Raw genomic sequence first — 72,089 nt, 5'->3', positions numbered from 1 at the left:
TTACAATACTCTTTATTGTCTTTACCATTTCTGGCCATTCTTGCAGGTATGTTAGATTCTGTATTTTATAAAAGTTTAATGCTAATAGTATCTGAATGTGATTCATTTACTGAAACAACATGTTATAACAGAGTTATCTCTTCCTTTAGGTGTCAGCTGTCAAGAACTCACTCCAGTCAACAATGAAGAGAACAGTTTAGAAGGCAGCACTGTTACTCTGTCCTATAAATACTCAAAACCTGCAACTGGCTCTGATCGATTCTTCTGGTATCGGCAATATCCAGGAAAACCACCAGAATTCCTCATCTCTCACACAGGAATTGGAAGTCCAATATCAGATCCAGTACCTAGACTGTCTTTTAATGTGAGTGAAGATAAAACCCAAATGGATCTGCAGATCTCCTCTGCTGCAGTGTCTGACTCTGCTGTGTACTACTGTGCTCTGCAGCCCACAGTGACACGAAACACCAAAACTCTGTACAAAAACCTTTGTAGCAAAGACAACAGAATACTCCACAACATCCACTAGAGGGAGTCACACACTGTTAAACTTCAGTGGTTTGGTATCAAACTAGAGTTATTGTGGTGTACTACAGGGTTCAACCTGAGGTCCTCTCATCTTCAATTTACACATTTCCTTTGGGTTAAGATTTGTGGTTTAAAACAATAATTTCAGTCGTTTTACTGATAAAACTTGATGGTATATTACATTAAAATACAGTCATTATGGCAGCTGGTGTGTTACATGTTAAGTGCTGCTGTTTCAGACTTTCCTACAGTTCAGTGATTCTAGAACTGAGATCCTTCAACTTGTGAAAATTCTGTCAACAAGTTGAAATCAAACCTTGTTCAGCTGTCCATTAATGTGAAGCATATTGCTCATAGTCTGTGTATAATATCTGATGCTGAGCTTTCCTTTCATTATCAGCTGACTTCAGTTGTACAATGATGTAACAATTTTGTCTCTACTGCAGGAGCATAACATCAGGTCCTTTGTGTTTTTGTAAACCCTGAAAAGGTGATCCATCCTTTAAATAATCACAGCTACATGTCTGTAACTCCCTGTATAAAGGGGTCACTAAAAAAACATTTCCCTCTTCCAGCTGATATAAAATCATGCTAACAGTCTGTTAACTGTGAGCAGGAATCTTTGGGAAACTCACAGTTTGGGTTGAACATCCACCATAGGTGTCCTCTCTCTCTCTCTCTCTCTCTCTCTCTTTCTCTCTCTCTCTCTCTGAAACATGATTTATATGATGGTGACTGCAGCATCAGAGTTTCCAGAGTTGAAGGTAGAGGAAGAGTAACTGAGAAAAGTGAAAATACAGATCTAAGAGGAGACGGAGAGATTCAGGGAGGAGCTAAGCTGTTACTGAACTATAGAAGAGAGACGAACTTCCATATTCAGCAGAGTTCAATACACAAACCACAAACATTACCTTCATTCAACATGCTGGCATTGGACTATTATGTATTTTCTTTACTGTTTCTAGTCATTCTGACAGGTATGAAAGTTTCTGCATGAAAAAAATTCAATTCCACTTTTGTCTGAATGTGATTCCTTGATCGTGACTTTAACATGTTATAACAGAGTTATCTCTTCCTTTAGGTGTCAGCTGTCAAGAACTCACTCCAGTCAACAATGAAGAGAACAGTTTAGAAGGCAGCACTGTTACTCTGTCCTACAAATACTCAAAACCTGCAACTGGTTCTGATCGATTCTTCTGGTATCGACAATATCCAGGAAAACCACCAGAATTCCTCATCTCTCACACAGGAACGAGGGATCCAATATCAGATCCAGTACCTAGACTGTCTTTTAATGTGAGTGCAGATAAAACCCAAATGGATCTGCAGATCTCCTCTGCTGCAGTGACAGACTCTGCTGTGTACTACTGTGCTCTGCAGCCCACAGTGACAGGAAACACCAAAACTCTGTACAAAAACCTTTGGAGCAAAGACAACAGAATACTCCACAACATCCACTAGAGGGAGTCACACACTGTTAAACTTCAGTGGTTTCTTATCAAACAGTCTAGATTCTTTTCCCTCATGAGACACAGTTGTGATGAAGAGTTTTACAAATGAATGTCATTTGACATATGAGTCTCCTCCTACTGACTGCAGAGGTGGCTGCATGGCAGAGAGCTGTTTGATTTCAGCTGTGAACATCAGACCAAACACAACTCACAAAACCACTCAACACTTATTCAAACTCAACATTCACTTACAGCACATTTCACTTGTGTAACCATGGAAACACTGGCTGTCATTTTACTGTTTTCAGCTCTTGTAGGTATGTATGTTTTTGTCATTGTGTGATATTTTCCAAATGATGGATATTTGACTCTGGAACAGAACTTTAATACAACATGTTTCCTTCACTAGGTAACACCTTGGAAGATGATTTCTATAGAAATCAGTCAAATGAACAGTTGATCAGTTTGTGTCCACAGAGTAACACTGTACAGTTGACATTTTCCACTGTCTTCTCCTCTCAGCCTCATGAACAATGTTAGTCTAATGGCTTCATTTTCTCTACTTTTTCCAGGACTAATAGCTGGAGACACAATCTCTCCTGTAAAAGATGAAGTCAGTAGAAGAGAAGGAGAATCTGTCACACTCACATGTACCTATCAGACAAGTTATAGCAATATTTTGCTTTACTGGTACAAACATCATTCTGACCTTCAGGCACCTCAGTTTATACTCTGGAAAGGAGCAAAATCACGGAGTGATCAATTTATTCCTGATAATCGATATAAATCCCAAACATCAGCTACAACAACTGAGCTGACCATACCGAATCTAACCCTGGCAGACACAGCTCTCTACTACTGTGCTCTAGACACACAGTGATAGAAAGTGTAGAAGAGGCTGTACAATAACCTGAACACAGATATCTGACTACTGTTCAAAGAGGAGGGAAGTGTTATTCAAACCACAGCTTCATATCAGATGGATTCTGCTAATTCCTGTTTTATCAGAGTCACTGTGGTTACAGCTGCTAATGAAACACTGTGGGAGGATTCACATGAGCAGCAAATCCACAACAACTCTATTTATATATCACAATTCATGCATAAAATGCAACACAAACTGCTAAATATGAAAGCAGATAATCATAGCATTTCTGATTAAAAAAAAAAAAAAAAATAAGGAAAATTAAAAAAAAATGAAACAACAGGATAAGACAACATAAAATATCCATAAGGTAAAAACACTTCAGGAGAAAGCGACAGTAAAAAGATGTGTCTTAAGTTTTCATTGTAAAGTGTCAACAGATTCAGAGCCCTTCAGACTCTCAGACAGACTGTAATTAACGAAGGCTGCCTCCCTGAGTCTGTTAGTTCTGACCTCAGGAACAATCAAGAGGTTTGAGCCAGAGGATCATCTGTCTTATCCATGTCAGACAGATAAGACGGGGCAAAGCCAGTCAGTGATTAACACCAACAGAAGAACTTTAACATTAATTCTGAGACTTACAGGTAACCAGTGTAAATATTTTAAAATTGGAGTAATGTGGTGTCTCTGTCTGGTTTTCATCAGAACACCTGCTGCTGCGTTCTGTACGAGCTGTAACTGACCAACAGCTTTCTTAGACACACCAGACAGAAGAGCGTTACAATAGTCCAGCCTGTATTGTACAACCCGTATGTATTAACTTTTCTGTGTCTGACTCTGACACTATTCCTTAAATGATAGAAGGACCTTGAGTCACGTTTCTTATGTGACATTAAACATTTAGGTCCGTCAATAATAACACCAAGATTATTGACCTGCTCCTTGGTATTTAGTGTGAATAATTTTAGGTGGTCACCAGGATCTCAGTTTTGTCTTGATTCAGCTGTAACAAGTTCTGAGTCAGATGCATGCAATCTTGTCACTGATAGAACTGTAATCATTTGAACTTACAGAGATACATATATAGCTGGGTATCATCTGCGTAATTATGGAGATTGATGTTGCGATATCTAATAATATTGCCAAGCGGTAACATATACAGACTGAGAAGAATTGGTCCTAAGATAGAGCCCTGAGGGACACCACGTCAGGTCTATTTTATTGGGGGAGTGGTCGTCCATGGCCACAATGAGTTGTCGGCCAGTTAAGTAAGACCTGAACCATCAAAGAACTGTACCAGAGAGACAGACCCAGTGTTCAAGTCTGTCCAGCAGAATAATGTGATCTACAGGATCAAATGCAGCACTGAGATCTAACAGGACAAGCACAGAGAGATTCTTCTCATCAGTGTTCATCCTGAGGTCATTCACAACTTTGACTAGAACTGTTTCCATAGTGTGATGGGCCCTGAAACCAGACTGGAACTTTTAAAATACAGTGTTGTCACAGAAGACCTCCTTCAACATTTTTTTTCCTAAAATCTTACTCAGAAAAGGCAGGTTGGATATTGGTCTGTAGTTTGAGATGACAGAACAATCTATATTGTCTTTTTAAGCAGTGGTTTAATTAAAGTGGTTTTGAAAGCTGCAGGAAAGGTGCCTGTGAACAGTGAGTGATTAATTATTGTTAAAACTTCCTCCGCTAAAAAGTTAAAAAACAGTTTTTGAAAAGTGGTGGGAATGAGATCAAGAGCACAGGTAGAGGATTTTAACTCACAGACAACTTTCTTGATTGTTTCCAAGTCCACTGACGTAAACTGATGTAACTGATGCTTGGTGCATTATAATATTCATTCATTGTCTGTAAAATAGGCAGAAAAGTCATTGCATTTAGTGACGTTCAGGTGATCAGAGTAATAGTTCAGGGCCGGGCTCATGAGACTGTCAGCAGTTGAAAAGAGAAGCCTTGGATTGTTAGAATTTGTATTTATAAGTTGAGAGAAATACGATCGCCTGGTGTTTCTGATGGCTGCATTGTGTTCTGCTTGGAGTTCTTTAAAGACATCATGGTGGACCTGAAGTTTTGTCTTTCTCCATCTCCATTCAGCTTTGTGACAGTTTAATTTGAGTTGGTTGATATCCTGTTTTCTCCATGATGGTTTCTGTTTTTGAGGATTTTTTTGTCCCTGACTGGGGCGATATGGTCAATAGCTGATTGTAGTTTTGTATTTAAATTGTCCACTAGATCATCAACAGATAAAGAGAGAGTTGGCAAAGATATATTATTTGTATGCAACATAACATTTACTGCCATTTCAGATGTAAGATATCATCTTTTTACAGTGCGTCTAGAATTACAATGCAGCATATGAAGAGAGACGGTGAATTCAATAAATGATCAGACAGAAGCACATCCATAACTGATGAAATGTCAGCAGAAAGTCCCCGTGTAGTGACAAGGTCTAAGGTTTGACCACAGCTGTGAGTTGGTTCATTAACATGTTGTATGAAGCTCAGATCTTCCAATAGATGTGAAAAGTCAGAAGCCTTCTTGTCTGTGTTATTGTCAGTGTGTAAATTAGAGTCAGCAATGATGATTATATTGTCATAGTTAGAGCTGATGATAGATAAGAGCTCAGAGAGATCAGACAAGACATTTGGGCAATGCTTTGGTGGTCTACAGACAATAACTGCAAAAAGACATTTCAGTATGACAGCATGGTACTCAAATGAACTAAAAACATCTAAAGAAACATCCCTCAGCCTCAGAGCATCGATACATATGGCGGCTGTCCCTCCGCCCCTCTTCCCTTGTCTAATGGAATAGGAGAAATTATAAGTTTGCAGGTTAAATTTCATTAAGAGCATCTGTGTTTAGCCAGGTTTCAGTTGAAAATAGACAGTCAAACTGAGGCTCTACAATAAGATCATTCATTTAAAAGGTTTGACTGCTGAGGGACCTGATATTTAAAAGTGCTATTTGCAGATTTACTGTCTTGCTTTGATCTGTAAGTGGTTGGTAACAGCTACTGGATGCAGGGATGCATATGAGGTCTTATAAGAGACTGAGATTTGTTGAATTAGATTTTAAAATGGTCTATGAGGTCTTTCAGTTGCATGGACTGGAATCCTGCCTGGTGAGCAGATAGATGGTACATGATGATCAGATAAACTTGAGGATATGTGTGAAGTATTTGTTGCAGCAGAACAAAGTCTGTGAAAAGTCCGATGGTCAATTTTACAGTCAGAGCCTGAATAAACACTGTGGGAGGATTCACTTGAGTAGCAAATCCACATCAATGACAAACCAGCTGGATGATGCTTCAAACACAAACTGTGATGAAGTTCATGATGTCACTGATGGTTCGACAACCTATAGAGGTGATTTCCTGGCCCCGCCCACTGAGGTTCAACTCAACCAATGAGATTATTTCTGTCTGCAGAGCAGAAATGTTTGAGGAAGTAAAATCCCAATCAGCTTGATGCTGAGGAGAAGGGCTGTGCAGCAGAGAGGCTGTTTAGTTTCTTCATTCTACTGCAGTGGAAGAACATTGATCATCTGCTGTCTGTTTGGTTTCAACAACTCCAAAGACATGTTGCTTTACCTCTTTATACTTTTATCTCACTTTATAGGTGAGTGTTAGAACAGAGATGAAAGTCTCATTTTACCTGATGTATTAACCAGATATCTGTTTTTCATAGCTGGATGATTTTATGGAAGTAAATTCACAAACAGAAAGAACATGTTGGGTTTTTAATGCATTTAAAAATGATGAAAGATGACAGTAAAAGTCAAGAACCTCTGTTGAGTCTCTTTGAAAATCTCTTGCAGACTAACTGACATGAATGACTCATTTTGCAGCCATGGGTTCCATGAACAGCATAAAGCCAGAAAATACTGAAGAACGTGTTGCAGAGGGAGGAAACATCAACCTGACCTGTAAATATGAGGGTTTGATCAACAATATCCAGTGGTACCGACAATACCAGAGATCCAGACCAGAGTTCCTGCTCTCCATCACAGAGGACGGATCGATTTATCCAACTGTTTCTGAATTCTCAGCTCACATTAACAAAACAGAGAAAGAGAAACGTGTTGATCTGCAGATCTCCTCTGCTGCAGTGTCTGACTCTGCTGTGTACTACTGTGCTCTGCAGCCCACAGTGACGGGAAACACCAAAACTCTGTACAAAAACCTTTGGAGCAAAGACAACAGAATACTCCACAACATCCACTAGAGGGAGTCACACACTGTTAAACTTCAGTGGTTTCTTATCAAACAGTCTAGATTCTTTTCCCTCATGAGACACAGTTGTGATGAAGAGTTTTACAAATGAATGTCATTTGACATATGAGTCTCCTCCTACTGACTGCAGAGGTGGCTGCATGGCAGAGAGCTGTTTGATTCCAGCTGTGAACATCAGACCAAACACAACTCACAAAACCACTCAACACTTATTCAAACTCAACATTCACTTACAGCACATTTCACTTGTGTAACCATGGAAACACTGGCTGTCATTTCACTGTTTTCAGCTCTTGTAGGTACGTATGTTTTTGTCATTGTGTGATATTTTCCAAATGATGGATATTTGACTCTGGAACAGAACTTTAATACAACATGTTTCCTTCACTAGGTAACACCTTGGAAGATGATTTCTATAGAAATCAGTCAAATGAACAGTTGATCAGTTTGTGTCCACAGAGTAACACTGTACAGTTGACATTTTCCACTGTCTTCTCCTCTCAGCCTCATGAACAATGTTAGTCTAATGGCTTCATTTTCTCTACTTTTTCCAGGACTAATAGCTGGAGACACAATCTCTCCTGTACGAGATGAAGTCAGTGGAAGAGAAGGAGAATCTGTCACACTCACATGTACCTATCAGACAAGTGCAGGGGGTGTTTGGCTTTACTGGTACAGACATCTTTCTGACCTTCAGGCACCTCAGTTTATACTCCGGAAGGGAGCTGGATCAGAGAGTCATCGAAAACATATCACTGATGATCGATATAAATCCCAAACATCAGCTACATCAACTGAGCTGACCATACAGAGTCTAACCCTGGCAGACACAGCTCTCTACTACTGTGCTTTGAGGCACACAGTGATAGAAAGTGTAGAAGAGGCTGTACAAAAACCTGAACACAGATATCTGACTACTCTTCAAAGAGGAGGGAAGTGGTATTCAAACCACAGCTTCATATCAGATGGATTCTGCTAATTCCTGTTTTATCAGAGTCACTGTGGTTACAGCTGCTAATGAAACACTGTGGGAGGATTCACATGAGCAGCAAATCCACATCAATGACAAACCAGCTGGATGATGCTTCAAACACAAGACACCATCAAACATAAAGTGACATAAAACTGTGTGTTGAACAAAAACCTGAAGTTACTCGTCGGGTTAAAAAGTGAATGTAATGAAAATATGAGAATGTTTGTTTCATACTGTCAGTTTTTATCATGAGCTGTTTCCATTAGACATTCAACAAGGGTGTCTGCTGCCTCCACTGTTTGAACTACGAGTGTGAATGAGATATGGTCACTGACTTCATGTTGTCTTCAGGTATTTATAAATGGACACTGACTGACTGACTTCATCCTCTTTGTTCCCTGTTGGCCATCAGGTCACAATCAGCTCCTTCCATTGTTCACTATCCTTGACAACATGTTGAGCTTCACCCCAAATACACACTGAAGCATTAAAACTCTGAAATCACTGCTCATTTATATCTTCACACATGAAAAACTCAACAGAATCACTTTAACAGCTGAAGCTTTAGAATCAGCTGATTCATTAAAACTGAAGCTTCCACAACAACTCCACCATCTTTACATCTGACCTCTGACAGCTGCAGAGCACCAAAAGACACAAAATTATCAATTTATATTCAAGAGGAAATAAATTCTAAAAAGAAAACAAAAAATCAGTTTTTCAAATATTCATTCTCAGTTTATAATAGAAATATTAAAGGAGCAGCAGCAGGTTCACAAAAATGAACCTTTTATATGTTCAGGAAGAAAGTGAGTCTGCAGCAGATGTAAAACATTCATTTATTCAAAGACAAATAAAGAGGCAGCAGCAGGTTTAAAAGAGTCAGAGTATTTTACCAACTAGTATTTTTTAAAACAAAGTACAACGTTTCCCTATCCAAGTTGTTTTAGTGCCCTAACCTAATCAAACCTTAACCATCGTGTGGTCACATCATAAAAAGGTTTGATTTTTGAAACAACAATTTTGTCCCTATAGTGACTTTAAAAAAATACTTACGTGTCATTCTGGAGGGCATGGACCTACGATGTATTCTGGTGTTTAATCTGGAAGACTTTTTGGAAATCCAACATGGTTTATTTGATATCTGATCAGGTTATTAATATTACATGTGTGTATTTATAAGTTTTGGGCAGTAAGACTGAGCATTCAGCAGCCATACCAACATGTACCCTGTTTCTGCTGAATGACTGAAGCTAAGCAGGCATGGGTTTGGTTAGTACTTTGATGGGGGACCTCCTGGAAAAGCTAAGTTGCTGCTGGAAGTGGTGTTGGTGGGCCAGTAGGGGCCAGTCTTCTCTCTGGTTCTAATAAATCCTGCTACCCCAATGCAGTAACGGGACACTGTGCTGTAGGAGACGCCGTCCTTCAGATGAGACATTAAACTGAAGTCCTGACTCACTGTGGTCGTTGAAGCTCCCATGTGACCCCAGTTTCCTGGTAAAATTCCCGACCTGACTCTCTCCATCTGGCCACCTGATCATCCCCCAGTGTAACTGGCTCAATGATTCCCTTCCTCTCCACCTCAAGATGATGTGTGGTGAGCATTCTGGTGAAAATGGCTGCTGTGCATCACCCAGGTGGGTTCTACATATTTGTGGTTGTTGAGGTGAGTTTCATGTTTCATGTTATAGGAATGTGATGACTGTTTTTCACTACCTTGAAGTGTAAGGGATTACAACTTTACTCTCACTAATTACATTACACTCACTAAGCTCAGTAACACTCTGTTACTTTGACTCTTTGGGAGTTCAACTTGTTTGCGTCTCACCTGCAGTTAGATGTAGAATAGATATCAGTTTTGTCTGTGTGTTCAGTGGAAGGACTGGTTCACAGTGTGTTACCATGGTGCAGGATATGCACGTTAGTTAAAATACTCTACATACAGTTCAATAGTCAGAATATATATTTATTATATAAATGTACTATTTTTATATTAAAATGTAGTTCATATGTATACCAAGATTTATGTAAACATAAATATTAATTAAAGTGTCCCACAACGTCTCATGTGAGATTCCTAGTTTGCTTCGTGCATGATGAGTTTTGAGTCTCTAATTATTCAGCAGTTTAATACATTTAGTCTGGAGAACGATGACATAGTAACGGGTTTATCTTTGTGGGCTTCAAACAAACAAATAAACAGATACATACATATACAGAGAGACAGATGTAGAGGTCTTGTCTTGGTGCTTATAACATTGGCATGAGAGGAGGAATAGGTGGAGGGAGGGGCGACTCACAGAAGAAGAGAACAGAAGAAGACTCCCGTTGTCAGAGGCAGTCGATACCTGAACCACTAAACACAGATACTGTCTGTCAGATGTTGTCACTGCATTGTTGTGATATTTTGTTGTTTTTTGTGACCGTACTAAAAGGGAGGTGAAACAATACAGGAATAATAAATGTCTTTAACAATGTGAGAAACTTGTGGAGCAGATAATCTGATTTTAACTTTGTGTTTAACATCAAGTCATCTCTTCCTTTAGGTGTCAGCTGTGAAGAACTCACTCCACTAGAGGGAGTCACACACTGTTAAACTTCAGTGGTTTGTTACCAAACAGTCGAGATTCTTTTCACTGGTGAGAAAAATGAAAGAACAATGAAGGCAGAAAGATAGAAGAATGATGTAGACTGTCCTGATAGCTATGAAGTATGGTTCACATCAATGAGAGAGTATCACACAGTAACTCTTCTGACAACAACACTAACAGCTGAGAGGCTCCCACCAAGGGTCCACTTTCTCCTCACTGCTGTTTTATCCTAAAGGACTCAATCAATATACAACACAGTCATTAACTCCATGTGGTAAAACTGTCAGCTGTCAATCACTGTAATGCTATTAGCTATGAGATAATCAGTATAATGTGATATAAAGCACATTGAACACATTATTAGTCAGAGCTGTGAGAGCAGGGAGGAGGAGATTAAGGGAGGAGCAAAACTGTCACTGAAGTACAGAAAGACACAAACTTTCACTGTGGTGTTTCATACTAAACAACACAGACAGTTTCTTCTTATCTTCAAGATGGTGTCAATGCAATTAAGTCTGTTTTCAACTTTGTTTCTCGTCACACTAACAGGTAGGTGACACACTTAATATTTACTTCTGTTGATGTTTGATTGAAAATTGAGCATGAAGTTGTATGTATTCATGTTATGACAACATGTTATAACAGAGTTATCTCTTCCTTTAGGTGTCAGCTGTCAAGAACTCACTCCAGTCAACAATGAAGAGAAGAGTTTAGAAGGCAGCACTATTACTCTGTCCTACAACTACTCCAAACAAGCTGCTGCCACTGATTATTTCTTCTGGTATCGACAATATCCAGGAAAACCACCAGAGTTCATCATCTATCATTTCGGTTCAGGAGATGCAATATCAGATCCAGTACCTAGACTGTCTTTTAAAGTGAGTGCAGATAAAACCCAAATGGATCTGCAGATCTCCTCTGCTGCAGTGTCTGACTCTGCTGTGTACTACTGTGCTGTGAGGCCCACAGTGACAGGAAACACCAAAACTCTGTACAAAAACCTTTGGAGCAAAGACAACAGAATACTCCACAACATCCACTAGAGGGAGTCACACACTGTTAAACTTCAGTGGTTTCTTATCAAACAGTCTAGATTCTTTTCCCTCATGAGACACAGTTGTGATGAAGAGTTTTACAAATGAATGTCATTTGACATATGAGTCTCCTCCTACTGACTGCAGTGGTGGCTGCATGGCAGAGAGCTGTTGAATGTAAACAGACCACAGCAAGAGGAGGAGCTACACAACTGAATATGAAGGGCTTCATTTGGAACTGAAGAGATACTGTGTTCTTTCTATTGTTCATTCACTACAAGTCAAATAATGTTACTTCATTTCATTTGGATGATGATGCTCACTTTTCATACTGGTAAGTACTCAGGACACCAATCAACATGTAACAAGAGATGCTAGACATCATTCAATAAACTACTGTTCATTTTTCAAAATTTATTAACTTCTCATTACAACTAAACTCTTTTTAAAGATATTTTCTCATTTTAAAAATACAAATTTCATGCTGAAATATATATTTGTTGTTTTCAGGATCCTCTGAGGATTTACTGAAACCATTTAAAGATGTAATGCTGGCTTTGGAAGGAGACAATGTGACTCTCTCCTGCAAATATAAAGGCTCTGTTTACAGCCTCTATTGGTATCAACAGAAGTCCAGTTCGTCTCCACAGCTGCTCATCATGGAAAATTCAGAGAAAGAAGGGTTGTCTTTGAAACATGACAAAGAAACAAAGACATTTCATCTGCAGATCTCCTCTGCTGCAGTGTCTGACTCTGCTGTGTACTACTGTGCTCTGCGGCCCACAGTGACAGGAAACACCAAAACTCTGTACAAAAACCTTTGGAGCAAAGACAACAGAATACTCCACAACATCCACTAGAGGGAGTCACACACTGTTAAACTTCAGTGGTTTCTTATCAAACAGTCTAGATTCTTTTCCCTCATGAGACACAGTTGTGATGAAGAGTTTTACAAATGAATGTCATTTGACATATGAGTCTCCTCCTACTGACTGCAGAGGTGGCTGCATGGCAGAGAGCTGTTTGATTCCAGCTGTGAACATCAGACCAAATACAACTCACAAAACCACTCAACACTTATTCAAACTCAACATTCACTTACAGCACATTTCACTTGTGTAACCATGGAAACACTGGCTGTCATTTCACTGTTTTCAGCTCTTGTAGGTACGTATGTTTTTGTCATTGTGTGATATTTTCCAAATGATGGATATTTGACTCTGGAACAGAACTTTAATACAACATGTTTCCTTCACTAGGTAACACCTTGGAAGATGATTTCTATAGAAATCAGTCAAATGAACAGTTGATCAGTTTGTGTCCACAGAGTAACACTGTACAGTTGACATTTTCCACTGTCTTCTCCTCTCAGCCTCATGAACAATATTAGTCTAATGGCTTCATTTTCTCTACTTTTTCCAGGACTAATAGCTGGAGACACAATCTCTCCTGTACGAGATGAAGTCAGTAGAAGAGAAGGAGGATCTGTCACACTCACATGTACCTATGAGACAAGCTCGGATTACCCTGACCTTTACTGGTACAAACATCATTCTGACCTTCAGGCACCTCAGTTTATACTCTGGAAAGGAGCAAAATCACGGAGTAGACAAGAATATATTCCTGTTAAACGATATGCATCCCAAACATCAGATACATCAACTGAGCTGACCATACAGAATCTAACCCTGGCAGACACAGCTCTCTACTACTGTGCTCTAGACACACAGTGATAGAAAGTGTAGAAAAGGCTGTACAAAAACCTGAACACAGATATCTGACTACTCTTCAAAGAGGAGGGAAGTGGTATTCAAACCACAGCTTCATATCAGATGGATTCTGCTAATTCCTGTTTTATCAGAGTCACTGTGGTTACAGCTGCTAATGAAACACTGTGGGAGGATTCACATGAGCAGCAAATCCACATCAATGACAAACCAGCTGGATGATGCTTCAAACACAAGACACCATCAAACATAAAGTGACATAAAACTGTGTGTTGACCAAAATCTGAAGTTACTCGTCGGGTTAAAAAGTGAATGTAATGAAAATATGAGAATGTTTGTTTCATACTGTCAGTTTTTATCATGAGCTGTTTCCATTAGACATTCAACAAGGGTGTCTGCTGCCTCCACTGTTTGAACTACGAGTCAAGTCAAATTAATAAACTGTTATGTATATAGCACATTTCACACAACAAACATAAACTCATTGTGCTTAAAAACAAAAGCAAAACAAAACAAAAGAAAGTAAAGATCATACATGACAAAAACCTATAACATTACATTAATATTACATATATAAAATATAAGATAAAACATAAAATAAGGAGATGTTACATATATAAAAACATATAAGACAACATATAAACTTAGAAGGTAAGAAGGTATTGCAATAAGAGAATAGGATGAGAAGGTATTATTATTATCATTATTAAAAAGAAATAACAATAATAATAATGATTATAAAATGAAGGTTTTACCCTTTAAACTAACTAAAAGGTCGTGAAAAAAGATGTTTTTAGTCTGCTTTTAAATGAAGACACTGTTGTAACAGACCTGAGTCCATGTGGTAGAGAATTCCAGAGAGTAGGACCATAATGACTGAAGGCACCATGAGCTGATTAAGTAAGTAAGTAAAACTTTATTTATATAGCACCTTTTTTAACACAGGTTACAAAGTGCTTTACAGTGACGTTGGGACACAAAGAAAATAGGACACAAAAACCATGAAAGACACATTCAAGAACACATACAGACATCTCACACATACGAACACAGCAAGCATACAGTCATCACCCAGAGCACACACTTGAATTTATCAAATGTTATGAGAAAACCATTTTAAAAAAAGGAGGTTTTTAGGTGTTTTTTTTAAAACAGTCAACAGATTCAGCTGATCTGATGGAAGTGGGGAGATTGTTCCAAAGTCTGGGTGCCAGGGCAGCAAAAGCACAGTCACCTTTGGTTTTTAGTTTGGCACGTGGTACGGCCAACAGGTTTTGGTTGGAAGACCTAACTGACCGCATGGTAGTATACGGGCTTAGTAGCTCGGATACATAGGCAGGAGCTAAACCGTGTAAGGCCTTGTAAGTGATGAAGAGAATCTTGAAATCAATCCTGAGCTTCACTGGCAGCCGATGCAGTGAGGCTAAAACAGGAGTGATGTGGGATCTGCGGCCAGTCCTAGTTAATAGCCTCGCTGCTGCATTTTGTACAAGCTGAAGACGTGACAGGTCAGCTTGAGAGTTTATTCTTGGTATAGTGAGGAGACCTTTACTTGATGATCTCAGGGGTCTGTCTGCTGTGTATTCAGAGAGCATGTCAATGACGTAGGAGGGAGCTAGACTGTTCATAGCTTTAAAAACAATAAGAAGTATTTTAAAATCAATTCTTTCTTTTCACAGCTTTTGGTTTTGGTTAATACTCTGGCTGCAGCATTCTGAATAAGCTGGAGTTTATTACACGCCTGCTTTGCCAGTCCAGCAAAGAGTCCATTACAATAATCTAGTTGAATAGAAATTAATGCATGAATCAACTTTTCAGAATCTGACTGTGATAGGAAAGATCTGACTTTGGATATATTTCTAAGATGATAAAAAGCAGTCTTAGAGATATCGGATACGTGCTTCTGAAAGTTAAGATCAGCGTCCAAAATCACACCCAAGTTTTTGACATGCTCACAGGGTTTTACCAACAGGGGAGTTAACAAAGAGTGAATCTGGTGCCTCAAAACCTTCAGACCTGCTAAAAGAATCTCTGTTTTGTACTCATTTAGATGTAAGAAATTTTTGGCCATCCAATATTTGACATCAGTAAAGCACTGGATGAGATCATTCACTGGGTTAAGGTGGTTGGCAGAAACAGATATGTATAACTGTGTGTCGTCAGCATAGGACTGATATGATATGTTGTATTGTTGAATGATGGACCCAAGTGGGAGCATATACAGATTAAACAGTAGAGGACCAGGAACTGACCCTTGAGGGACTCCATATGGAACGCTGACTTCATCTGGTTCAAAGTTAACAACAGAAACAGAGAAAGATCTACCAGTAAGATAAGAAGAAAACCAGTTAAGAACAGTGCCTCTAAGGCCTAAACAGTGTTCAAAGCTCTTAAGAAGAATTTCATGGTCAACTGTATCGAAGGCTGCGCTGAGGTGGAGAAGTACCAGAACATTTACACACTTCAACTCCTCCTTTTATTGAACAACAGCGCCATCAGGTGGACACTGACAACATGATTCACTGATCAAATGAAATCTTTATTTTTTTTATCAAATCTTTTTTAAAATATTTCTTAACAAGAGTACAAACACTAATAATGTTCAGCCATTGAACATAATATAACATCTCATTTGAAGTAACAATGAAACATATCACCCCACAGCAGAGCTTCCTCCAACCCTGTCTGCCCCCACATAACAATAAATAAATAATAAATAAATAAACCCAGGACCAGTGGAACAGTTAGTGTGGACTCATTGGATGATCAAGGATGACCACAGTGAGTGTGGATCAATACACAGCAGGTGTTACGCCCCTGAAACGGGGAGAAATAATCACAAGAGTGATACGAGTGATTTCTTCAGTGAGAGCGTTTACTCGAATGAATAATTGAACATATACACAATCTACAAATAAACATAGGCTACCCTGCTTAACAGGCTGGTTACAGTAGCATACATACCCTATTCAAGTTACACAAATATACAGTATTTCTTTGAGACATAATTCCCATTCTCTCTACTGTTACTGGTAAATAATATACTGCTGTAACTCAGTAACCTCTCATAACCTTGTAAAAGTTACTAAATAGACAATATAGAAAAACTGTGTAAAATACATCTGCATATGTAGACAATTGGATTCACAAAATGGCGGAAGCAATTGGCGTAGTTACGGGTTGAACTCTGCTAACAAGCGGGAGCTAGCTCGCCAGACACTTTACCATACTCGGCAAACTTTACTTTAACTCACTTGAAATGTTACACATACATTCACTTGACACTCAAACATATTAGAAAAATTATTACAACCACCTTAATAGTGTCAAATGCCGACAACATACCTGAAACGGGGAGAAATAATCACAAGAGTGATACGAGTGATTTCTTCAGTGAGAGCGTTTACTCGAATGAAGAAAACACCGCGAGTTCCCCTGGATACGTGGGTGGAGACAAAAGCAATCGATCTCACGCTAGCAGATTAAGACTACTTTGCGGATCACTGATAATACCATTATAGCTGAACCTCTGACAATAAAGGATGAAATGAACAATGAATTAATTAAGGACCTTTTAAAATTTTAACCTCTTTTGACATAATGAATTCCTACTTTTTTTAACCCATTTTAAACACATCTTATAAATTGTTTCTCATGACTATGATCTTTTTAACCTTATCACAGCATTTTAAGTGTACTGTCCTTTTTAAGCTTGTATGGCCCTTTTAGTGCATCATTCTTTTAACTTATCACATACTCCCCTACAATATAAATGTCGTCCCGACATTAAACCAATTAATTAAACAATTTTCTCTCCTTTTCTTTTCAATCTCTCATGAGCTTGACAATGAAGGGCTCCTGTGAGTTGGTACACAAACAAAGGTCACAGTCTGATGACTCAACAGTCCATAATCACAGGGCTACAGTCCATATTCGGTGACTGGCCAATGCATAAACTGTCTATCAGCAGTTTTTCAACAGTCCATTAGTTTTGCATGGCAATGATACACAGTCTGCAAATTGTCCATGACAATAGTTTTGAAACAGTCCATGAATAGTCCATGGCAACGGTCTGTGTGAACAGTCTATGTATTGTCCATGGTGTTCGTCAAACTTAGTCAAGTCTGTAGGCTCATGGTTTGCTGGAGTCCATACATGAAGGGGGGCTGGAAGTAGTATGGCTGAAGGGGTGGTAGCCATGGGACCAGTCCTGATGCATGGTAGACAGGTAACATCTGAGTTGCTGGCTGGATACTGTAGCAAGAGGGGATGCCAAGCTGATCGTAGGTCATACGTCTCGGTGGGTGTCTCTCTCTTTGTGGCAGCTGGTAGGATGGCTCCTCAGGTTCAGCAGCACTTGACGAGGGAGAGGCATGTGGTGAGTGTTCATCAGGCAAATTTCCAACAGGTAAGTCTATTTCCTCACCAGGCAGGTTTTCAGCAGGTGTGCTAGACTCCTCCAGCTGATCTTCCCCAGGAGACAGTGCTTGTGGTGCAACAGGAGCTGGCATTTCAATTCTCTCTTCCACTGGTGGGCGCCTATGTTCAAGCGCCATCCTCGATTCACCCAAGGTTTCGTTTCTTTCTGCAGGCACTGGGGGGGCTCGGAGTGGCTCATAATGGAGTTCATACTCATCTCCACTGTCCTCATCAGATTCCTGAGTTTGAGATGCAGGCTGGTATTTCTTTTTCTGTGTCCCTTTTCCATTTTTTGTAAACTCTGGTGATGTCTCGAAAGGTAAGTGATCACAGGGCATTAGCAAGTTTCTGTGCAGAACTCTGGAGCATCCCTTACCCTTTTCTGGTCTAACTTCATAAATTGGCAGGTTAGACCCCATTCGTCTCACTACTGTGTGAACTGTGTCCTCCCAATAGTTCCGGAGTTTACCTGGTCCTCCCCTGGGTGTCAAGTTTTTGATCAAGACACGCTCACCGGGTTGTAGTACTGAACTCCTTACTTTTGTGTCATAGTACCTTTTACTCCTTTCAGCAGCCTTTTGAGCATTTCTGTTAGCAATGGCGTAGGCTTCCTCCATACCTTGTTTCCATTTCTCCACATAGTCTCGCTGGTCACTGGAGCCTGATTCTGTGTGCAGTCCAAAGAGCATATCAACTGGAAGCCTGGGTGATCTCCCGTACAGAAGATAGTATGGCGAGTAGCCTGTCACTTCACAACGTGTACAGTTATAAGCATTCACCAGTTTGTTCAAGGACTCCTTCCAGTTTGATTTCTGTGCATCAGTCAGTGTCTTGAGCATCTGTAACAATGTCCTGTTCATACGTTCCACTTGACCGTTCCCCATCGGGTGATAGGGCGTTGTCCTGGACCCAGCCACTCCGCTGAGTTTCTGTAACTGACTGAACAACTGATTCTCGAATTCTCCCCCTTGGTCGTGGTGGATGCGAGAGGGGAAGCCAAACTTCAGGGCGAAGTCATTGAAGATTAGGTTGGCAGCAGTTTTCCCTGACTTTGATGTGGTGGCGTATGCTTGAGCAAAACGCGTGAAATGATCAACAAGGACAAGGATGTACTCATATCCGCCTTTGCATCGGTCAAGATGGAGGAAGTCAACGCATATCAACTCAAATGGCTGTGTTGTCACCATATTTGTCAAGGGAGCTCTTGTGTCATGGCAGGGTTTTTTCTGTTTTAGACAAGAGCAGGCTTTAGTCACATAGTGCTCGATGTCTGATTGCATGTATGGCCAGAAGAAACGGTCACGTACTAGGGATACTGTGCGATCAGTGCCTTGGTGACCCATGTTATTGTGCAACTCTTCCAACACCTTTCCTTTGTATCTTTCTGGCAAGACCAGTTGCTCACGGGCAGTGGTAGTTCTGTACAGAACGCCATCATCATCTATTGTCAATTTGTCCCACTCCCTGAACAAGCATTTCGTCTTTGGACTGAGCTCTCTCAGCTCCTTAACTGGTGGCTTGGAATCTGACAGTTTGCACTCTAGCACAGGACAGATAACTGGATCAGACTCTTGTGCTTCTCGTAACTGTTCTTTTGGTATGGGGCTGATAGATGCAGTGGCTGGCTCACTTCCAGCTGAAACTGACATGGATACAGCCGTGAGTGACCAAATTGCAGGGGACTCTTTCTGTACCTCAACAGCTTGGATGGCAGCAGTGATGGTGTTAGGTAGCAGTTCCTCACAATATTCTCTCATTAGTGACTCTACATCCAGCGGCATTCTCGACAAAGCATCAGCATCACTGTTCTCCTTCCCTGGTCTGTACTTGATTGTAAAGTGGAAATCAGCCAACTCTGCAACCCACCTGGAAGTGGTTGCATTCAGCTTTGCAGTCGACAGGATGTAGGTGAGCGGGTTGTTATCACTATACACAGTGAAAGTTGGAGCATAGTACAGATAGTCGCGGAACTTGTCAGTGATTGCCCATTTTAAAGCCAGGAATTCTAGCTTGCCTGCATGGAGGTGATAGTTCTTTTCAGCTGCCGTTAACGAACGAGAGCCATAAGCAATGACTCTAAGTTTGCCATCTTGGTGTTGATACAGTACTGCTCCCAAACCTTGGTGTGATGCATCAGTGTGTACAATGAATGGCTGAGTGAAATCAGGGAAACCCAACACTGGTGGATGGAGCAGGCAGTCAATCAAATGTTCAAGTACCTGTTGGTGCTGATCTGTCCACTTGATCAGTTTATTTGAGGGCACAACATGACTCACTTTCTTTAGTCTTGTTTTTATTTCTCTGCTGTTGACAGAGACTTCATCTGTGTCTGCTTTTAGGAGCTCATATAGACAGCTGGCTTTTCGTGAAAAGTCTTTGATGTACTGCCTGTAGTAGGTGAGTAAACCAAGCATTTTCCTGAGTTGGCCCACAGTCTGAGGTCTGATATCTTTTAGTGCTCTAACAGCTTCGAAGTCGGCTGGATCAACTTTACTGCCCTCTGCAGATACTATTCTGCCCAGGTAGCGGACCTCAGGCTTGAATAGATCACACTTGCTTGGCTTGAGTTTGATGCCGTGCTCTCTGAGGCGTTGCAGCACTTTTTGTACATCATTCACATGGTTGTCAAAGGTTTTACTGAAAACCAGTGTGTCGTCCAGATAAGGAATGCAGATGTTATCCCGAAGCCCTTCCAAACACTCCTCCATACAACGTTGGAAGGCCGCTGGGGCATTCATGAGGCCGAAGGGGATGCGAATCCACTCATAAAGTCCCCATGGGGTAACAAAAGCTGTCAGTGGTCTGCTTTCTTCCGACATAAACCCCTGGTGGTAAGCTTTCCCCTGATCTAAGAGAGAAAACCAGGATTTACCACCTAAACTGTTCATGATGTCTTGGACCCGAGGGATAGGCTGACGATCAGGATGGGTCTTCCTGTTCAGGTCTCTGTAATCTATGCACAGCCGAAGGGTGCCATCTTTTTTCCGCACACACACAACGGGTGAGGAGTATGAGGAGTTTGACTTCCTGACCCAGCCTTGTGCTATTAGGTCGTGGAGGTAACCCTTCATTTCCTGGTACAGGGGGCTAGGCACTGATATATATGTGCGTTTGACAGGTTCAGTGTCTTTGAGGGAAATGGTCATATGCAACTTTTCAATACAGCCGATATCACTGTCTGACTTTGAGAAGGAATGACACTCTTCTCTGAGCATCTGTTTCACTACCTGTCTCTGATCCTCACTAAGGTGACTAAGATCCACTGGTGGATCCCACTGTTCACTGGCACTACTTGTGGGCTTCATGCTGGTGTGACTCACTGTGGCTGGTGTTGCAACTTTCTCAAAAACCTGGGCGGGCAGGACTGTCATAATGGTTTGTACTGTGCCAATTAATGTGCGCCCTGGTAAAACAATGTCATGGTCAGTTGGGTTAGAAACATCAATTGTGATGACTGGGAATACACCTTTCCTGACTCTGACTAGTGTGTCATAAAACTCAAGACCATCTGGCCATTGTGGGTTCAGGTCTGGCTGAAACAGCATGGTCATGTTCTCTTTGAAGGGCTGTGTAGCTACACGACAGTTGACTTGGATGCTGCTGTGTTTTGAAACTGCAACCTCCTCTTTCTTCGTTTTTACTGCATACTCATCTTCTTGCTCTGCGCTAACAGCCTGTATGAAAGCTCTCACTTTGTTTCTTTTGAGGCTTGGGAAAGCTTTCCTCACTGTGTGATACCGTTTAGTCTTTTCAGTCTTTGTCAGGATGTGCTCAATAACATTGAAACCTATGATGGGATGAGACAGGTGCCAGCCTTTCATTATAAGCACTGGAATGATCAGTTCTTCTGCTTGGTCAGTTTCAGAGGCTAGCCGGAAAACTGTTTCAATCCATCCCAAGTACGGCATTTCAGTTCCGTTTGCGGCAGTCAATGTCAAGTCATCATGTGAGTCAAGGATCTCTGAAACATCTCTCAGCCTTGTGGTTGGGAAGTATTCCTCTTTCCATCTTTCATCAATTACCGACACCTGAGAACCTGTGTCCCATAGAGCTTGCAGGTGGTGGCCATTTAGGTAACATTCAACAAGACACTGCCTGCCAACTAGCGAGGTGACTTTGCGGGGGTGGCCAACTCGAGGTAGGAGGGGCGGAGTATCAGCAATTTTCCCTTTGCAGGAAGCCTTTCCACCGGCGCTTGGCAGGTGAGTGCATTTTCCTTTATGCTCAGCCCAGTTCTGGTTTTGACATGTTTTGGAACAGTACAGTGTCTCTTTGCAGGATGAACATCGTTTCAATTTGTCAGGTGAGTCTGCACTGCCACAATTTGCACATTTCTGGGACTCTTTGCTAGTCACGGTTAGCACCCGTCCCGTGGTGGTAACCATTCCCTGTTTAAAAGGAGCCTCCCTGGATGGTCTGATTCCTCTGATTTTGCATCCAGCCTGAAAATGTTCTCCACTTCCACATCGGTAGCAGTGCATGCAGCGTTCATTCGCTCCTGTCTGCTGGCAGACAAAACATCTCCGTGGAGCACAGACAGAGTGATTGGTGTACTGATTCGGTCCATACTGTGGCCGCATTGGAGCAGATGTTTGAGGCTGGTTGTAGCTGCTGTAATACTGCTGCGGTGAAACAGATGGCTGAGGGTCCCTATCTGGCCTAACTGCAGGTGGGGCATAGGACTGTGGCTGGAACCTAGTCTGATGTAAAGTTTCTTTGATCTGGGCTATCTCTGCACTGAGACCTTTCAGAGAAGCTACACCTGTCTTAAGCTCTTGTATCTCTGTTAACAGTTCTGGGGAAATCCCTGTTTTGGTTTCCTTCACAGAGCACTTAGCAGGTGACCTATCTTCTGACTGCACTACACTTACACTTGTGGCTGACTGTTGGTTGCTAAGCTTCCTTTTGTTTCTCCTTTCAGCCTCATTAGCACAGGCAACATTTAACCTCTCTAGCAGAAGCTCATCTGAGGTCTCAGTATCTAATAGGAGAGGCTGCATGTCTATCCTGATACTTTCATTCTGGAGACCAGTAAGTAGTGTGTGTAAACACATGCGCTGGACTAACGCTGGATCATACTTAAGCCCTGATTCTGACTCTTGGGAAGCAAACAGTACTTTCTGCCTCAAATCTAAAACTCGCATGAGGAAAGTCTGAGGAGTGTCTTTGCTGTTCTGTGCTTCAGAAGCTAGCTGCTTGTAGAGCTCTGTGGCGCTCTTTTCTTGGAAGTGGGAGCGCAGGATGCGTCGGAGTGTGGGGAGAGTCAGGTGGGGCTTTCCTTCCAAATAGCTGCGTAACTGTGAGCCGGGAGATATAGCTCTAATTACAGCATCTACTATTTCTATTTCAGGATAACCTCTGTTCAGTCCATTCTCAATCTGATGAGCGAGGCTAGAAAATGTCAATTTATCTTTCTGGCCTGCTTCGCCTATTTGACCTGAGATTTTGAAATCTTTGCGCCAGCATGGGCTCGGCTGCTGCAGCTGAGCACTGACCGGGGGCTGCATACTGACTGGTGGGCTGACAGTAGGTTGGGACTGGCACTGAGACTCATACCCAGCAGCATTAACAGGGATGGACTGCTCAGTTTCCACTCCTTTACATTGCTTTACAGTCCTCTGCTCCTCTATTTCTCTCTGAGTCCCTGCCCTTTCCACATTCTCCTCAGTTTGTACTGCTCCGTTATCCGTGCCCATGGCCAAACCTGCAATTTTGTCTTTCAGCAGCAACAATTCTGACATGCCGTCATCTCCTAACTCTGCCACTTCTTCTCTTTCAAGATACTTCATTACATGAGTCACTAGTGATATGCGGGACTTTCCTTCAACATTTTCTCTCCGCTCTCCCGAGATGCTAAGAAAATCACAGACTCCGAGCAAATTTTCTCTAGTCAGGGTATGTAGTTCTCCTACAACCTCTTCCTGTAGCTCTTCCAAGGCTGTCATCATGTCGACAGGGCAGGAGCAACTTTTACTGTGCAGGAGTTGACTCTGAACTGGATGGCCTTTAATGTCCCTGATGATCTCTGACTGGCCTCAGGTGACATGTACTTAACCACCAGCTTCCAGCTCTCCTCGAACAGCAACACGTTCCTCACTACCACCTGCCTGGGTTGTATTGTGGGGGATTTAGCTACCACAGGATTCGGCCGCCAGGTTGTGGACACCGGACATCCAAGGAGCAATCCCAGCGGTGCCTCCAAAATGTTACGCCCCTGAAACGGGGAGAAATAATCACAAGAGTGATACGAGTGATTTCTTCAGTGAGAGCGTTTACTCGAATGAATAATTGAACATATACACAATCTACAAATAAACATAGGCTACCCTGCTTAACAGGCTGGTTACAGTAGCATACATACCCTATTCAAGTTACACAAATATACAGTATTTCTTTGAGACATAATTCCCATTCTCTCTACTGTTACTGGTAAATAATATACTGCTGTAACTCAGTAACCTCTCATAACCTTGTAAAAGTTACTAAATAGACAATATAGAAAAACTGTGTAAAATACATCTGCATATGTAGACAATTGGATTCACAAAATGGCGGAAGCAATTGGCGTAGTTACGGGTTGAACTCTGCTAACAAGCGGGAGCTAGCTCGCCAGACACTTTACCATACTCGGCAAACTTTACTTTAACTCACTTGAAATGTTACACATACATTCACTTGACACTCAAACATATTAGAAAAATTATTACAACCACCTTAATAGTGTCAAATGCCGACAACATACCTGAAACGGGGAGAAATAATCACAAGAGTGATACGAGTGATTTCTTCAGTGAGAGCGTTTACTCGAATGAAGAAAACACCGCGAGTTCCCCTGGATACGTGGGTGGAGACAAAAGCAATCGATCTCACGCTAGCAGATTAAGACTACTTTGCGGATCACTGATAATACCATTATAGCTGAACCTCTGACAATAAAGGATGAAATGAACAATGAATTAATTAAGGACCTTTTAAAATTTTAACCTCTTTTGACATAATGAATTCCTACTTTTTTTAACCCATTTTAAACACATCTTATAAATTGTTTCTCATGACTATGATCTTTTTAACCTTATCACAGCATTTTAAGTGTACTGTCCTTTTTAAGCTTGTATGGCCCTTTTAGTGCATCATTCTTTTAACTTATCACACAGGCAGCAGAAGATCATGACAGATACAGGAATCACAACAGGCCTTTCGGTGTCTCAGCAGCTGAGAGCCTCATATTCAAATTCACCTCTTTATCCCCGTTTATATCGTTTTTATCATTATAACATCAAGAAAAGAGAGATCCCATTGTCTGATGGTCAGAGTGTTTGGGGGCCTCCAACATACTGCAATCATTTTCTTAGCAGCTGTTAGAACTGAAAGCACTATACACTTCTGATGTTTAGGTTGGTTAGGTTAGTTAACAGGTTCAATCTCCTCATGATGAGCTGCTCTGGATAAGAGCGTCAGCTAAACAGCTGAAATGTAAATGTGATGTAAATGTTGAGAGTTCCTCAACAGATGATAAAGAGGAAGGGCCAATGATGTGAAGGCCCAGATCCATCAGAGTATCAATGTTCTTCCTCTCTCTCCTCCCCTCTCACTGCAGACATGAAACACTGGCTGAGAAACATCCTGATTCTGACTCTCTGGCTAGGTAACTCTTTAAAGCTGCTGATTGTTCTCCTTTAATCAATCATCTTTATTGATTCATCTCTTCCTCTGCATGTTCTGTTCTTCCCCAGAGTGTAAAGGACAAGACAGCGTGACCCAGCCAACAGGAGATGTCATTGCTGCGAAGGAGACACAGTTACACTTGCTTGTACATTTGAGACCACTAGAACAGGTTCTACTTTGTTCTGGTACAAACAAGAAGTAAATGATTCCCCAAAGTTTATGCTGAAACGTTTAATGTCTGGAACAGCAGCTAATACTGCAGCTGAAGAAAGGATTGATGCTAAAATCAACGGGACATCAGTTCCTCTGAAGATCCAGAAGCTGCAGCTGTCTGACTCTGCTGTGTACTACTGTGCTCTGCGGCCCACAGTGACAGGAAACACCAAAACTCTGTACAAAAACCTTTGGAGCAAAGACAACAGAATACTCCACAACATCCACTAGAGGGAGTCACACACTGTTAAACTTCAGTGGTTTCTTATCAAACAGTCTAGATTCTTTTCCCTCATGAGACACAGTTGTGATGAAGAGTTTTACAAATGAATGTCATTTGACATATGAGTCTCCTCCTACTGACTGCAGAGGTGGCTGCATGGCAGAGAGCTGTTTGATTCCAGCTGTGAACATCAGACCAAACACAACTCACAAAACCACTCAACACTTATTCACACTCAACATTCACTTACAGCATTTCACTTGTGTAACCATGGAAACACTGGCTGTCATTTTACTGTTTTCAGCTCTTGTAGGTACGTATGTTTTTGTCATTGTGTGATATTTTCCAAATGATGGATATTTGACTCTGGAACAGAACTTTAATACAACATGTTTCCTTCACTAGGTAACACCTTGGAAGATGATTTCTATAGAAATCAGTCAAATGAACAGTTGATCAGTTTGTGTCCACAGAGTAACACTGCACAGTTGACATTTTCCACTGTCTTCTCCTCTCAGCCTCATGAACAATGTTAGTCTAATGGCTTCATTTTCTCTACTTTTTCCAGGACTAATAGCTGGAGACACAATCTCTCCTGTACGAGATGAAGTCAGTGGAAGAGAAGGAGGATCTGTCACACTCACATGTACCTATCAGACAAGTGCAGGGGGTGCTAACCTTTACTGGTACAAACATCATTCTGACCTTCAGGCACCTCAGTTTATACTTTATAAAGGAGGAGGATCATGGGGTGGTGAATATATTCCTGATGAACGATATAAATCCAAAACATCAGCTACAACAACTGAGCTGACCATACAGAATCTAACCCTGGCAGACACAGCTCTCTACTACTGTGCTCTAGACACACAGTGATAGAAAGTGTAGAAGAGGCTGTACAAAAACCTGAACACAGATATCTGACTACTCTTCAAAGAGGAGGGAAGTGGTATTCAAACCATAGCTTCATATCAGATGGATTCTGCTAATTCCTGTTTTACCAGAGTCACTGTGGTTACAGCTGCTAATGAAACACTGTGGGAGGATTCACATGAGCAGCAAATCCACAACAACTCTATCTATATATCACAATTCATGCATAAAATGCGACACAAACTGTTAAATATGAAAGCAGATAATCATAGCATTTCTGATAAAACAAAAAAAAAACAACAGGAAAAGACAACATAAAATAACCATAAGGTAAAAACACTTCAGGCGAAAGCGACAGTAAAAAGATGTGTCTTAAGTTTTCATTGTAAAGTGTCAACAGATTCAGAGCCCTTCAGACTCTCAGACAGACTGTAATTAACGAAGGCTGCCTCCCTGAGTCTGTTAGTTCTGACCTCAGGAACAATCAAGAGGTTTGAGCCAGAGGATCATCTGTCTTATCCATGTCAGACAGATAAGACGGGGCAAAGCCAGTCAGTGATTAAAACCAATAGAAGAACTTTAACATTAATTCTGAGACTGACAGGTAACCAGTGTAAATATTTTAAAATTGGAGTAATGTGGTGTCTCTGTCTGGTTTTCATCAGAACACCTGCTGCTGCGTTCTGTACGAGCTGTAACTGACCAACAGCTTTCTTAGACACACCAGACAGAAGAGCGTTACAATAGTCCAGCCTGTATTGTACAACCTGTATGTATTAACTTTTCTGTGTCTGACTCTGGCACTATTCCTTAAATGATAGAAGGACACTTGAGTCACGTTTCTTATGTGACATTAAACATTTACGTCAGTCAATAATAACACCAAGATTATTGACCTGCTCCTTGGTGTTTAGTGTGAATAATTTTAGGTGGTCATCAGGATCTCAGTTTTGTCTTGATTCAGCTGTAACAAGTTCTGAGTCAGATGCATGCAATCTTGTCACTGATAGAACTGTAATCATTTGAACTTACAGAGATACATATATAGCAGGGTATCATCTGCGTAATTATGGAGATTGACGTTGCGATATCTAATAATATTGCCAAGTGGTAACATATACAGACTGAGAAGAATTGGTCCTAAGATAGAGCCCTGAGGGACACCACGTCAGGTCTATTTTATTGGAGGAGTGGTCGTCCATGGCCACAAAGAATTGTCAGCCAGTTAAGTAAGACCTGAACCATCAAAGAACTGTACCAGAGAGACAGACCCAGTGTTCAAGTCTGTCCAGCAGAATAATGTGATCTACAGGATCAAATGCAGCACTGAGATCTAACAGGACAAGCACAGAGAGATTCTTCTCATCAGTGTTCATCCTGAGGTCATTCACAACTTTGACTAGAACTGTTTCCATACTGTGATGGGCCCTGAAACCAGACTGGAACTTTTCAAATACAGTGTTGTCACAGAAGACCTCCTTCAACATTTTTTTCCCCTAAAATCTTACTCAGAAAAGGCAGGTTGGATATTGGTCTGTAGTTTGAGATGACAGAACAATCTATATTGTCTTTTTAAGCAGTGGTTTAATTAAAGTGGTTTTGAAAGCTGCAGGAAAGGTGCCTGTGAACAGTCAGTGATTAATTATTGTTAAAACTTCCTCTGCTAAACAGTTAAAAAACAGTTTTTAAAAAGTGGTGGGAATGAGATCAAGAGCACAGGTAGAGGATTTTAACTCACAGACAACTTTCTTGATTGTTTCCAAGTCCACTGATGTAAACTGATGTAACTGATGCTTGGTGCATTATAATATTCATTCATTGTCTGTAAAATAGGCAGAAAAGTCATTGCATTTAGTAACGTTCAGGTGATCAGAGTAATAGTTCGGGGCCGGGCTCATGAGACTGTCAGCAGTTGAAAAGAGAAGCCTTGGATTGTTAGAATTTGTATTTATGAGTTGAGAGAAATATGATCGCCTGGTGTTTCTGATGGCTGCATTGTGTTCTGCTCAGAGTTCTTTTAAGACATCATGGTGGACCTGAAGTTTTGTCTTTCTCCATCTCCATTCAGCTTTGTGACAGTTTAATTTGAGTTGGTTGATATCCTGTTTTCTCCATGATGGTTTCTGTTTTTGAGGATTTTTTTGTCCCTGACTGGGGCGATATGGTCAATAGCTGATTGTAGTTTTGTATTTAAATTGTCCACTAGATCAACAACAGATAAAGGGAGAGTTGGCAAAGATATATTATTTGTATGCAACATAAAATTTACTGCCATTTCAGATGTAAGATATCATCTTTTTACAGTGTGTCTAGAATTACAATGCAGCATATGAAGAGAGACGGTTAATTCAATAAATGATCAGACAGAAGCACATCCATAACTGATGAAATGTCAGCAGAAAGTCCCCGTGTAGTGACAAGGTCTAAGGTTTGACCACAGCTGTGAGTTGGTTCATTGACATGTTGTATGAAGCTCAGATCTTCCAATAGATGTGAAAAGTCAGAAGCCTTCTTGTCTGTGTTATTGTTAGTGTGTAAATTAGAGTCAGCAATGATGATCATATTGTCATAGTTAGAGCTGATGATAGATAAGAGCTCAGAGAGATCAGACAAGACATTTGGGCAATGCTTTGGTGGTCTACAGACAATAACTGCAAAAAGACATTTCAGTATGACAGCATGGTACTCAAATGAACTAAAATCATCTAAAGAAACATCCCTCAGCCTCAGAGCATCGATACATATGGTGGCTGTCCCTCCGCCCCTCTTCCCTTGTCTAATGGAGTAGGAGAAATTATAAGTTTGCAGGTTAAATTTCATTAAGAGCATCTGTGTTTAGCCAGGTTTCAGTTGAAAATAGACAGTCAAACTGAGGCTTTACAATAAGATCATTCATTTAAAAGGTTTGACTGCTGAGGGACCTGATATTTAAAAGTGCTATTTGCAGATTTACTGTCTTGCTTTGATCTGTAAGTGGTTGGTAACAGCTACTGGATGCAGGGATGCATATGAGGTCTTATAAGAGACTGAGATTTGTTGAATTAGATTTTAAAATGGTCTATGAGGTCTTTCAGTTGCATGGACTGGAATCCTGCCTGGTGAGCAGATAGATGGTACATGATGTTCAGATAAAGTTGAGGATATGTGTGAAGTATTTGTTGCAGCAGAACAAAGTCTGTGAAAAGTCCGATGGTCAATTTTACAGTCAGAGCCTGAAAAAACACTGTGGGAGGATTCACTTGAGCAGCAAATCCACATCAGTGACAAACCAGCTGGATGAGGCTTCAAACACAAACTGTGATGAAGTTCATGATGTCATTGATGGTTCGACAACCTATAGAGGTGATTTCCTGGCCCCGCCCTCTGAGGTTTAACTCAACCAATGAGATTCTTTCTGTCTGCAGAGCAGAAATGTTTGAGGAAGTAAAATCCCAATCAGCTTGATGCTGAGGAGAAGGGCTGTGCAGCAGAGAGGCTGTTTAGTTTCTTCATTCTACTGCAGTGGAAGAACATTGATCATCTGCTGTCTGTTTGGTTTCAACAACTCCAAAGACATGTTGCTTTACCTCTTTATACTTTTATCTCACTTTATAGGTGAGTGTTAGAACAGAAATGAAAGTCTCATTTTACCTGATGTATTAACCAGATATCTGTTTTTCATAGCTGGATGATTTTGTGGAAGTAAATTCACAAACAAACCTGCTGATTGTTCTCCTTTAATCAATCATCTTTATTGATTCATCTCTTCCTCTGCATGTTCTGTTCCTCCCCAGAGTGTAAAGGACAAGACAGCGTGACCCACCCAACAGGAGATGTCATTGCTGCTGAAGGAGACACAGTTACACTTGCTTGTACATTTAAGACCAGTTACCCAAATCCATATTTGTTCTGGTACAAACAGGATGGAAACAACAGCCCCAAATTCATCCTGAGCCGAGTTAACCTGGATGAAGGGAACACACCAGATGAGTTTAAAGAAAGATTTTCATCTACACTGGATTCCAATTCAGTTCCTCTGAAGATCCAGAAGCTGCAGCTGTCTGACTCTGCTGTGTACTACTGTGCTCTGCGGCCCACAGTGACAGGAAACACCAAAACTCTGTACAAAAACCTTTGGAGCAAAGACAACAGAATACTCCACAACATCCACTAGAGGGAGTCACACACTGTTAAACTTCAGTGGTTTCTTATCAAACAGTCTAGATTCTTTTCCCTCATGAGACACAGTTGTGATGAAGAGTTTTACAAATGAATGTCATTTGACATATGAGTCTCCTCCTACTGACTGCAGAGGTGGCTGCATGGCAGAGAGCTGTTTGATTCCAGCTGTGAACATCAGACCAAACACAACTCACAAAACCACTCAACACTTATTCAAACTCAACATTCACTTACAGCACAATTCACTTGTGTAACCATGGAAACACTGGCTGTTATTTTACTGTTTTCAGCTCTTGTAGGTACGTATGTTTTTGTCATTTTGTGATATTTTCCAAATGATGGATATTTGACTCTGGAACAGAACTTTAATACAACATGTTTCCTTCACTAGGTAACACCTTGGAAGATGATATTACTGCCAGCAGTGCTGAAGTGTTTTCATCAGAGGGCTGTAGTGTTACTCTGTCCTGTAACTATTCAAATAAAGCTGAAAATCTCCAGTGGTATCGACAAGATCCTGGATCAGCTCCTCAGTTCCTTCTCCTGATCACTCAATCAACATCTCCTACTGTGGTGAATGCAACACCTCCACACCCTCGACTGACTGTTAAACTGAATAATGAGAGAAATCAAGTTGATCTGCAGATCTCCTCTGCTGCAGTGTCTGACTCTGCTGTGTACTACTGTGCTCTGCGGCCCACAGTGACAGCAAACACCAAAACTCTGTACAAAAACCTTTGGAGCAAAGACAACAGAATACTCCACAACATCCACTAGAGGGAGTCACACACTGTTAAACTTCAGTGGTTTCTTATCAAACAGTCTAGATTCTTTTCCCTCATGAGACACAGTTGTGATGAAGAGTTTTACAAATGAATGTCATTTGACATATGAGTCTCCTCCTACTGACTGCAGAGGTGGCTGCATGGCAGAGAGCTGTTTGATTCCAGCTGTGAACATCAGACCAAACACAACTCACAAAACCACTCAACACTTATTCAAACTCAACATTCACTTACAGCATTTCACTTGTGTAACCATGGAAACACTGGCTGTCATTTTACTGTTTTCAGCTCTTGTAGGTACGTATGTTTTTGTCATTGTGTGATATTTTCCAAATGATGGATATTTGACTCTGGAACAGAACTTTAATACAACATGTTTCCTTCACTAGGTAACACCTTGGAAGATGATTTCTATAGAAATGAGTCAAATGAAATTTGATCAGTTTGTGTCCACAGAGTAACACTGTACAGTTGACATTTTCCACTGTCTTCTCCTCTCAGCCTCATGAACAATGTTAGTCTAATGGCTTCATTTTCTCTACTTTTTCCAGGACTAATAGCTGGAGACACAATCTCTCCTGTAAAAGATGAAGTCAGTGGAAGAGAAGGAGAATCTGTCACACTCACATGTACCTATGATACAAGTTATAACAAGATTTACCTTTACTGGTACAAACATAATTCTGACCTTCAGGCACCTCAGTTTATACTCTGGAGAGGAGCAAAGGGATATAGTAGTCAATATAGTCCTGATAATCGATATGATTCCCAAACATCAGATACATCAACTAAGCTGACCATACAGAATCTAACCCTGGCAGACTCTGCTCTCTACTACTGTGCTCTAGACACACAGTGATAGAAAGTGTAGAAGAGGCTGTACAAAAACCTGAACACAGATATCTGACTACTCTTCAAAGAGGAGGGAAGTGGTATTCAAACCACAGCTTTATATCAGATGGATTCTGCTAATTCCTGTTTTATCAGAGTCACTGTGGTTACAGCTGCTAATGAAACACTGTGGGAGGATTCACATGAGCAGCAAATCCACATCAATGACAAACCAGCTGGATGATGCTTCAAACACAAGACACCATCAAACATAAAGTGACATAAAACTGTGTGTTGAACAAAAACCTGAAGTTACTCGTCGGGTTAAAAAGTGAATGTAATGAAAATATGAGAATGTTTGTTTCATACTGTCAGTTTTTATCATGAGCTGTTTAAGTTTTGCTGTAAAATCATAATTTGACATTAAGGTCAATCTTTAAAATGTTCAATATTATATTTCAGTATCATATTAGCTATGAGCTAATCAGTATGATGTGATATGAAAAGCACATTGAACACATTATTAGTCAGAGCTGTGAGAGCAGGGAGGAGGAGATTAAGGGAGGAGCAAAACTGTCACTGAGGTACAAAAAACTTTTTTAGTGTCAAAATTAAAAATATCCACCTGCAACTGACCTATTCAAGAAATATAACATGCAGTTCACTTTATCCACCAGTCTGTGCTCCCCCTCTTCTACACTCTCTAGTTTTAAACTACCAACTGTTGCTGAAATATCTGGCCACATTTGAAAATCCAAATCTTCTGCCTGCCAACTAGATCTTCCTCCTACTCACTTGGTAAGAGCCTGTCTACCCCACCTGTCCTCTCTAATAACCGACATCGTACATTCCTCCCTTATTTCTGGTCTTGTTCCTTCATCTGTCCACACAATTTGAATAATTTCCAACCAATTTCAAATTTACCATTTCTCTCTTAAATACTCAAAAGAACAGTTGCAGCTCAGATTCAGGTTCACTTGTCAGACAATAACCTGTATGAACATTTTCAGTCTGGTTTCCGTCCCTCCCACAGTACAGAGACAGACTTGGTCAGAATCACCAATGACCTGTTGATAGCAGCAGTCTCTGGCCTCTCAACCATTCTTGTCCTCCTGGATTTGAGTGCAGCCTTTGACACCATGTCACATACCATCCTCCTTGACAGATTAGCTTCCACTGGAATCACTGGTATCCCACTTTCCTGGTTTCATTCATATCTCTCTGGTTGCCCTCATTTTGTCCAACTTAAAAATCTAAAATCCCAGTCCTTCCCTGTTATTAGCGGTGTTCCTCAGGGCTCTGTCTAGGGCCTCCTTCATTTTATCATTTATCTCTCACCACTTGGCCATATTCTCAGAAAATTTGGAATACAGTTCCGCTGCTATGCGGATGACACCCAGCTCTACCTGTCTACCAAACCTACTTCCCCTCTTGCATCCTCTTCCTCTTCCACTTGCCTGCTGGAAATCAAATCCTGGCTTTCACATAATTTCCTCAAACTTAACAGTGATAAAACAGAGATTCTCCTTGTGGGTACAAAATCTACTTTATCCAAACTCACCAGTTTTTCACTGACTATTGATTATTCCACAGTCACCCCTTCCCCCCAGGTTAAGAGTCTGGGCGTCATCCTTTGAGCCACACATCAATAATATCACCCTGTCTGCTGACTTCCACTTACATAATATCTCTCATCTCTGTCTGTCTCTTACATCCAACAGTACCGCCATTCTCACTCATGCTCTGATTACATCCTGTATTGATTACTTCAACTCTATCCTTTCTGGTCTTCCTCACAAGTTCCTCCATAAACTTCAACTGGTTCAAGATTCTGCCGCCTGTATCATTACCAGAACCTCTTCCAAAGAACATTTCACCTCTGTTCTCCAGCAACTATACTGGCTTCCTGTTAAACACCGTATTGACTTTAAGATTCTACTTCTTACCTTCAAGGCCCTTCATAAGTTAGCACCTCTGTATCTCTCTGACCTCCTTCACACCTTCACACCCTCCTGTACTCTCAGATCATCCTCTGCCATTCTCCTCACTATACCTCCTGCCTGCTTGACAACCATGGGGTCCAGAGCCTTCAGCTGTGCTGCCCCTCACCTCTGGACCTCTGTCTCCCAGACATATGCAACACTGATTCTCTCCCAACCTTCAAATCCCGTCTCAAAACGCACCTTTACAAAGTGGCTTATTCTCTCTGATTGCTTTATTCAAATCAAGTTTGCACTGATGATGGTTTTATACTTCTATTTACTATTTTAACCCTATTTTATATGATGCTGCTTTTTTGGATTTATTGATGTTGTTTTCACTGCTGTGTGTTTCATTTTAGTTTGTGTTTGTAAGGTTTTTTGTGTAGCGGTGACAGGAAACACCAAAACTCTGTACAAAAACCTTTGGAGCAAAGACGACAGAATACTCCACAACATCCACTAGAGGGAGTCACACACTGTTAAACTTCAGTGGTCTAAGTGTTTGTTTTATAAAACTGAAACTCTGATGTTAATGAGCTGCACATGAATATCAGAGATATGATGCAGTAACACACAACCAGACAGTTATACATATATAATAACAGTATAATGAACATAAAGTAGTTTATTTGTGTTGACTGTTCAACGCAGTGATTTTTGAGATGTAAAAAAATAACTTTCTGATATCAGTTAAACTCAAAGAGGAACAACAAGATCCTCCAGTGTGGACAAAAGTGACAACAGAACATCTCAGATACAGTTTGGATCATTTCTCAGAGGCACATTTGTTATTAACACACAAAAAAATGTGATTGTTGGAGTTGAACCTCACTGATCACAGAATGTCAACAGCTGGTTTCAGAGCCCCGTCCACTAAAGTTCAAGTTTGTTATGAAACAGTCTGGATTTGTTCAAATGATAAAATTCTCAGGAAATGTGCAGAAATTAAGATGAAAGAATGATGGAGAGTGATAAACTTACTACTTAAATACCCTTTAATAATTCAAATTCAAAAGCCAGACATCAAATTTTATAAAGACCTCCAATCTAGCGACCCCCACTCCTACCAGTACAAAGCCCTTCAGTGCCAAGAGTTGAACAAAGATAAGAGTCCCCTCTGCCAGCTGGTCCTGAAGCTCTGCCCTCACACACCAGGGCTTCAGGACAGACACCAAACAATCTGGCCCAACTCAATCATCTCAAAACAACAAGGAGATGATATCAAATATTGGAACCAAACCACCGAATCACAAAGTAAATTAGAATTGTATTTGACCCTTAAGAGAGAGTACATGGTGGCAGAGTACCTGACCACCGTGACTGATAGAAAACTACGGAAAACACTGACAGACTGAGTGGACACAGCCGGGCCATAGAAACAGGTCATCACAGGCAGAACAGGCTCCCCAGGGAGGCCAGGCTGTGTTCACTTTGTCATAAAAGAGAGGTTGAGACAGCATCTCACTTCCTGTTATACTGTGAGAAATATAAGGATTTAAGAGAGAAAAAATAAATCATATATATCCTGAGTTGATCCATCTCCCCGACCCTCAGAAGTCAGTGTGCAGTAATAGCTGCAAAATATGTTAAATATTGTCATACTTTAAGAGAAACAAGCTCTGTACTACATGTTTCTGTGTGATTACATCTGTAAAAAAGCCTTTTATTATATTGTATTTGATATGATTGTTATATTTATTGCTAATCATCTGTCAATGTTAATAATTTTCTGTAGTGTTTTGATAATATAGGTTTGTGATCTGTCATGTCAATAAAGCTTATTTGAATATGAATTTGATATGTAGTTGTATGGTGCAACACTGATGACAATAAGGTTTTGGGATGTTAACTTTGTATGTGAGCTATTGTTGACATAAGTGAGAGTATCACACAGTAACTCTTCAGACAACTAATCTAACAACAGAGAGGAAACCACCAAGGATGTCCTTTCTCTCCACTGCTGTTTTATCCTTAAAGCTCAAACTGCTTCACACAACCTGACAGTTTGGTCCAGAGGATAAAAAAACAAGACACAGGATCAATAATTATTTTCATTGATTATCTAAAAGCAACAGATTTAGGTTGAAGCTGACGTTTAACTGCTTAAATTCCAGCAGGTACAATGACATTCACCAAAGTAGAGAAGTTGTCCTGTAACACTCATTGAGACATTGTGTGTATTTGAAGTAAACTAACACTCAAGACTTTATATAATGTCAGAATTCAGAAGCTCAGTTTCTTTAAGTTTCCTCAGAGACACTTTGCTTTTCATCTCTCCCTGATCTCACTTTGGTTGGTTTGGAACAAGAATCATCAAAAATCATCAACTGTTATGTAATTTCATCTCAACACTTCCACAATCAGTAGAGCAAATCATTTCTACATGAGACTTTTTTATAACTTGTATGTTGGTTTCATATGTTTGACTCAATCATAATGAAGAAACAAACACTATTTATATCCAACATGAGTGAAACATGATTTATATGATGGTGACTGCAGCATCAGAGTTTCCAGAGTTGAAGGTAGAGGAAGAGTAACTGAGAGAAGTGAAAATACAGATCTAAGAGGAGACGGAGAGATTCAGGGAGGAGCTAAGCTGTTACTGAACTATAGAAGAGAGACGAACTTCCATATTCAGCAGAGTTCAATACACAAACCACAAACATTACCTTCATTCAACATGCTGGCATTGGACTATTATGTATTTTCTTTACTGTTTCTAGTCATTCTGACAGGTATGAAAGTTTCTGCATGAAAAAAATTCAATTCCACTTTTGTCTGAATGTGATTCCTTGATCGTGACTTTAACATGTTATAACAGAGTTATCTCTTCCTTTAGGTGTCAGCTGTCAAGAACTCACTCCAGTCAACAATGAAGAGAACAGTTTAGAAGGCAGCACTGTTACTCTGTCCTATAAATACTCAAAACCTGCAACTGGCTCTGATCGATTCTTCTGGTATCGACAATATCCAGGAAAACCACCAGAATTTCTCATCTCTCACACAGGAACGGGGAATCCAATATCAGATCCAGTACCTAGACTGTCTTTTAAAGTGAGTGCAGATAAAACCCAAATGGGTTTTTACTTCAAGATTCAAGATTTAGTTTATTGACATTTTCTTGTGTATTTGCATACACAAAAAACAAAATGCTGTTCCTCCCAGCTCACAGCAGTGCAACAAAAACAGAGAGGATAAAGATATACTGTGTATGCAAAAATTATATTTAAAAAAATGATAAAAACACATAAATCCCAAGATTAAAGTACATTTAGAGAGAAAAGTACATGTCTCAATTGGATGTAGACAGCTCTTGCATGTCAACGACTGACCAGCACTGATGGGGGAGTTATATAATCCATTATGCTGTCCAGAGAACATTTGGCAACATGATTATTGTTGCATGACCAGTATGTATAGGTTAGCAGTTAGCCTAGCTTGCACTCATCTGCACTTGCTTTGGGTCCACTGGGTGCAGCAGACCAAACGCCATCAGCTGATTTAGCTCCCAGCCAGTATTTCTCGAAGCAAAAGTCTTTGTCACAAATGTCCAAAAAAACTGATATAGACATATTATAGACATATTTCCCCTACACTCCACAGGATGACACAGATGTAGACGTAGACATGGACAACGATACTGCAAGTCGGAACTACGAGAGGCCGCTGCAAACGTTGGTTGTGCCACCATCACACCAGTTCATGGAGAGAGATAATACCACCAACAAGGACCCCTTAATTTCTCTTCTTGTCTCGTTCTCTTCTTCACAAAATAACTCTTCTGTTAGCTTCCTCAGTGCAGTTTCTCCTTTGGAATGTAGGTAACAGTAGCAGGTAGCAGTTGACAGCTAGCTAGCTGTTTTGATTTAAAAATATATCTAAAGATAATATTTCCTCTACTGTTAATTAATTTTGTTACCTCTTCTGTAGAGTATCCTCTGAAGATTATTTGAAGGTTATTTTGCAAAATGTCCCACTTTGTAGGTCCAAGTTTGAGATGTATTCAGGAGCCCATCTCTGGTGCAGCCACTCTCTGAGCTGTGAGAGCAGGGAGGAGGAGATTAAGGGAGGAGCAAAACTGTCACTGAAGTACAGAAAGACACAAACTTTCACTGTGGTGTTTCATACTAAACAACACAGACAGTTTCTTCTTATCTTCAAGATGGTGTCAATGCAATTAAGTCTGTTTTCAACTTTGTTTCTGATCACACTAACAGGTAGGTGACACACTTCATATTTACTTCTATTGATGTTTGATTGAAAACTGAGCATGTAGTTGTATGTATTCATGTTATGAGTCTTTGACAACATGTTATAACAGAGTTATCTCTTCCTTTAGGTGTCAGCTGTCAAGAACTCACTCCAGTCAACAATGAAGAGGACAGTTTAGAAGGCAGCACTGTTACTCTGTCCTACAACTACTCCAATACCATAACTAATGAAGATTTCTTCTGGTATCGACAATATCCAGGAAAACCACCAGAGTTCCTCATGTACATCTCAGGCGGTAGTTTCACAAGACCAGCAGATTCTCTGAAGTCAGAAACAAGATTCTTCACTGAACTGTTTGAAGACAAGCGTGGAGTCAAACTGCAGATCTCCTCTGCTGCAGTGTCTGACTCTGCTGTGTACTACTGTGCTGTGAGGCCCACAGTGATAGGAAACACCAAAACTCTGTACAAAAACCTTTGGAGCAAAGACAACAGAATACTCCACAACATCCACTAGAGGGAGTCACACACTGTTAAACTTCAGTGGTTTCTTATCAAACAGTCTAGATTCTTTTCCCTCATGAGACACAGTTGTGATGAAGAGTTTTACAAATGAATGTCATTTGACATATGAGTCTCCTCCTACTGACTGCAGAGGTGGCTGCATGGCAGAGAGCTGTTTGATTCCAGCTGTGGACATCAGACCAAACACAACTCACAAAACCACTCAACACTTATTCAAACTCAACATTCACTTACAGCATTTCACTTGTGTAACCATGGAAACACTGGCTGTCATTTCACTGTTTTCAGCTCTTGTAGGTACGTATGTTTTTGTCATTGTGTGATATTTTCCAAATGATGGATATTTGACTCTGGAACAGAACTTTAATACAACATGTTTCCTTCACTAGGTAACACCTTGGAAGATGATTTCTATAGAAATCAGATAAATGAACAGTTGATCAGTTTGTGTCCACAGAGTAACACTGTACAGTTGACATTTTCCACTGTCTTCTCCTCTCAGCCTCATGAACAATGTTAGTCTAATGGCTTCATTTTCTCTACTTTTTCCAGGACTAATAGCTGGAGACACAATCTCTCCTGAACAAGATGAAGTCAGTGGAAGAGAAGGAGAATCTGTCACACTCACATGTACCTATGAGACAACTATAGGGGGTGCTTTGCTTTACTGGTACAAACATCATTCTGACCTTCAGGCACCTCAGTTTATACTCTTGAAAGGAGGAGGATCAGTGAGTGGTGAATATATTCCTGATGAACGATATAAATCCCAAACATCAGCTACAACAACTGAGCTGACCATACAGAGTCTAACCCTGGCAGACACAGCTCTCTACTACTGTGCTCTAGACACACAGTGATAGAAAGTGTAGAAGAGGCTGTACAAAAACCTGAACACAGATATCTGACTACTCTTCAAAGAGGAGGGAAGTGGTATTCAAACCACAGCTTCATATCAGATGGATTCTGCTAATTCCTGTTTTATCAGAGTCACTGTGGTTACAGCTGCTAATGAAACACTGTGGGAGGATTCACATGAGCAGCAAATCCACATCAATGACAAACCAGCTGGATGATGCTTCAAACACAAGACACCATCAAACATAAAGTGACATAAAACTGTGTGTTGAACAAAAACCTGAAGTTACTCGTCGGGTTAAAAAGTGAATGTCATGAAAATATGAGAATGTTTGTTTCATACTGTCAGTTTTTATCATGAGCTGTTTAAGTTCTGCTGTAAAATCATAATTTGACATTAAGGTCAATCTTTAAAATGTTCAATATTATATTTCAGTATCATATTAGCTATGAGCTAATCAGTATGATGTGATATGAAAAGCACATTGAACACATTATTAGTCAGAGCTGTGAGAGCAGGGAGGAGGAGATTAAGGGAGGAGCAAAACTGTCACTGAAGTACAAAAACCTTTTTTAGTGTCAAAATTAAAAATATTCACCTGCAACTGACCTATTCACGAAATATAACATGCAGTTCACTTTATCCACCAGTCTGTGCTCCCCCTCTTCTACACTCTCTAGTTTTAAACTACCAACAGTTGCTGAAATATCTGGCCTCATTCGAAAATCCAGATCTTCTGCCTGCCAACTAGATCTTCCTCCTACTCACTTGGTAAGATCCTGTCTACCCCACCTGTCCTCTCTAATAACCGACATCGTACATTCCTCCCTTATTTCTGGTCTTGTTCCTTCATCTGTCAACACAATTTGAATAATTTCAATATCAAATTTACCATTTCTCTCTTAAATATTCAAAAGAACAGTTGCAGCTCAGATTCAGGTTCACTTGTCAGACAATAACCTGTATGAACATTTTCAGTCTGGTTTCCGTCCCTCCCACAGTACAGAGACAGACTTGGTCAGAATCACCAATGACCTGTTGATAGCAGCAGTCTCTGGCCTCTCAACCATACTTGTCCTCCTGGATTTGAGTGCAGCCTTTGACACCATGTCACATACCATCCTCCTTGACAGATTAGCTTCCACTGGAATCACTGGTATCCCACTTTCCTGGTTTCATTCATATCTCTGTGGTCGCCCTCATTTTGTCCAACTTAAAAATCTAAAATCCCAGTCCTTCCCTGTTATTAGCGGTGTTCCTCAGGGCTCTGTCTTGGGCCTCCTTCGTTTTATCATTCATCTCTTACCACTTGGCCATATTTTCAGAAAATCTGGAATACAGTTCCGCTGCTATGCGGATGACACCCAGCTCTACCTGTCTACCAAACCTACTTCCACTCTTGCATCCTCTTCCTCTTCTGCTTGCCTGCTGGAAATCAAATCCTGGCTTTCACATAATTTCCTCAAACTTAACAGTGATAAAGCAGAGATTCTCCTTGTGGGTACAAAATCTACTTTATCCAAACTCACCAGTTTTTCACTGACTATTGATTATTCCACAGTCACCCCTTCCCCCCAGGTTAAGAGTCTGGGCATCATCTTTGACAGCACATTATCTTTTGAGCCACACATCAATAATATCACCCTGTCTGCTGACTTCCACTTACACAATATCTCTCATCTCTGTCTGTCTCTTACATCCAACAGTACCGCCATTCTCACTCATGCTCTGATTATATCCTGTATCGATTACTTCAACTCTATCCTTTCTGGTCTTCCTCACAAGTTCCTCCATAAACTTCAACTGGTTCAAGATTCTGCCGCCTGTATCATTACCAGAACCTCTTCCAAAGAACATTTCACCTCTGTTCTCCAGCAACTATACTGGCTTCCTGTTAAACACCGTATTGACTTTAAGATTCTGCTTCTCACCTTCAAGGCCCTTCATAAGTTATCACCTCTGTATCTCTCTGACCTCCTTCACACCTTCACACCCTCCTGTACTCTCAGATCATCCTCTGCCATTCTCCTCACTACACCTCCTGCCTGCTTGACAACCATGGGGTCCAGAGCCTTCAGCTGTGCTGCCCCTCACCTCTGGACCTCTGTCTCCCAGACATACGCAACACTGATTCTCTCCCAACCTTCAAATCCCGTCTCAAAACGCACCTTTTCAAAGTGGCTCATTCCCTCTGATTGCTTTATTCAAATCAAGTTTGCACTGATGATGATTTTATACTTCTATTTACTATTTTAACCCTATTTTATATGATGCTGCTTTGTTGGATTTATTGATGTTGTTTTCACTGCTGAGTGTTTCATTTTAGTTTGTGTTTGTAAGGTTTTTTTGTAGCAGTGACAGGAAACACCAAAACTCTGTACAAAAACCTTTGGAGCAAAGACGACAGAACACTCCACAACATCCACTAGAGGGAATCACACAATGTTAAACTTCAGTGGTCTAAGTGTTTGTTTTATAAAACTGAAACTCTGATGTTAATGAGCTGCACATGAATATCAGAGATATGATGCAGCAACAAACAACCAGACAGTTATACATATATAATAACAGTATAATGAACACAAAGTAGTTTATTTGTGTTGACTGTTCAACGCAGTGATTTTTGAGATGTAAAAAAATAACTTTCTGATATCAGTTAAACTCAAAGAGGAACAACAAGATCCTCCAGTGTGGACAAAAGTGACAACAGAACATCTCAGATACAGTTTGGATCATTTCTCAGAGGCACATTTGTTATTAACACACAGAAAAATGTGATTGTTGGAGTTGAACCTCACTGATCACAGAATGTCAACAGCTGGTTTCAGAGCCCCGTCCACTAAAGTTCAAGTTTGTTATGAAACAGTCTGGATTTGTTCAAATGATAAAATTCTCAGGAAAAGTGCAGAAATTAGGATGAAATAATGATGGAGAGTGATAAACTTACTACTTAAATACTCTTTAATAATTCAAATTCAAAAGCCAGACATCAAATTTTATAAAGACCTCCAATCTAGCGACTCCCACTCCTACCAGTACAAAGCCCTTCAGTGCCAAGAGTTGAACAAAGATAAGAGTCCCCTCTGCCAGCTGGTCCTGAAGCTCTGCCCTCACACACCAGGGCTTCAGGACAGACACAAAACAATCTGGCCCAACTCAATCATCTCAAAACAACAAGAAGATGATATCAAATATTGGAACCAAACCACCGAATCACAAAGTAAATTAGAATTGTGACCCTAAAGAGAGAGTATATGGTGGCAGAGTACCTGACCACCGTGACTGATAGAAAACTAAGGAAAACACTGACAGACTGAGTGGACACAGCCGGGCCATAGAAACAGGTCGTCACAGGCAGAACAGGCTCCCCAGGGAGGCCAGGCTGTGTTCACTTTGTCATAAAAGAGAGGTTTAGACAGCATCTCACTTCCTGTTATGCTGTGAGAAATATAAGGATTTAAGAGAGAAAAAATAAATCATATATATCCTGAGTTGATCCATCTCCCCGACCCTCAGAACCTGCCTCTATGTGGGGAGAGAAGTCAGTGTGCAGTAATAGCTGCAAAATATGTTAAATATTGTCATACTTTAAGAGAAACAAGCTCTGTACTACATGTTTCTGTGTGATTACATCTGTAAAAAAAAGCCTTTTATTATATTGTATTTGATATGATTGTTGATATTTGCATATTGTATATTTATTGCTAATCATCTGTCAATGTTAATAATTTTCTGTAGTGTTTTGGTAATATAGGTTTGTGATCTGTCATGTCAATAAAGCTTATTTGAATATGAATTTGATATGTAGTTGTATGGTGCAACACTGATGACAATAAGGTTTTGGGATGTTAACTTTGTATGTGAGCTATTGTTGACATAAGTGAGAGTATCACACAGTAACTCTTCAGACAACTAATCTAACAACAGAGAGGAAACCACCAAGGATGTCCTTTCTCTCCACTGCTGTTTTATCCTTAAAGTTCAAACTGCTTCACACAACCTGACAGTTTGGTCCAGAGGATAAAAAACAAGACACAGGATCAATAATTATTTTCATTGATTATCTAAAAGCAACAGATTTAGGTTGAAGCTGATGTTTAACTGCTTAAATTCCAACAGGTACAATGACATTCACCAAAGTAGAGAAGTTGTCCTGTAACACTCATTGAGACATTGTGTGTATTTGAAGTAAACTAACACTCAAGACTTTATATAATGTCAGAATTCAGTAGCTCAGTTTCTTTAAGTTTCCTCAGAGACACTTTGCTTTTCATCTCTCACTGATCTCACTTTGGTTGGTTTGGAACAAGAATCATCAAAAATCATCAACTGTTATGTAATTTCATCTCAACACTTCCACAATCAGTAGAGCAAATCATTTCTACATGAGACTTTTTTATAACTTGTATGTTGGTTTCATATGTTTGACTCAATGATAATGAAGAAACAAACACTATTTATATCCAACATGAGTGAAACATGATTTATATGATGGTGACTGCAGCATCAGAGTTTCCAGAGTTGAAGGTAGAGGAAGAGTAACTGAGAGAAGTGAAAATACAGATCTAAGAGGAGATGGAGAGATTCAGGGAGGAGCTAAGCTGTTACTGAACTATAGAAGAGAGACGAACTTCCATATTCAGCAGAGTTCAATACACAAACCACAAACATTACCTTCATTCATGCTGGCATTGCAGTATTTTGTGCTGTTTTTGGTGGTTCTGTCCCTTCAAACAGGTATGTTAGATCCTGCATACAATACATCCAGTTCCAATTTATGGAGACTATTGCATGTTATAACAGAGTTATCTCTTCCTTTAGGTGTCAGCTGTGAAGAACTCACTCCAGTGAACAATGAAGAGAACAGTTTAGAAGGCAGCACTGTTACTCTGTCCGACAAATATTACAAAAGTATAACTAGTACTGATGATTTCTTCTAGTATCAACAATATCCAGGAAAACCACCAGAATTTCTCCTGTACATCTCAGGATTGAACAGTACAAGACCAGCAGACTCTCTAAACAAAAGGTTCTCTACTAAACTGTCTGGAGAAAAACATGTTGATCTGCAGATCTCCTCTGCTGCAGTGACAGACTCTGCTCTGTACTACTGTGCTGTGAGGCCCACAGTGACAGCAAACCCACAGTCTCTGTACAAAAACACAAGCTGACACACTGACAAGCTGCTGGAAGCCTTTTTTCCACACTGTTGTACTGAACTTTTTACCTCCACTAGAGGGCCACATTATCAAGTAGGCGGTGCACTACTTCTGCACTGTGTTCAACCATTCTGTCAATAATAACTGCTGCTGTGAAGAGAACAATTCTCAGACTGAATGTTGAACATCAGATAGTTTCTCCTGTTGATTTAAACCTTGTTGTAGAGATGGAACATTGGCTGTGGATTATTCTTGCTGCTCTTTTCTTTGGTAAGATAAAAAACAGAATATGTTTCCTTTCTCAACAGTTTTTAACACACAACTGAGCAAGAAGTGCTTTTAATGTCCATCATAGAGGAAACAGGAAATTTCTGCTGCCATTTATAACTTTTTTAGAAAACAAGATGTAGTTCAGTCTGACAGACAGCAGTCAGTAGAAAACAGACTATTCTAGATGTCTCAGTGTCTGCTAGGTAACTCTTTAAACCTGCTGATTGTTCTCCTTTAATCAATCATCTTTATTGATTCATCTCTTCCTCTGCATGTTCTGTTCTTCCCCAGAGTGTAAAGGACAAGACAGCGTGACCCAGCCAACAGGAGATGTCATTGCTACTGAAGGAGACACAGTTACACTTGCTTGTACATTTAAGACCAGTAACCCAAGTCCATACTTATTCTGGTACAAACAAGAAGTAAATGATTCCCCGAAGTATATGCTGCAGCGTTACATGTCTGGTGGAGGAGATAATGCTGCTAAGTTCCAGAAAGACAGATTTGATGCTACAGTGAACAAACCATCAGTTCCTCTGCAGATCTCCTCTGCTGCAGTGTCTGACTCTGCTGTGTACTACTGTGCTCTGCAGCCCACAGTGACAGGAAACACCAAAACTCTGTACAAAAACCTTTGGAGCAAAGACAACAGAATACTCCACAACATCCACTAGAGGGAGTCACACACTGTTAAACTTCAGTGGTTTCTTATCAAACAGTCTAGATTCTTTTCCCTCATGAGACACAGTTGTGATGAAGAGTTTTACAAATGAATGTCATTTGACATATGAGTCTCCTCCTACTGACTGCAGAGGTGGCTGCATGGCAGAGAGCTGTTTGATTCCAGCTGTGAACATCAGACCAAACACAACTCACAAAACCACTCAACACTTATTCAAACTCAACATACACTTACAGCATTTCACTTGTGTAACCATGGAAACACTGGCTGTCATTTTACTGTTTTCAGCTCTTGTAGGTACGTATGTTTTTGTCATTGTGTGATATTTTCCAAATGATGGATATTTGACTCTGGAACAGAACTTTAATACAACATGTTTCCTTCACTAGGTAACACCTTGGAAGATGATATTACTGCCAGCAGTGCTGAAGTGTTTTCATCAGAGGGCCGTAGTGTTACTCTGTCCTGTAACTATTCAGTTAATGCTCATAATCTCCAGTGGTATCGACAAGATCCTGGATCAGCTCCTCAGTACCTTCTCCTGATCATTAAATCAACATCTACTGTGATGAATGCAAAACCTGCAGACCCTCGACTGACTGTTGAACTCAATTACCAGAGAAATCAAGTTGCTCTGCAGATCTCCTCTGCTGCAGTGTCTGACTCTGCTGTGTACTACTGTGCTGTGAGGCCCACAGTGACAGGAAACACCAAAACTCTGTACAAAAACCTTTGGAGCAAAGACAACAGAATACTCCACAACATCCACTAGAGGGAGTCACACACTGTTAAACTTTAAGGATATTAAACAACAAATGTTTGAGAAACATCCACTAAAGGTGTCCTCTCTCTCTCTCTCTCTCTCTCTCTCTATCTATCTCTCTCTCTCTCAAATTCAAATTCAAAATAGCTTTATTGGCATGAATAAAAGAAAAACATATTGTTGCCAAAGCAGTTTACAGAGGATTCATATATTACATATTTCATATAGACATTAAATATACAGGTGTCACATGCAGGTTCTATATTACACTGATGCAGTCCATTCTTTGATTGCAATACAACACAGTTTTATAGAATTTGATGCAGTTACTTAATATCTTATAAATATAGATTTTCCAGTGATTGTGAGTCCCTCAGGCTGTGGCAGGCAGATACATATTTAGCTGCTAGAGGAGCTGCTGTCTCTTCACCAGGAGAACGGCCAGTTTCTCCTCTGGAGTTAACATCTGGAGGTTTGGTGTTTTCTTGGCTATTTCCTGGTAGTGGAAGTCTCCTACTGAAGAGAACTTCTCACAGTGGAGGAGGAAGTGCATCTCTGTCTCTAGCTCCCCTGTCGAGCAGTGAGCACATACACGCTCCTCTCTGGGCGCCATGTCTGTCTGTAACTTCCTGTTTCTACTGCCAGCTGGTCACTGAGCCTGTGATTGGTCAGGATCCGTCTCTGCTTGGTATCTCTGACAGACTGGAGATACTCAGCCAGTTTATATTCTCTGTTTAGAGCCAAATAACAATTGAGTCTACTTTGGCTTTTTGTTTCATTTCTCCAATGTTCTAAATATTGATCTTTTGATTGATTCATAATTAGTTTTATTCTGTTGTGTTGTTTTGAATCAGTGCTGATGGAACCTGGTTGGTTAGTTTCATCATCAGCTGACTGAGGGGGCTGTTTTCAGGGTTCAGCTCTTGGGTTTTTTAGTGATTTGAAATGAAGTGTGTCTTTTGGGCTTGAATTTAGATGTTTCCAAAATGTTATCGCCAGTTTTTGTTTATTTAATAGTCTCTCTCTCTCTCTCTCTCTCTCTCTCTCTGCTGCTGTTTATCCTTCAAACTGAAACTGGTTCACACCACCTGAAGGTTTTGGTCCAGAAATTTACAGTTTTAATTTTAATATAATGAAACTAAAGTTTTACACTCTTGCTAACGGGTGATTTTTGAAATGATGAAGATGTAAACTATTAGTCTGGTTGTTGAAAATGATACATTGGAGTAAGAGAGAGCGCTTCCAACTTTTTATCTTTAGTACTGAAACCTGTCTGTTGTCATGGTTCAGCAGTGATGCCTCTCTGTTGCCATGGTTACTGAGCTCAAAGAGGGAAGTGAAACACTGAAGAGCAGAAATGTGATCAGTCTCTCTCCCTGCAGTGGGTGGAGTCGCCCCCACCCTGACTTGTTGCCTAAACCCAACTACACACGGGACTCAGGATGCAAACCCGGGTCTCTGCTGCCAGAGTCCTGCATGTTGTACGCCTGCCATCCACTCCATCCTCCTCCTTCTGACTTCACAGCCATATATACCATACCATCATAAGGATGATACAGTTTAATACTAATGTATGTCAATGTTTAGTTGAGTTTTTTTCCTTCTCAAACACACTGCTGGTCGGCTCTTTCATGTGATATCTTTCCATGCAGATAGGTATGGTATGGTATATTCTCTCTTTTCAAAGAGGAAAAACTGAGCTCATAATTAATGACAAACATGGGATCATTGTTGAGTTGATGCTAAGAAGCTGTGATGGTAAACTTCACTGATTTCAGAGGAATCTCCTTATAAATAAAACTGTTTGTGTGAGTCCTTTATTTCATTGTTTGAATATAGTTTTAGTTTTGACACACTTAATAAAGTGTGTGTGTGTGTGTGTGTGTGTGTGTGTGTGTGTGTGTGTGTGTGTGTGTTCAGTGAACTGTATCAGTCAGTTTCTGTTCAGTCTGACTGAGGGAGGTTTTTGTACGACGCTTTTTCACTGTGTGAACACATACTGACTGTTGATTTCATGATAACTCTGACAGTAATAAACTGCTGCATCTTCAGCCTGAACTCCACTGATGGTCAGAGTGAAGTCAGAGTTTGATCCACTGCCTGTAAAACGATCTGGAATCCCTGATTCTCGCTGATCAGCAGTGTAAATGAGAAGTTTAGGAGTTTCTCCATCTCTCTGTTGGTACCAGGCTAAGTAGTGGTAGCTGCTCCAACCAAAGTCAGTCACAGTATAAACATCCTGACTGGTCTTACAGCTGATGGTTGCGGAGCCTCCCAGAGCAGATGTCACTGCTGCAGGCTGAGTCACTGTGATCTGGCCTCTGGACTCTGAGGATACAGAGACAAAAACATAAAGCAGCATCATGGTTTTGATGGTTTTGTGGGCTTCATTTCAGAGGGACGGATGTTCATAGAGGAGAGGAGTTTGATTCTCTGGACTTTACCTGTGAAGCAGCAGCAGAGGAGAGTCCAGATGAGGACGGAGATCAAAGTCATGTTGTTGATGAGGAGGATTTCTGTGGCTTCTGTTGTGATGAAGGACAGCTGTCAGTCATCCAGTGTTCAACTCTCAGGACTATAAACTCTCCCAGAGCACTGGAGCATGGTGCCGCTGATGCAAAGTGGCTCTCTATGAAAATGCTCTGACTGACTCCAACAGGGACTCGGATTGTGTATGAAAGTTTATTTCTACAGAATTTAGTGTAAAATTAATTTAACAGTAAAATTTATGAAATAAAAGTATACCTTTGTGAATCTGTGGCACTCGGTGGATGTTTCTTTTAATATTAAAGGCTAATTTTGTTGAGTTTGTTTGTTTCAACGTCAGAGAGCCGTGTCTCTAATTTCATTACTTTAATCATGGAGTAACTCAGAGCAGCTTCAATAAACTGATCTTTAAACATTATTGTCTCACATGTTCAACTGCTGTTCACATGGAACCCTTCTCCACTTCGGCCTTCAAAGTTCTCGTTTGAATATTTGCTACCACCATCCTCTCTACGTTTAAGAGTAGGCTTAAAACTTTCCTTTCTGATAAAGCTTGTAGTTAGAGCCGACCAGGCTCGCCTTGGATCAGCCCTTAGTTATGCTGCTATAGGCCTAGACTGCCGGGGGACTTCCCATGATGCACTGAGCTCCTCTCTCCTCTTCTCCATCTGTATGTATTCTTTTACCATTAATGCATGTTACTAACTTGACCTCTAACCTGCAGTTCTTTGTGCTTTCTCATCTGCAGGAAACCCCATAAACCATGCTGACGTGTTGACGTCCTTCTCTTGTCCTTCACCAGCTGTTCCTCCTGTGGTTGCTGTTTGTTGCTGCTAATCATGTATCTGTTGTTGTTGTTGTTGTTGTTGTTGTTGTTGTTGTTGCTGTTCTCTCTCAACAGAACCGGTCAGGGCAGATGGCGCCCACCTAGAGCCAGTTCTGCTTGAGGTTTCTTCCTGTTAAAGGGGAGTTTTTCCTCACCGCTGTCACCAAGTGCTGCTCATGGGGGGAATTGTTGGGTCTCTCTCTCTGTAAATTAAAGAGTTCGGTCTAGACCTGCTCCATGTGAAAGTGCTCTGAGATGACTTTTGTTGTGATTTGGCGCTATATAAATAAAATTGAATTGAATTGAAAAAAAAAAACCCTCAAATGTGAACAGCTTGAAATGAAGAAAAGATAAAAGAAGAATACTTTAACTTTAAAATGTTAACCAAAATATGTATTTAAATGTTCCTTTTAGTAATGAACTATTATGACGTTGAATTAAAATTCATGTCAACAATGTAGATCAATCAACTTATCAGAATATTGATTAGGATGTGTCAGTGCTTATTTTTATGTGGTTTGGGCTTTTCTTCAGTATGTATTTTGTTATATTTAAATTTATCGCTCAAAGAATGAAACTCAATTTCATTTAAAATTACTATACTGTATAAATAAAATGACACATTTATTACATTTGTGGCACTTAGTTGTTGTTGTTTTTAAATGATCTTATAAATGTTACAAACAGACTAATCGTGTTGAGTTTGTTTGTGTCAAAGTCAGAGAGCCGTGTCTCTCCACACTGAGAGGTTTTTGTACGACGGCTCCATGAGTTTGTATCACTGTGGTACACGTTCGGTGGAGGAACCAGACTGGATGTTGACTGTAAGTACATTTTCTTTCTCCATGAACTTGATCAATCTAATTATATATATTTTAATGAATAAATGTAACATGTTCAGTATTTAACAATTTATATTTGAACATTGTTGAAGTTATGAAGACATCTTTTTCTTCTCTCCTTAAATCCATTCAAAGAGACTAAAAACTTTTATACAAAAAGGTTTTGACAGTTTGTAAATTCTCATTATTTAATTGGTTAAATTAAATAATGTCTGAGAAACATTCTGTAAAGTTTTAAACAACCAATTTATACATTTTACATGAAGAAATCTTCCAACCTGCTTAATGAGTAATTACAGTTTCTGTAAATGTTGTATTGATTTTACTCAGTCTTACTTTCACACTAATGAAAGATTAATTTCAGAATTGACAGTAAATATAATCCCACTGTAGGAGATGAATCATATTCTGGATTATTAGAATTAAACTTGAATTAAAAACACAATTAAAGTTGTTTAAAATGCTCATTTTTATATTTCCAGTAATGAAACCTTGTTATTCAGTAGAGATACCTGCTTACATGAGGACAGCAAACATGTGTATCTTGTGCAAACGTTAAGCTTCAGTGAAATCATTTTAATATAGTGAAACTAAAGTTTTACACTCTTGCTAACAGGCGATTTCTGAAATGATGAAGATGTAAACAATTAGTTCAGTTGTTGAAAATGATACATCGGAGTAAGACAGAGCGCTTTCAACTTTTTATATTTAGTTCTGAAACCTGTCTGTTGTCATGGTTCAGCAGTGATGCCTCTCTGTTGCCATGGTTACTGAGCTCAATGAGGGAAGTGAAACACTGTAGAGCAGAAATGTGATCAATCTCTCTCCCTGCAGTGGGTCGAGTCACCCCCACCCTGACGGTGCTGCCCCCCTCCAGCGAGGAGCTGCAGCAGGGGAAGGCCACGCTCATATGTCTGGCCAACAAGGGCTACCCCTCAGACTGGAGTCTGGCCTGGAAGGTGGACGGCAGCAGCAGCAGCAGCAGCGGGGAGGAGAGCAGGAGCCCTGGGGTGCTGCAGAAGGACGGCCGCTATAGCTGGAGCAGCACCCTGAGGCTCCCTGCAGACCAGTGGAGGAAGGTGGGCTCTGTGACCTGTGAGGCCACCCAGGGCTCCCAGACTCCAGTCTCAGAGACACTGAGGAGAGACCAGTGTTCCCAGTCCTGACCTGACTCATTGGGACTCTGCTACTGGTTTTACTCTGCTACTGCTTTCAGTCTGCACTTTGTCTGATTCTTTCTCTCGTTGCATGTTTCAACATTTAAGTGTTCTGGTTTGCTGTAATGTTGAATGTTTCAAAGTTTTAAAACAATAAAGTTTCATCAAAAATGCAACTGTCAAGGTGTATTTTACAATAAGAGTAACATGTTGTTTGACCTTTTTTCTATTCCATATATAGAATCCATTAGGAGCATTAACTCAGTTAATATACACATCCACGATAGAAACAAGTCAGTCTTTTTCCCAGATCACCTTTTAATTCCATTGTGTACCATGGAATATGTTCTTCATGTAGCAGTATCATCTCTATTGATGCAAAGGTAATCCACCAATCTAGGGTATCTGTCACCACTAAATATCTGGTTAAAAACATGGATCTTCTTGAAGAGGGACATGTTTTTTTCATTTTCAACATTAGATAGAGAAATCAGGGTATCATCAGCATCATGTGATATAAAATGTCTCTGATCTGAGATTTAAACCAAGTCATAAGTAAGTTCCACTTCAGCGACAGACTGAGAGAAGAAGATAGCACGCAAAGTGGCTCTCTCTGTCAGCAGTCTTCACATTATCTTTTTTTATTTCTTGCAGTAATATTGATGTGCTTTATATGTTAAAACTATGCAGATCTATACATCAAATCAGTTGTGTCCATATTATTAAAAATATAACTGCTGTTATACTGTATGTTACTATAACTACTGAAAACAGATATATTTCATCCACGCACACAGAATTTGGTTAAAGGTTAAGGTCACAAGGATTTCAGGTGATGATTTTACAAAGAAATAATGCTCCAGGCCTTGCCCGCCACTGGATTCTACTGTATTAGAAACAAAAGCAGTGAACACTCCTGGTATTTAATTTAATATTATTTTCATTTAATTTAGCTTTAAAATTAAAGGAGGAAATTATTACTTCTAATTTTAAATGGTTTCTGAGTGTGTTTACTATTTCAGAGGTTAAAAGCTATATAGCCTTCATACTCTATACCAACTTATATTAGAGTGTGGTATTGTACTGTGTTAAAGGGTTAGTACACTCAATTGTTTGTTACACTGTGGTCTTACAATAAGGTATATTCAAGAGGTATAGGATTTCCAAAGTGACCCAAGCAAAAAACATTAAGTTAATCAGAGATAATATAACAAAGGAAATTAGGATAAAGAACTCAGGGCCCCATCTACATAATATAGAGGGTAGACGGGCTACACTCATATTAGAGTAGGTATAATAACAGGGAAATAGTCCTCCTTGTTGGCCACACAAGAAATTATGATTGTTATTAATCTTAATTATGATTTTGCAAGAGTATAAGGTCTTTTAAGGTTAAGTGACTGAGATGCAAGCACAAGACAATACAAACAAGTTCACTTTAGTTACATTCACATTTATTACTAATAATAGTACTAAACACTACAACATTTTACAGACAAGACACAAGAGGGAAAGAGAAACTGGTACACAAGGCTATGGCTAGTGAATGATTGAAATGCATGATGCAGAGTTATCTATTGTGTAGTTGGTATGAGAGACCTGATAAACAGATGAGATGACTGTTACCTGAGAAGCAGTGAGTCAAATCAATGGTACCACAACTGAGTTCTGAATTGCCAATTGAAATGACAAATCATGAAAGCAGCAGGGTTTAAGCAAGTTGATGAAGGTTTTGTATGAATACTTGCTTGCTCTCTGGGGTGGCTTCTTACGGAGAATCGAGTCTGATGTGCTGGGGTGAGGAGCTGGAGTCTGGATCTTGTAATGATGAGTAAATCGGCCGGTCTGAACTTGAAATTTCCTGGTTTATGCTCTCATGCTCTCCTAGGCTTGACCCTCAACTCATGACTCTAGATTCTGAGGTTTCACCTCCTCTTGTTCTGAGTCACATCTTCAGACTAGCAAACTTCAAGCTTCACACTGGCATGACAGAAAGCAAGAATACAAAATCAAAAGTAAGAAGAAACCAGCAGCCAGCCTGGACAACCAGCCTGGAAAATTCAGCCATCAACCAGCAAAAAGCAGCAGCCTCAACAAAACAGCCTAGAGTCTCAGATAAGACACTGTTTTAAAGTTTTGGTCTGCCCGCCCAGAAGGTGCATCCTGGTCAGTCCCAGGGGTTGTAGAGTTCTGGGGGGGCACAGTCAGTCCCCTCCTGTTCATGGACAGGCAGGTTCAACTCCTGAATACGGTTACTCCATTAATCAAAGTATTTACAATTTAGCAATTGCATGATTCTTAATTTTGCATTTTTGATAGTAGCTTTAGCGTGTGTGTGTCTGTGTGTGTGTGTGTGTGTGTGTGTGTGTGTGTTCTGGTAAATGTCTGTGAGTGTCTGTATGTCACTGGAGCATGACATATTGTGCAGCATGTCTTGTGCCTTATGCTGGTTTGCCCAGTGATCAGTTCTTGGGTTGGTCATTCAAGTCCTGAAAATCAAAATCCACAGTGGGATTAAAGTTGGTGCCAGCTCGTCTCTGTGTGTGACTGGCTGTTAGAGGTGAGTTATGATAACCAATGGTGGGGGTCTTTTATCCAGATGGTACCATCAGTTCACACTGGGGTGTGAATTGGTCTCTCCATCTTGCTGGCTCTTGTAGCTTGAAGGATCAAAGGTGGTTTGGGTCAGTGGTCTGGTTTGGTGACCATGCAGGAGATGGGGGTTCATTATCTGATCCTTTCTGTTTGCAGGTGGTGGTTTAGATGATCTGGTCAGTGAGGAGTTTGGGACCCTACATCTTTAAGACTATGTTGACGTCATTGCAAGTCCTGTTTAGTCTGATTAGCAGTCTGACAACCAAAGAAATTCAGTGTATGATCAAATATGACGATGAAAAGCTTCAAATCCTCACATTTAAAAAGCTGCAACCATCAAATATTTGACATTTCTGCTGAAAAATGATTATCAAAATACATGCTGATTAATTTCCTGTTGATTGACTGGTTGATTGATGGCTGCAGATCTATTCCAAACACTGAGGGAGTGTTTGCTGTGTCGTATAACACTGAGGCCTCTAGTTTCACGGTGGGAAACTGTTTTAACAGAATCTCCCCTTTGTGCTAGTCCAGCACTGCTTTTTCCACACAGTCCTCCTGAACAACAGAACGTCTCCTGCTGCTTCCATGACACAGAAATATAACAAACATAATCAGTAACAAGTTGTAGTTCAGGCAAGCTGTTCTTTTTCATGCACACATTTTCTGACATTTTAAATAGTTGGAGCTAGTGTTTGGCCTGAGATAACTGTCAGGAGCTCCAAGTAAATATGATGAGTTTGTCAGGAGGCTGATGGATCTCAGTGTTCAACTCAAACTTAACAGAACTGAAAGCCGTGTTAAACTGTGATGAAGTTCATGATGTCATTGATGGTTCAACAACCTACAGAGGTGATTTCCTGGCCCCGCCCACTGAGGTTTAACTCAACCAATGAGATTATTTCTGTCTGCAGAGCAGAAATGTTTGAGGAAGTAAAATCCCAATCAGCTTGATGCTGAGGAGAAGGGCTGTGCAGCAGAGAGGCTGTTTAGTTTCTTCATTCTACTGCAGTGGAAGAACATTGATCATCTGCTGTCTGTTTGGTTTCAACAACTCCAAAGACATGTTGCTTTACCTCTTTATACTTTTATCTCACTTTATAGGTGAGTGTTAGAACAGAGATGAAAGTCTCATTTTACCTGATGTATTAACCAGATATCTGTTTTTCATAGCTGGATGATTTTGTGGAAGTAAATTCACAAACAGAAAGAACATGTTGGGTTTTTAATGCATTTTAAAATGATGAAAGATGACAGTAAAAGTCAAGAACCTCTGTTGAGTCTCTTTTAAAATCTCTTGCAGACTAACTGACATGAATGACTCATTTTGCAGCCATGAGTTCCATGAACAGCATAAATCCATAAAATACTGAAGAACGTGTTGCAGAGGGAGGAAACATCAACCTGACCTGTAAATATGAGGGTTTGATCTACAATATCCAGTGGTACCAACAATACCAGAGATCCAGACCAGAGTTCCTGCTCTACATCACAGAGGACGGATCGATTTATCCAACTGTTTCTGTTTTCTCAGCTCACATTAACAAAACAGAGAAACGTGTTGATCTGCAGATCTCCTCTGCTGCAGTGTCTGACTCTGCTGTGTACTACTGTGCTCTGCGGCCCACAGTGACAGGAAACACCAAAACTCTGTACAAAAACCTTTGGAGCAAAGACAACAGAATACTCCACAACATCCACTAGAGGGAGTCACACACTGTTAAACTTCAGTGGTTTCTTATCAAACAGTCTAGATTCTTTTCCCTCATGAGACACAGTTGTGATGAAGAGTTTTACAAATGAATGTCATTTGACATATGAGTCTCCTCCTACTGACCGCAGAGGTGGCTGCATGGCAGAGAGCTGTTTGATTCCAGCTGTGAACATCAGACCAAACACAACTCACAAAACCACTCAACACTTATTCAAACTCAACATTCACTTACAGCATTTCACTTGTGTAACCATGGAAACACTGGCTGTCATTTTACTGTTTTCAGCTCTTGTAGGTACGTATGTTTTTGTCATTGTGTGATATTTTCCAAATGATGGATATTTGACTCTGGAACAGAACTTTAATACAACATGTTTCCTTCACTAGGTAACACCTTGGAAGATGATTTCTATAGAAATCAGTCAAATGAACAGTTGATCAGTTTGTGTCCACAGAGTAACACTGTACAGTTGACATTTTCCACTGTCTTCTCCTCTCAGCCTCATGAACAATGTTAGTCTAATGGCTTCATTTTCTCTACTTTTTCCAGGACTAATAGCTGGAGACACAATCTCTCCTGTAAAAGATGAAGTCAGTGGAAGAGAAGGAGAATCTGTCACACTCACATGTACCTATAAGACAAGTGCAGGGAGTGTTTGGCTTTACTGGTACAAACATCATTCTGACCTTCAGTCACCTCAGTTTAAAGGATATGGATCCCAAACATCAGCTACAACAACTGAGCTGACCATACAGAGTCTAACCCTGGCAGACACAGCTCTCTACTACTGTGCTCTAGACACACAGTGATAGAAAGTGTAGAAGAGGCTGTACAAAAACCTGAACACAGATATCTGACTACTCTTCAAAGAGGAGGGAAGTGGTATTCAAACCACAGCTTCATATCAGATGGATTCTGCTAATTCCTGTTTTATCAGAGTCACTGTGGTTACAGCTGCTAATGAAACACTGTGGGAGGATTCACATGAGCAGCAAATCCACATCAATGACAAACCAGCTGGATGATGCTTCAAACACAAGACACCATCAAACATAAAGTGACATAAAACTGTGTGTTGAACAAAAACCTGAAGTTACTCGTCGGGTTAAAAAGTGAATGTAATGAAAATATGAGAATGTTTGTTTCATACTGTCAGTTTTTATCATGAGTTGTTTCCATTAGACAGGCTGTGATACTTTTACTCACAGAATCAACTCTGTGAGGGAAATATTTAATGTGAGGATACAGATAAAATCTAAAAATAAAAACAATTTACCCTGGTTTAATGAAAATATGTGGAAACTAATGAAATCTAGAGATGCTGCACTAAGGACGGCAATTAAAACTAGAAGAGACACCGACATGCTGATTTATAAAGGTTTAAGGAACAAAGTTATCCAAGAGCTAAGAGAAGCTAAATCTCATTTTTATCTCAATATTTTGAATGAGGCAAAAGGCAACAGTAAATTGATCTGGAAAAACATCAATGATCTCACAAGGAGGGACACAAAATTTTAAACTCAAAGTACAGGGAAAGTTAATTGAAGATCATCTTCAAGGAAACTGGATATTGTACCTATAGATGCTACAGGTCAGGTTTTCGAGCTGGTAGAAACTAATGAGTTACAGGTAAACAAAATCATCAGCTCCTTATAAAGCTTTAAATATAGAGATGCTTTCCAATTTGACACCACGTTTGTCAAATCACACAAAGGTATTTTAACTCCCCCTATTGCTCATTTAATTAACTTGTCTTTTAAACACAGCTCCTTTCCTGATGACTGGAAACGTGCCGTTGTCACGCCTGTTTTTAAATCTGGAGACTGCCTTGAAGCCAGTAACTACAGACCAATAAGTATACTGCCAGTACTCTCAAAGGCTGCTGAGAAAGTTGTCATTAAACAACTGACAACATTTCTTAATACAAACAATTTTGGTCTACATTGTATGCATTTTGGCTTGAGAGCAAATCATTCCACTGAAACTGCTACCTTGCACTTAATAGAGCAAATAAAATCAAGACTTGACAAAGGAGGAGTAGTTGTTGCTGTATTTTTAGATCTGCATAAAGCATTCGACACAGTCAATCATGATGTTTTAATATCAAAACTCTCTAAATTTAACTTCTCATCTAGAGCACTGGCATGGATGTCTTCATATTTATCTAATAGGAGACAATGTGTTAAAGTTGGTGACACACTGTCCAGTAACATGAAGTGCACAATGGGTGTTCCACAAGGGTCAGTGTTAGATCCCCTATTATTTAGTCTATATATTAATGATCCCCCTCAACAGTGTCATGATGCAGAGCTACAAATGTATGCAGATGACAGCGTTGTATACACACATGCAAAAACAGCTGAGTTAGCTGCTGCTAAGCTAACAACTGCATTGGAAAGGATCACACATTGGCTTGATCAATCATGTCTGAGTCTAAATGTAAACAAGACGAAGGGTATGTTTTTCTCTAAGACTATGGTACAACCTCCTAACGCTAATATTCTCATCAAAGGTGAAAAAATTGACATAGTTACTGATTTTAAATATCTTGGTGTGACACTGGATCCAAATTTGAACTTTGAGAAACATGTTAAAAAAACGGTTTAAACCATAAAGTTCAACTTAGCAAATTTTAGACAGATTAGAAACTGTCTCTCTTTGGACGCTGCAGATATTTATGCAGCTATGATTCTTTCCCAGATGTCTTATTGATCACATGTTGGGGGCAGGCTGGAGAAACAGCCATAAAACCTCTTGAGTCCTTATACAAACAAACTCTAAAAACTCCGGACAAAAAGCCAATGCATTTCCATCACTGTAGGGTTCTGGAGAAATACAATTTACTGAGCTTTGAGACGTTTAAATTATTCTCGAATTTGTGCCTAGTTTATAAATGTTAAATGGTTTGGCCTCCTCCACTATGTGACTTTGTGTTCACTCGCTCAGTAAGTTCTATTAGATCCTCCAGAATATCCTCTATACAAGATTGTACCATTTAATCACACTGCATTTGGACAATCAGCTTTCTCTGTGAAAGCCACAACTCAGTGGAACGTCCTACCTGATGATATGAAGAACTGTAGTTCAATCAATACATTCAAGGCCAAATTAAAAAATCTACTAAAGACCAATCAGCTGTGTGACCATTGAGTCTAAACTCCATCTATGGTCTTCTCATTAGCGCAGGTAGTCTTGCTTTTAATTTGACAAGTTTACATTATTAATTTCTAATTGACATTGTGGGTGTATGTGATGTGCTGTGTGTGGCTTTGTATTTTCTATTTGGTATGGTGTATTCTGTGTGTTTTGTTTTGGGTTTTTTTGCTTTGTACTGTTTGTTGTTGTGCTGTTGTATGTTTTTTGTCGGGACGAGGGATGCAAATTAGCTTCAAGCTAACTCTGGTGCATCTTCAATGTTTAAAACTGCACACTGTCCCAGTCAATAAATAAATCAATCATTATATGTTGGGGATCAAAGTGAGTCTGCACCAGATGTAAAACAGGAAACATTCAATCTCCAGTGATGACTACATACAAGACAAGCTATGCTAGGAAAGGAGAGAGGCACAAACATGTGTTTAGTGTAAAGTTGTCAGTAGGAGGAATAACACAGGGCTGTGAATGAGCTCTGACACTGTGATCAGACTCCTCCTTTAAATCCACCAACTTAGTGTTGATGAAGACTAAACAGAGATCAGAGTCTTCTTTATACTCGCTGTAGCTCAGAGTTACTCAACACTGCAGATATGACGTCTCTGTTCATCTCAGTGTTGCTGGCTGCTATGTGCCTTGGTATGAACACAGCTCTGTTTCTGTCATATCAATCCAACATTGACATGATTCTTTAACAGCTCACTGATACTGTTTGTTGCTGTTTTACAGAATGCAGAGCACAAAAAGACAACGTGCTGCAACCAAAAGGAGATGTGACTGCTGCTGAAGGAGAGGCAGTAACACTTGACTGTCAATATAACAGCAGTGTTACAAATTATTACCTCTTCTGGTACAAACAGGATGGAAACAACAGCCCCAAATTCATCCTGAGCCGAGTTAAACTGGATGAAGGGAACACACCGGATGAGTTTAAGGAAAGATTTTCATCCACACTGGATTCCAACTTAAGATCAGTTCCTCTGAAGATCCAGAAGCTGCAGCTGTCTGACTCTGCTGTGTACTACTGTGCTCTGCGGCCCACAGTGACAGGAAACACCAAAACTCTGTACAAAAACCTTTGGAGCAAAGACAACAGAATACTCCACAACATCCACTAGAGGGAGTCACACACTGTTAAACTTCAGTGGTTTCTTATCAACAGTCTGGATTTCTTGTAGTGATGATTAAAACAACAGACAAATTATAATACAGGTATAGAGTCTGAATAAATTTATTAACACAAGGAAAAAGCATGAATTGGCAGTATGGTGCATTATATCAGTTACAATCACCAAGTATTACAGTACAAAATGATCCGTAGATAATATTTATCAGCTCAGAGATGCTGTCTGTTAAACATGACTCCAAGTCCAATATGTTCCCTTTAGTTGAGCTGTGAGGTGAGGTAGGAAGGGATTTATTGAGGAACAAAACTATGACTGAAGGACAGAAAAGACACAAACTGTCACTGTGATGTTTAAAACAAAACAGGTTTTCAATCCTCTCATGAGCTGTTCTGGATCAGAACATCAGCAGAATTCCTGAATATATTCTTGAATATAAAATGCTAAATGAAATATTCAGTTATTTGAAACAACAGTTTTTAGGTTTTGCTGATCCTTCTGAATTTAAACTCTACTACTGAGAAATAAAACAACTTGAATCCATCATCTCCATAAACTGTGTGACTTCAGACTCTGGTATTAAATCTATTTATTCTTCATTTTATAATAGAATAGAATTGATTTCTTGGGTCACAATATTTCTGGTGTACCACAGGGTTCAATCCTAGGTCCTCTCACTTTCAGTTCATGTGTTGCCTTTGAATTGGTAACTATAGAATCTGATATATTTAGTTACTTACAGCAAAGTGTGAAACAACAGCATTTGAGTGATTCTAGAAAAGAGATCCTTTAACTTCCCATAAAATTCTTTAGACCGGTTTAACTCAAACCTGCTAAGGTGTCCATGTCCATGTTAAGCATGCTGCTCATGGTCTTGATGTGATGCTGAGTTTTCCTTCAAGCTTTTCAGCTGATTTATGTTATAATGTGACAAATAAATGTTGTATCAACTTTAGGAACATAGATTAGATCCTTCTTGAGTTTGCAAATCCTGAAAATGTGAGTCATCCTTTAAATCATTGTGGCTTCCTTTCTGTAACTGAGAGAAGTGAAAACACAGATCTAAGAGATTCAGGGAGGAGCTAAGCTGTTACTGAACTATAGAAGAGAGACGAACTTCCATATTCAGCAGAGTTCAATACACAAACCACAAACATTACCTTCATTCAACATGCTGGCATTGGACTATTATGTATTTTCTTTACTGTTTCTAGTCATTCTGACAGGTATGAAAGTTTCTGCATGAAAAAAATTCAGTTCCACTTTTGTCTGAATGTGATTCCTTGATCATGACTTTAACAACATGTTATAACAGAGTTATCTCTTCCTTTAGGTGTCAGCTGTGAAGAACTCACTCCAGTCAACAATGAAGAGAACAGTTTAGAAGGCAGCACTGTTACTCTGTCCTATAAATACCCAAAACTTTCACCTGGTGATTATTTCTTCTGGTATCGACAATATCCAGGAAAACCACCAGAATTCCTCATGTACATCACAGGCAGTAACATCACAAAAACAGCAGACTCTCTGAAGTCAGAAACAAGATTCTTTACTGATCTGTTTGAAGACAAGCGTGGAGTCAAACTGCAGATCTCCTCTGCTGCAGTGTCTGACTCTGCTGTGTACTACTGTGCTCTGCAGCCCACAGTGACAGGAAACACCAAAACTCTGTACAAAAACCTTTGGAGCAAAGACAACAGAATACTCCACAACATCCACTAGAGGGAGTCACACACTGTTAAACTTCAGTGGTTTCTTATCAAACAGTCTAGATTCTTTTCCCTCATGAGACACAGTTGTGATGAAGAGTTTTACAAATGAATGTCATTTGACATATGAGTCTCCTCCTACTGACTGCAGAGGTGGCTGCATGGCAGAGAGCTGTTTGATTCCAGCTGTGAACATCAGACCAAACACAACTCACAAAACCACTCAACACTTATTCAAACCCAACATTCACTTACAGCATTTCACTTGTGAAACAATGGAAACACTGGCTGTCATTTTACTGTTTTCAGCTCTTGTAGGTACGTATGTTTTTGTCATTGTGTGATATTTTCCAAATGATGCATATTTGACTCTGGAACAGAACTTTAAAACAACATGTTTCCTTCACTAGGTAACACCTTGGAAGATGATTTCTATAGAAATCAGTCAAATGAACAGTTGATCAGTTTGTGTCCACAGAGTAACACTGTACAGTTGACATTTTCCACTGTCTTCTCCTCTCAGCCTCATGAACAATGTTAGTCTAATGGTTTCATTTTCTCTACTTTTTCCAGGACTAATAGCTGGAGACACAATCTCTCCTGTACCAGATGAAGTCAGTAGAAGAGAAGGAGAATCTGTCACACTCACATGTACCTATCAGACGAGTTATGCAGGTGTTTACCTTTACTGGTACAGACATGATTCTGACCTTCAGGCACCTCAGTTTATACTCATGAAAGGAGCAAAATCATGGAGCAGTGATGAATATATTCCTGATAAACGATATACATCCAAAACATCAGATACATCAACTGAGCTGACCATACCGAATCTAACCCTGGCAGACTCTGCTCTCTACTACTGTGCTCTAGACACACAGTGATAGAAAGTGTAGAAGAGGCTGTACAAAAACCTGAACACAGATATCTGACTACTCTTCAAAGAGGAGGGAAGTGGTATTCAAACCACAGCTTCATATCAGATGGATTCTGCTAATTCCTGTTTTATCAGAGTCACTGTGGTTACAGCTGCTAATGAAACACTGTGGGAGGATTCACATGAGCAGCAAATCCACATCAATGACAAACCAGCTGGATGATGCTTCAAACACAAGACACCATCAAACATAAACTGACATAAAACTGTGTGTTGAACAAAAACCTGAAGTTACTCGTCGGGTTAAAAAGTGAACGTAATGAAAATATGAGAATGTTTGTTTCATACTGTCAGTTTTTATCATGAGCTGTTTCCATTAGACATTCAACAAGGGTGTCTGCTGCCTCCACTGTTTGAACTACGAGTGTGAATGAGATATGGTCACTGACTACTGAGCATGTGCGGGAACGCTATTCTGTTAACAGAGCTTCGCTAGCTTCTTGTGCTACATATCACTATCTATTAACATGGTACTACATTATGAATTTCTTGAAGAATTTCAGTACAAGTTACAGTACATTTCTCAAACAGGTTGTAGCCACTGTAGGTCTTTGGTTATTGGCCATGATTAATGCTTCTTAACTGTTTAAAGTTAACTAGTGTGCAGTGTCTGCTTAACAAACCTGATCTGGATCCAACTGTATGCAATCATTTCAGGTCTAGCTCAAAATGACCTTTTATTTCAAAAAATATTTTGAGTTGTTGGATCTTAGCTCAGATTTCGATACAGTGGATCATGGAGTCCTCAGTGACAGGCTACAACGGTGGGTTGGCCCATCTGTTTCTGATTTAAGCTGGTTTATATCATATTTATCAAATAAACAATTATTTGTGATGGTTGCTAATGATATGTCTGATGCTGCTGTCTTGAGTTATGGAGTGCCTCAAGAATCTGTTATTGGCCCTATCTTATTTTCTATTCATATACTACTGTTTTAACATATCTTTTCACTTTTATGTAGACGACAAACAGCTGTACATTTCCCTCAGATGTGACAATTTCAGCAAACTGCCTGATTTAAAGGATTGCCTGGACTCTATGAGAAGCTGGATGTTTAAAAACTTCTTTAACTTTCTTATTCAGTGGTGATACAACAGAGGTTTTGAGGCATTATTTAACTACATAACTAAATCTTTACTTCAAGATTCAAGATTTAGTTTATTGACATTTTCTTGTGTATTTGCATACACAAAAAACAAAATGCTGTTCCTCCCAGCTCACAGCAATGTAACAACAACAGAGAGGATAAAGATATACTGTGTATGCAAAAATTCTATTTAAAAAAATGATGAAAACACATAAATCCCAAGAGAAAAAACAAAAAATGAACGAGCAGTTAGCAGCACAGTGTATTAAAGAACATTTAGAGAGAAAAGTACATGTCTCAATTGGATGTAGACAGCTCTTGCATGTCAATGACTGACCAGCACTGATGGGGGATTTATATAATCCATTATGCTGTCCAGAGAACATTTGGCAACATGATTATTGTTGCATGACCGGTATGTATAGGTTAACAGTTAGCCTAGCTTGCATTCATCTGCACTTGCTTTGGGTCCACTGGGTGCAACAGACCAAACGCCATCAGCTGATTTAGCTCCCAGCCAGTATTTCTCGAAGTAAAAGTCTTTGTTACAAATGTCCAAAAAAACTGATATAGACATATTATAGACATATTTCCTCTACACTCCACAGGATGACACAGATGTAGACGTAGACATGGACAACGATACTGCAAGTCGGAACTACGAGAGGCCGCTGCAAACGTTGGTTGTGCCACCATCACACCAGTTCATGGAGAGAGAGAATACCACCAACAAGGACCTCTTAATTTCTCTTCTTGTCTCTTTCTCTTCTTCACAAAATAACTCTTCTGTTAGCTTCCTCAGTGCAGTTTCTCCTTTGGAATGTAGGTAACAGTAGCAGGTAGCAGTTGACAGCTAGCTAGCTGTTTTGATTTAAAAATATATCTAAAGATGACATTTCCTCTACTGTTAATTAATTTTGTTACCTCTTCTGTAGAGTATCTTCTGAAGATTATTTGAAGGTTATTTTGCAAAATGTCCCACTTTGTAGGTCCAAGTTTGAGATGTATTCAGGAGCCCATCTCTGGTGCAGCCACTCTCTGAGCTGTGAGAGCAGGGAGGAGGAGATTAAGGGAGGAGCAAAACTGTCACTGAAGTACAGAAAGACACAAACTTTCACTGTGGTGTTTCATACTAAACAACACAGACAGTTTCTTCTTATCTTCAAGATGGTGTCAATGCAATTAAGTCTGTTTTCAACTTTGTTTCTGATCACACTAACAGGTAGGTGATACACTTAATATTTACTTCTATTGATGTTTGATTGAAAACTGAGCATGAAGTTGTATGTATTCATGTTATGAGTCTTTAACAACATGTTATAACAGAGTTATCTCTTCCTTTAGGTGTCAGCTGTCAAGAACTCACTCCAGTCAACAATGAAGAGAACAGTTTAGAAGGCAGCACTGTTACTCTGTCCTACAACTACTCCAAAAAAGCTGATGGCAATGATAATTTCTTCTGGTATCGACAATATCCAGGAAAACCACCAGAGTTCCTCATGTACATCTCAGGGCTAAATCAAACGAGACCAGCAGATTCTCTGAAGTCAGAAACAAGATTCTTTACTGATCTGTTTGAAGACAAGCGTGGAGTCAAACTGCAGATCTCCTCTGCTGCAGTGTCTGACTCTGCTGTGTACTACTGTGCTCTGCAGCCCACAGTGACAGGAAACACCAAAACTCTGTACAAAAACCTTTGGAGCAAAGACAACAGAATACTCCACAACATCCACTAGAGGGAGTCACACACTGTTAAACTTCAGTGGTTTCTTATCAAACAGTCTAGATTCTTTTCCCTCATGAGACACAGTTGTGATGAAGAGTTTTACAAATGAATGTCATTTGACATATGAGTCTCCTCCTACTGACTGCAGAGGTGGCTGCATGGCAGAGAGCTGTTTGATTCCAGCTGTGAACATCAGACCAAACACAACTCACAAAACCACTCAACACTTATTCAAACTCAACATTCACTTACAGCACATTTCACTTGTGTAACCATGGAAACACTGGCTGTCATTTCACTGTTTTCAGCTCTTGTAGGTACGTATGTTTTTGTCATTGTGTGATATTTTCCAAATGATGGATATTTGACTCTGGAACAGAACTTTAATACAACATGTTTCCTTCACTAGGTAACACCTTGGAAGATGATTTCTATAGAAATCAGTCAAATGAACAGTTGATCAGTTTGTGTCCACAGAGTAACACTGTACAATTGACATTTTCCACTGTCTTCTCCTCTCAGCCTCATGAACAATGTTAGTCTAATGGCTTCATTTTCTCTACTTTTTCCAGGACTAATAGCTGGAGACACAATCTCTCCTGTAAAAGATGAAGTCAGTGGAAGAGAAGGAGAATCTGTCACACTCACATGTACCCTTGAGACAAGTACAGGGGGTGCTATGCTTTACTGGTACAAACATCATTCTGACCTTCAGGCACCTCAGTTTATACTCAGGAAAGGAGCAGGATCAGCGAGTCATCTAGAATATATTCCTGATGAACGATATGAATCCACAACATCAGCTACATCAACTGAGCTGACCATACAGAGTCTAACCCTGGCAGACACAGCTCTCTACTACTGTGGTCTAGACACACAGTGATAGAAAGTGTAGAAGAGGCTGTACAAAAACCTGAACACAGATATCTGACTACTCTTCAAAGAGGAGGGAAGTGGTATTCAAACCACAGCTTCATATCAGATGGATTCTGCTAATTCCTGTTTTATCAGAGTCACTGTGGTTACAGCTGCTAATGAAACACTGTGGGAGGATTCACATGAGCAGCAAATCCACATCAATGACAAACCAGCTGGATGATGCTTCAAACACAAGACACCATCAAACATAAACTGACATAAAACTGTGTGTTGAACAAAAACCTGAAGTTACTAGTCGGGTTAAAAAGTGAATGTAATGAAAATATGAGAATGTTTGTTTCATACTGTCAGTTTTTATCATGAGCTGTTTCCATTAGACATTCAACAAGGGTGTCTGCTGCCTCCACTGTTTGAACTACGAGTGTGAATGAGATATGGTCACTGACTTCATGTTGTCTTCAGGTATTTACATTTGTTGACATAAGAACTGTCAGTTGTCAGTGTTTTACTATTATCTACCTGATAAAAGTTTTAAGTTATGTAAACCAGGACAGAAAAGACTCAAACTTTCACTGTTTCCAGGTTTTCAAGCCTCTCATGAGCTGTTCTGGATAAGAACATCAGCAGAAAAGACTGTTACAAGGATGTTTAATATAGAAAAAAATGGGAATTCATCTTCATCTTTACCCAAAGTTGTGGGATATTAAATATGTAGATGAAGTATTTCTTACCTTTCTGTCCACTGTTTTATCCTTCGGGAGTGTAGCAGCTGTGAAATATAGGTGATCCCTCTGGAAACTAAAAATAAACTAAACAAGACACATAAATAAATGAACAAAAAACCTCTTCCATGGACGACCTGAACAAGTTCTGCTGTAAAATTATCATTTGACTTTAAAGTCAATCTTAGTCTTTTTAGGTAAAATATAATGTTCAGGTTTTCTTTCATGCAGCTGGTCTTTTCACAGGAACACTAGTGAGAGCAGCTTTCCCCCGTACTGGCCTCCCTCCACTTTTTCAGGATTGATTTGAAGATTTTATTGTTTGTCTAGAAATCATTAAATGGGCTAGCTCCAATCTGTCTCTCTGATCTTTTACAACCACATGTCCCATCAAGGTCACTCAGGTCTGCTGACCAGTTGCTTCTGGTTGTTCCAAGATCCAGGTTGAAGCACAGGGGAGATGGTGCCTTTGCAGTTGTAGCCCCCAAACTCTGGAACCAGTTGCCTCTGCATGTTAGACTGGTTCCCACACTGCCTGTTTTTAAATCCCGTCTTAAAACACATTTTTATTCCTTGACTTTTAACTCAGTATGAGAGTTGCATTGCGTTGTCTTTTTGTCTGTTAAACTGGTCTTTGTGTCTTTATTGTGTTGTTTATGGCTTTTGTTATCTTGATTGTTCAGCACTTTGGTCAACTTGTTGTTTTTAAATGTGCTTTATCAATAAATTTGAGTTTTATGTGTTTATTAGTCCTGACATGTAACACAAATACAACATTACTGATATTTGTGTTTGACTAAAATGTTCAATATTATATTTTAATTAATTATAAATAGTATTTTCTTATTTATTGATATTATATCAATATGTTAATCATTATCAATAGATTGTTATTGTGTTTACTGTTTAAAAACAACATTATATAACACAGTCATTAACTCCATGTGGTAAAACTGTCAGCTGTCAATCAGTGTGATGCTATTAGCTATGAGCTAATCAGTATAATGTGATATGAAAAGCACATTGAACACATTATTAGTCAGAGCTGTGAGAGCAGGGAGGAGGAGATTAAGGGAGGAGCAAAACTGTCACTGAAGTACAGAAAGACACAAACTTTCACTGTGGTGTTTCATACTAAACAACACAGACAGTTTCTGAGTTTCAGAGACAAAAAATATTAAATGAAAAAAACAAATAATAATAACAATAATAATAAACTTTATTTATATAGCACTTTTCAAAAACAAGTTTACAAAGTGCTTCACAGACATAAAACAAAATACACAATGCAATTACATATCGAAAAGCTAAAAGACAGTAAGAAATGGAAACAAAGGTAAGACCAAATAAACAAATAAAAAGAACAAAAAAACCCTAATTAAATGCACTTATATAAAAATTAGTTTTTAAAAGAGTTTTAATAGAGGACACTGAGGTAGCTTGTGTGATTTCCAGAGGAAGGTTATTCCACAATTGGGGAGCTCTAACAGCAAATGCCCTTCTACCCCGTCTCAAGCTTTGCCCTGGGGACTGAGAGCAACAGCTGGTCCACAGATCTTAGAGAACAAGCTGGGGTGCAAGGGATGAAGGTCAGTGATATAAGATGGGGCTAGGCTGTTCAGAGATTTAAAAACAAGCAGTAAAATTTTAAAATCAATTCTAAAAACCACAGGTAACCAGTGCAATGAGGCGAGAACAGGGGAAATGTGATCATATTTTCTAGCTCTTGTAAGAAGCCTAGCCGCAGTATTCTGTACAAGCTGTAGGTGGTTGATTGATTTTAGGGGCAGTCCAGCAAATTAGGAGTTGCAGTAATCTAAATGACTAGAGACAAAAGCATGAATGAGTATTTCAGCATCACTGAAAGAAAGAAAAGATCTAATCTTTGCAATGTTCCTGATTTGAGTGATAGCTGATTTGGTGATTTTGGTAAAATGTTTAGAAAAATTCAAGTCTGAATCAAAGATTACACCCAGATTTCTGGCCTCATGGGTGCACTGCAAACCCTGGGAAACTAAGGTCTTGCCTATAGAGTCCCTGTGTGCTCTGGGCCCAAACACCATCACTTCAGTTTTGTCATTATTGAGCATTAAGAAATTATTGGACATCCAAGATCTAATACTTGCAAGACACGTTGTGAGTGAGGTAAGTGAGGTAATGTCTGATGGATTTATGGATAGATATATCTGTGTATCGTCTGCATAAAAATGGAAGGAAATATTGGAGTTGTGAATGACTTGACCCAGTGGTAACATGTAAATGGAAAACAGTAAAGGGCCAAGAACTGATCCTTGAAGAACGCCGCAGCTGATAATTGAGAATTTGGAAGAGACATTTCCAATTGAAACTGAGAATGTTCTGTTGTCAAATAAGACTTAAACCAGTCTAGAGCAGTACCAGTCACGCTGATGCAGTTTTCTAGTCGATTAATTAATATTCCATGATCGACTGTGTCAAATGCTGCAGAAAGGTCTAAAGTACCAGAACAGTACAGCAGCCAGAATCCAAATTCATTCTAATGTGATTTAAAACTTTTAAAAGTGCAGTTTCTGTGCTATGATGAGTGTGAAAACCAGCCTGAATCTTTTCAAAGAGAGAGTGGTCATTCATAAAAGAAATAAGCTGAGAGTAAACCACTTTCTCCAGCGCCTTGGTGAGAAAGGGTCATTTGGATATGAGTCTAAAATTATTCAGATTAGTGGCGTCAAGATTTGATTTTTTGAGAAGGGGGTGAAAAACAGCAGATTTAAAAATCGGAGGCACAATCCCTGAAGACATAGATTTGTTAAAAATTGTTAAAATATCTGAGGATAAAAAGGCAGAAAACTCCTTTAAAAATCTAGTGGGTAAAACATCAGAGGGAGAGGTGGGAGATTTCATGCCATTGATTATCCTCAGTAAATCTAACTTAAAGAATTAAAAAACTGATGCACTTCACAGTGTGGCAAAATAAGCAGAAATGGTATGATTTGGGCTCTAATGTTGAAAACTTTATTGACAAAAAACGAATGAAAACTCACACCTTTCAATTGAGGAGACTTCTATGGAATTGGGAGTTAATGGTACTAAAAAGTAACTTGTTGGGGATTTGCAGCGATAAGATGAGGGAAGAATTTTGATCTTTTGTCCTTTACAGTGAAATTAAATTCTTTTAAAAGCTCTTTCATGGCATTAAAATCGTGTCTTAATTTGGAAACTTTCCATTTCCGTTCAGCACGTTTACATGCCCTTCTAATGTTCTGGACACACTCATTAAACCATGGAGATGGTTTTGTCAAAATAGGACTTTGGACAATTGAACAGGTGCTACAGTGTCCAGTGTAGCAGCACAACGTTGCTAATATTTAGAAGCCAGCTCCTCTACAGAGCAGGAATAATCTAAAGGGTCAAGCTGCTGTGAAGCATGATGGGTATTACAGAAATTCTCACAGGTTTGTGGCGTGATGGGTCTAAAATAACGAGGGCCTCTAGGGTTTGAAACCATAGGCACTAATGGGATGTTAAAAAGGATAGCTGCAAGGTCAGAAACATGCTTGTTTAAGGTCTGTAGATTTACTGGATTCATGCCATAAGTAATAATTAGGTCAAGAGTATGACCATGTTGGTGAGTAGAGCCAGAGACATGCTGAATACAGTCAAAAGTACTGATAAGATCAAGGAATTCAGATGCACGTTTGTCACTTTGGTTGTCAAGGTCTAAGGTTTGACCACAGCTGTGAGTTGGTTCATTGACATGTTGTATGAAGCTCAGATCTTCCAATAGATGTGAAAAGTCAGAAGCCTTCTTGTCTGTGTTATTGTCAGTGTGTAAATTAGAGTCAGCAATGATGATCATATTGTCATAGTTAGAGCTGATGATAGATAAGAGCTCAGAGAGATCAGACAAGACATTTGGGCAATGCTTTGGTGGTCTACAGACAATAACTGCAAAAAGACATTTCAGTATGACAGCATGGTACTCAAATGAACTAAAAACATCTAAAGAAACATCCCTCAGCCTCAGAGTATCGATACATATGGCGGCTGTCCCTCCACCCCTCTTTCCTTGTCTAATGGAGTAGGAGAAATTATAAGTTTGCAGGTTAAATTT

At 39.8% G+C, this 72,089-nt stretch overlaps 6 gene segments (V, D, J or C); 5 read left to right on the top strand and 1 right to left on the bottom strand.

Annotated features, from left to right (window-relative positions):
- Positions 1–1,450: 1,450 nt before the first annotated feature.
- Positions 1,451–1,899, top strand: LOC121909141 (the record flags this gene model as incomplete). The annotated part of the segment is given in 2 exon segments: positions 1,451–1,505; positions 1,610–1,899. Coding segments are annotated over 2 exon segments (345 nt in total), but the record flags the coding sequence as incomplete, so codon positions are not given.
- Positions 1,900–30,198: 28,299 nt separating this feature from the next.
- Positions 30,199–30,898, top strand: LOC121909134 (the record flags this gene model as incomplete). The annotated part of the segment is given in 2 exon segments: positions 30,199–30,402; positions 30,582–30,898. Coding segments are annotated over 2 exon segments (468 nt in total), but the record flags the coding sequence as incomplete, so codon positions are not given.
- A 7,751-nt stretch (positions 30,899–38,649) lies between these two features.
- On the top strand, positions 38,650–42,360 carry LOC121908849. The segment is given in 3 exon segments: positions 38,650–38,787; positions 38,910–39,217; positions 42,175–42,360. Coding segments are annotated over 3 exon segments (549 nt in total).
- A 6,672-nt stretch (positions 42,361–49,032) lies between these two features.
- LOC121909136 lies at positions 49,033–49,535 on the bottom strand (the record flags this gene model as incomplete). The annotated part of the segment is given in 2 exon segments: positions 49,033–49,367; positions 49,484–49,535. Coding segments are annotated over 2 exon segments (387 nt in total), but the record flags the coding sequence as incomplete, so codon positions are not given.
- Positions 49,536–49,972: 437 nt separating this feature from the next.
- Positions 49,973–52,551, top strand: LOC121908848. The segment is given in 3 exon segments: positions 49,973–50,008; positions 51,101–51,176; positions 52,029–52,551. Coding segments are annotated over 3 exon segments (444 nt in total).
- Positions 52,552–65,756: 13,205 nt separating this feature from the next.
- LOC121909137 lies at positions 65,757–66,339 on the top strand (the record flags this gene model as incomplete). The annotated part of the segment is given in 2 exon segments: positions 65,757–65,894; positions 66,017–66,339. Coding segments are annotated over 2 exon segments (378 nt in total), but the record flags the coding sequence as incomplete, so codon positions are not given.
- Between the last annotated feature and the right edge of the window lie 5,750 nt (positions 66,340–72,089).

This window comes from Thunnus maccoyii, chromosome 12 (assembly GCF_910596095.1).
Source record: "Thunnus maccoyii chromosome 12, fThuMac1.1, whole genome shotgun sequence".
Classification (NCBI taxonomy): domain Eukaryota; kingdom Metazoa; phylum Chordata; class Actinopteri; order Scombriformes; family Scombridae; genus Thunnus; species Thunnus maccoyii.
The sequence above is the reverse complement of the archived record's forward strand: the minus strand, read 5'-3'. Positions and strand labels throughout refer to the sequence as shown.